A 72089-nucleotide genomic window follows, 5' to 3' on the forward strand; every position below is an offset into this window, starting at 1 on the left:
TGTGCGGGACTCTGTTTTTGCTGTTTTTGCTTGCTCTGGACACTTTACCACTGCTGACCAGTGCTAAAGTGTAAGTGTTCCCTGCATAAATTGTATGTGTAGATTGGCTTATCCATGATTGGCATATTTGATGTACTAGTAAGTCCCTAGTAAAGTGCACTAGAGGTGCCCACGGCCTGTAAATCAAATGCTACTAGTGGGCCTGCAGCACTGGTTGTGCCACCCACATTAGTAGCCCTGTAAACATGGGTCAGACCTGCAGTCTGTGAATGCAGTTTTAAACTGCCAATTCGACTTGGCAAGTGTACCCACCTGTCAGGCCTAATCCTTCCCTTTTTATACATGTAAGGCACCCCTAAGGTAGGCCCTAGGTAGCCCCATGGGCAGGGTGCAGTGTATGTTAAAGGTGGGACATTTACTTATGTGTTTTACATGTCCTGACAGTGAAACACTGCCAAGTTCGGTTTTCACTGTTGCAAGGCCCATCTCTCTCATAGGTTAACATAGGGGCTGCCTTTAAATATTATTAAAGCGCAGATTCCCTTTGGGAGCAGATAGACATCTGGAGTTTGGGGTCTCTGAACTCACTATTTAAAAATACATCTTTTAGTGAAGTTGATTTTTAGATTGTGTGTTTAAAAATGCCATTTTTAGAAAGTAGGCTTTTTCTTGTTTAAACTATTCTGTGACAGTGCTTGTTTTTTGGATTCCTTGTCTGGGTGAGTTTGACAGTTGGGCTGTTTGCACCTCTCCTCTAGACAGTGACACAAAGGGAGCTGGGGTGTAGCCTGCATATCCTGATGGGCGATCAGGGCTGAGGGTGAGGGGAGGAGTGGTCACTTACACCTGAAAGGGCTGTGCCTGCCCTCACACAATGCAGTCACCAACCCCCTGGTATGTGTCCGGGGCATGGATCTTGAAAACAACAGAGACTTCTCTTTGAATTAAGTATACTTCAAAGGCAGAAAGGTGTATAAGAAGAGCACCCAAAACCCTGAAAATCAGATTACTTCTGGAACCAAGAGGAACCTCGGACAAGGAGAAGAGCTGGAGAAGCTGGAGGAGGAGTACTGCCCCTTTGCCTGTGACTGTGCTTTTCTGGGTTGGCCTGTAGTAGCTGCTTTTGCCTGAGCGAGGACTTCCTACTTGTGAAGAATCTCCAAGGGCATAAACTGAGCTTGCCTCCTGTTGTTGAAGTCTCAGGGACAACAAAGATTTCTTTCTGCCAGCACTTGGCCTTTCTGCTAAGAGTCCTGCCTGCCAAGTGGTGCCTTAACCTGTATTTGGGCCCTTGAAAGGTGCAGTTGGTGGAAAGACAGAAATCCACGCAAAGACCGCTTTGTGGGGAAACTTTTGATGCACCACCGTGGCTGAGAAACAACGTGCCACTGCCCTGGCGGCTAAAATCGATGCGGCTAGGAGATCAACGCAACATGGCTGGAGAAATGACGGTCAACACACGCAGCGACTGCTGTTAACGACGCAAGCCCCAACTCAGCCTGGTTTCTTGACACCGTGCAACCGGATTTCAACGCAACATCGCTAGGCGTGGAAAAATCAACGCAAAGCCTGCCCGGACCAGAGGTGCCCGTCTGGATCGACGCATCACTCTCTTTCAGGAGAGAAGAAACAACGTACGCCGACCCGACCTGAAGAGGAATGATGCACAATCTCACTGGCGAGTGATGAATCGACACATCGCTGGCCTTTTCCGACTCACACTTGCCTGTGAGGCTTTATTTTAATGCTACCCAGGTACTTTAGTGTGCTAACAGTGTTCTCACTGTTTTTTAAAGGTTTTAAGAATCTTTTTCTTTTTAAATTCATAACTTGACTTGTGTATGTCAGATTTTTAGCGTTTTGGTCTTGTTTTGTTTAGATGAATATTATTTATTTTTCTAAACCTATGTTGTGTCATTTTGTAGTGTTTTCACTGAGTTACTGTGTGTGTGTGGTACAAATACTTTACACATTGCTTCTGAAGTTAAGCCTGCCTGCTCATGCCAAACTACCAAGGTGGTGAGCAGGGGTAACTGAGGGTGATTCTCCTTTACCCTGACTAGAGTGAGGGTCCATGCTTGGACAGGGGGTAACCTGACTGCCAACCAAATACCCTATTTCAAACAGTAACATTGTCTCTTACCCAATTTGCATATTTAATTTACCTATAGGTCCCTAGTAAAGTGCACTATGGGGGTAATTTCGACCTCAGCGGTCTTTTCACAAGACCGCTGAGGGACCGCCGTGCTGAAGACTGCCAGTGGTGGCGGTTTTCCGCTCGGCGTATTATGACTGCTGGCAGCCCTCCATCCTTTTCCGGATGGAGAGCCGCCAGCAGCAATACTGGCGGGCGGCGGGGAAGTGGAGGTTGCTCCACCGCCACGTCAACAGAACACCGCCCACCGATTCACGTTCTGTGATTCTGCGTGGCGGTGTTCTGTTGACGGTGTGCTGGCGGCGGAGCAGCCCCCATGGATCCCGTCCCCTCCCGGAAGATCAACGGACAAGGTAAGTTGATCAACCGTTAGGGGAGGCGGGTGTTGTGTGATGTGTGGGTGCTTGGGGGTGTGCGTGTGAGTATGTAGAGGGGGTGTGTGAGTGCGTGTATGCATGCGGGGGTGTAGTGTGAATGGAAATGTGTGCGTGTCTGTCTGTATGTATGTCTGTATGGATGTGTGCGTGTATGTCTGAATGAGGGTGTGCGTGTATGACTGTGTGTGTGTCTGTTGGCATGTTTGTTCGTGTGTGTGCGGGAATGTGTGTTGGTGGTGTCTGCATGCGTGTCGGGTGTGTGTCTGTGTTGTGATGTCGGGGTAGGGGTGGGGAGGCGGGCCCTGCCACCTTTGGGGGGTGGCAGGTGTTGGGGATGGACTCGGGGGAGGGGGTGGGGGTGGCGGAGACCCCTATCAGTGCCAGGGAAGGAATTTCCTGGCACTGATAGTGCTTACCGCCATGGATTTCATGGCGGTTCCAAACCCCATGAAATCCATGGCGGTAAGCCGGGTCATGATACGGCCGGCGGTCTTGTGGCGGCCGCCGGGCTGGAGACCCAAGTCTCCAGCCCAGCGGTCGTCTCCGCCATGGTGGTCTGATCGGAGAAGTGGCGGATGACACGGTCATAATTCCAAATTGTTTACCGCCAGCCTGTTGGCGGCAAAACCGTCACTTCTCCGTCAACCGCCAGGGTCGTAATGACCCCCTATATGTGCTCAGGGCCTAAAAATTAAATGCTACTAGTGGGCCTGCAGCACTGATTGTGCCACCGACATAAGCAGCACCTTAACCTTGTCTTAGGCCTGCCATTACAAGGGCTGTGTGTGCCAATTCTTAAACTACCCTTTTATTACATATAGTTCACCCCTAAGGTGGGCCCTAGGTAGCCCAGAGGGCAGGGTGGTATGTAAGTAAAAGACAGAGAATGTACTGTACGTTTTACATGCCCTGTAGTGAAAAACTCCCAAAGTTGTTTTTCACTACTGGAAGCCTGCTCCTCTCATAGGCCAGCATTAGAAATACCCTTATATACTGTTAAGTGGTAATTTCTAATCTGAAAGGAGTGGCATTGTCATGTTTGGTTGGTTTGGAATGGTAGTGAGAAATCCTGCTTACTGGTGAAATTAGATTTTACATTACTATATTAGAAATTCAACTTTGAGCAAGTAGGCATTTCTCTGCACGTACTGTTCTCTGTGCCTTACAGCCTGTCTTCAATCCACGTCTGGTCCATGCTGGTTGACAGCTCTCCTTGTGCATTCCACACAGATAGCCATAAACACAGGATGCTCAGCTACATCTGCATTCATCTGCATACTGATGGGTCTTCCTGGGCAGGAAGGGTGGATGGGTTCTCACACTTCAAAGGCTAGTGGGCTGACCCCACACAAAGGACTGATAGCCCCTTCAGTCCTCTTGGCAAACAGGACTGGGCTGAAAGGGAACTGGTGCACTTTAAAATCACTCTTTTGAAGTATTCCCCACTTCAAAAGCACATTTGGTTATATATACTGAGATTTTGACCCCCTAAAATCAGACAGTTCTGGACCTACAACTGGACTCTGTCAGAAGGGCTGCTTTTCTGGAAGGACTGCTCTGCTGCTTGTTGCCCTGCTGCCTGCTGCTCCCTTACTCTGCTGGAAGGACTCTGCCTTCCACCACAAGTGCTCTCTGAGAGCTTGTCAGCTTGCCTCCTGTCATCAATGCGGTGAGCCAGAAAAATCAACACAGTGCCTGCCTCGCGGTTGAAGAATCAATGCAGAGCCTGTCTCACAACTGCAGAATGGATGCAGCACCTATTTTACAGTGTATCTGGATTTTCCACACATCATCCTTGGGTGGCAGTTCTTCATTGACCCCGCACTACAGTGAGAAACCGAGGCTGCATGTCTGGAAATTGATCCATCGCCTTTCCTGCAAGGAAAGAATTGATGCATCAGTTCCCCCGCAAGGATAGAATCAATGCATCACTTCTCCCAAAAGGAAATATACAGTGCATCACTCTGCTTTCCAATGCCTCACCTCCCCTGTGGCCCGCATCGTCTTTGGTTTTGACACAACCCAGGTACTTTGTGCTAAAGAGATACGTGCACTGATTCCTATGAATTAAGACTTGCTTAAACATCTAAAGAGTGATATCTTGACCTGTGTATACTGGGCCTTTGTTGTTTTGGTCTTTTTGTATTCAGTTAAATATTATCTATGTTTCTAAAGTGGTGTGGAGTACTTTTTATGGTGTTTTCACTGTGTTGCTGCATGAGTTATTGGACAAATACTTTCCACATTGCCTTCTAAGTTAAGCCTGTCTGTTCTGTGCCAAGGTACCCGAGAGTGAGCACAGGATAATTTAGGTTGTGTTGTGACTTACCCTGACTAGGATTGTGGTCCCTACTTGGACAGTGTGCATACATCTGCCAATTTCTAACAGGGTGCTTTCTGGACCTAGAGCTAGCTGCCAAATTTGGTGTTAATTCCATCTAGTGCTTGAGGCTGTAGTCATGTCTAAACCCCCCTGCCCCCCCCCCATGAAAATTGCATGGGGTAAAAGTGTTTAGGGACCCCCCCCCTTTTTCTCAGCCCTCACTTGAAAAATCTCTTCAATACTTCAAGACAGCAGTTGAAGTGAAGGTCAAGCTAGTTTTGAAAATTTCATGAGGATTCATCAAACGGCCCCAAAGTTATTGGCACAACAAAAAATTATTTTCCTATGGAAACTAGGTCCTAACTATAACTGCCTACAGGCGACCGCCAGCAGGTGATATATATATACACAACACACTGGGAGACGCCAGTACTCTTATACAGCCACTTCCTCAGGGGCTATGTCTAGAATGGATTACGTCCTGAGGCCCAAACACCAAATGAGTAGATTCTCCATCACTGCCTTCATTCCCCAGGGCATTTCGAACCACTCAACTCAGTTCACTGTGGTCCACCTGGGTGTACCGAGTTGGATAGTACCATGGAGACTGGACAGATAGGAAGTAAAGGACAGGGAAACCAAACAGATGGTAACTACGGCCACTGCCAGATACTTCACAGAGAGCGAGGGTTTTGTCCAGTCGGCAGCTGACCTGTGGGAGGCCTACAAGGCATTCCTTCGAGGGTGGGGTTGAGAAGAGATTTATGAGCCAGATGTATGAAGCTATATTGCGGTTTCAAACTATGAAATTTGTCTTTTAAGACAGCAAAATGGACTTGTTGCATATACTATCCCTATTTTGTGAGTCGGTATCCTGTTACTGACTCACAAAATGGGGATTGCAACTCGAAATTAGGAAGGGGTGTGCCACGGATGTCCCTTCCTAATTGTGACTCGCAGGCCCATGTATGATTGTTTTGTGACTGTGAATGTGGTTGCAAAATAATCATGGTTACCACCAATTTGAAATTTGTGAATGGGGGGCGCCAACATTTTTTCAGAGAAACACTGCCTACTCTGAAAAAATTAAAAGAAATGAAAAGGTAACTTTTCTTTTTAAATGCATCCCATTCTCCTTCAAGGAAAATGGACTGCATTTAAGAATAAAATGTGCTTTATTGGCAAAGCAATCACAGACAGGATGGAAGGGCTGGAGCTGAGGGAGACTACTCATGATAATGCTCAGGCGTTTCCGATATATCTAGAGGAGCTCTACCGGACTCGGATTACATGTGATCAGGGAGACTTTGAGGTCTTTGTTGGGGACTTTCCGGTTCTGCTTGGACCCGACCAGGTTGATTCGCTGGACGAGAAGATCACAGAGGGCGAGGTGGCTGCAGCTATCTCCCAACTGACCAACGACAAACACCCCAGCCCCAATGGCTTCCCTGTAGAAGTTTTTCAAAGTGTCACGTTGATGTGGTGAAGCCAATGATCTCTATGTGCAACACAGCCTGGGGGATGGGCACCCTGCCGCACGTCCTTCGTAAAGCCACAATTTTCCTGATCCATAAGGACAGAAAACCTGTAGGTGATTGTGCGTCGTATGTGCCAATCTCATTGATTAACACTGAGGCAAAAATTCTGGCCAAGATTCTGGCAAACCGCCTCATGCAGGGGGTTGACTCACTTGTTAACCCGGAACAATCAGAATTGTTTTTTTAAATTGTTTTTTTATGCATTAAAAAAAGACACATACAACTATGTACTACATTTTAGAACATTACTTTAGGGGGGAATATCAGTCCAATCGACGTGACAGTTTGAACTAACAGTTTAGCCTCCTCTCGCTCCTGTCTTCGACGTTCAAGACTCAGGGTGCCGTCCGAACAAACAATCACTCAGCTTTCTCGGCCGGCGCGGTGGCGTCGGGTGCTTCTGCGGGCTGCAATATGCACCTCCTCTTTCCCGCGGGGTCTCCTGCCACTCTCCCCCTGCAGGGAGGCCGGCATTCCCGTCACATCATTCCGCTCCAACCAGCCCCAAGCCGCTTCAGGAGACTGAAAGAAATGCGAGCGGCCCACATGGAGAACTTTCAACTTGGCTGGATACAGAAGCATATAAGCATAGCCCAGTTCTTTTAGTTTACATTTAACACCAGTAAATGATTGTCTCTGGAGCTGCACTGCCCTGGTGTAATCAGGAAGAAGCGGATCGTGTGATTTTCAAATGTAGGATCTCCATGTTTGCGCACCTCCGCCTCGCCCTACCCTCCACATCCTCGACCCTCGCTTCCAGTTTGTGTGTTTTAGCTTCAAGGATGGCCACCAAGGCATTCAGCGTGTCCATATCAGTCTGCAGGCATGTCACTTGTTTCTCAGTGGCCACCGATCGTTCCGCCACCACTCTTAGATCAGCTCTTAGCAGGTGGACATCAACCGCTATGGCCGCAATCTGAGTTTGCATTGCATGCCGCGAGGACTCAATGGCAGCCAGAATTTGTGCCCCGGTGGGCTCCGCTCCCTTCTCCAAAGGGCCTGGGGGATCTTTTTGCAGACTCGCACCCGAACTTTGCGCTGTGTATTAGTCCATCCGAGTTTGCTGCGTTCCCTTATGCGTTCTATCTTTGCCCATGGTATGCACCAGCAGTTACGAATGAGCACACCTAATGCCAGACTCAACCCTTCCAGGCGCAGCGCATTCAGTCGAGCTCCGTGTCTTCGCCACCCAACACCTCTCAGTCTCTAACCTCCTTCCCCCCCAGAGTGGGATGCCGGCACAGGCAGGAGCAGCGCAAGCGTCGCACTCGGTCCGGCGTATCCGACTCACATCTTGCTAGTCTCACAGCCCAAAACTGGACAACCCAGGATCACTATTCAGATCACCATCGCAGGGGAGTGCACCCAAAAAAACAGTCCAGCGACTGCTTCAACTCTTGCTGTAGGCCCAGTTGCAGCGCTGTCAGCACCAAACGTTTGAGGCCTGGGCGCCCTCCGCAGGAGGCAAGCAAACCGCACCCCGCCGCTGCCCATCCACCTCGATGGGCCTCGCATCCAGCAGGGAGGCCAAACTCCAGTTCTGAGCTCACTTTTAAGGGGAAGTGGGGGAAGAGGGGGTGGGGGTGCAGTACCAATGTGCAACCGACACCTCACCATGAGGGGCCCCCATCAGGATCGTCCTCCTCTAGATTGCGCCACTCCACTGCCTCACACGGTCGATTTTTGCCAAATTTCAGCTCGCGCTCACGCTCGCGCTCGCGATCGCGGCCGCCATCTTGGGGTCAGGCGCTCTTCCCACACGCTCCCCTGCGGCCCAATTTCGCCACCTGGTTCCGTTTTTTTTCCTGCTGCTCCCCTCGTCCTCCCCTCCACCCTAGGGGACTCCAGGACCCAACCACCAGTTCCGGGGTGGCAGGATCATGCAGGATTAGTGAGCCAGGGGTGGGATCACTCTTCTAGTGCTCCGATCGGCCATCTTGCCGGCCACACCCCCTGGAACAATCTGAATTTATGCCATACAGGCCCACTAGGCATTATCTTCGGAGACTGATGGGCTGCCTGCGTGCAGCAGGGAACTATGGGGAGCCTGAGGTTCTTCTGGCTCTGGATGCTGAAAAGACCTTTGACTCCCTAGAGTGGCCATATATGATGGCCATACTCCTCAAGACGGGATTTGGACCATATTTCTTATCCTGAGTTAACCTGCTATACAAAGACCCGGTGGCAAGAGTCAGAGTCAAAGGGGTCCTGTCATAAAGCTTTGGACTGTCCAGGGGCACCCGATAGGGCTGCCTGCGCTCACCCCTAATTTTTGCAGTCGCTCTTGAATCCCTGTCATTGTGGATCCAAATAGACTCACAAATACTGGGCCTTCGACTGCACCCGGGATGGAAAGGTGTTGTCTCAATATGTGCTGATGATATCCTCCTCTATCTTGTGGATCCCTGCACAACCTGGAGATTTTTGAGTCCTATGCGGGGTTCTGCATTAATTGACATAAGTTACGGGCCTTCTCCATGGTTGTGGGCTTTCTCAGGGGTTCTGATGTTTGGGTATTTTTGTGACATTGAAACGTGACTTGTATCTGCAGGAATACTTGGTACAAATCCTGGATGCCTATTATAGGGATGTGGAGAGATGGAGGAAACTTCCGCTATCACTCAAGGGTCCAAGCGGCCCTTTTCATGATGATCTATTTGCCAAAAGTGTTGTACATTATGCAGAATACTGCCTCCCCAATCCTGAATACTTTCTTCCACAGGGTGAACAGTGTCACAAGAGTCCTTATGTGGGATGGTGGGATACTAAGAACTGCCATCTCGCTACTAACAAGATCCAGGCGGAGGGGGTATTGCCCTGCAGAACCTCCCTCTCTATTATTGGGCCTCTCAGCTACTGACTTTTAACAACTAGGCTTTCTCTTCCCACCATGAACGCTCCTTGAGAGCGAACCAAACTGCCATGGCCCCAGAGAGATACCTCTGATGACTCTACTGAGACAGTGGTCAACATATGGAAGAGGGCAAAGATTATTCTGGGGTGGTGAGGCACATTGACAATGGAGACTCCAGTTTGGGACTCCAACCCCCTCCATGGTCTGGGTGACATACAGGGATATCACAAATGGGGGCTGTTAGGGATCTTCAAACTGGGTGACATATGGTGCAATTATCCTGTTTACTGACTTGAAAACTGAATATGCGTTTACAGGGAGTGAATTTCTGAGATACCAACAGATGCCTTTCATGCTAGGCAAATGTGAGTCCCAGGGCAAGAGGTGAAAGATGAATCTCCACTGGAATACAGGGTGCTGGGTGCCCCTCGACAGAACACGTGGTGTCCCTGATCTACTGAACACTCTTGAGCAAAAGTCTGTGTTATTAAATTAAGTATCAATGGTCCTAGACCGCAGCCTGTCTCCTGCGTCTTCAATCATTTCCAGATTAATACTGATAAGTTTCCAGATGATGGCTAACAAGTCTCAGCATAAACTAGATTTGGACATTTCCACCTGTCTCATCCACATCTACCTGTCTTTTTTCAAATAAGCGTTCAAGGCTTAACCACACTAAAACTAAAATAATAACCACACCAAGGGCCAAATGTAGCAAAGGTTTTTACCCATTCTGTGTCTATGGGAAAAAGTGCTTGTACATATGGCCCCAATCTTCCTTCTGTTCTCTGTTTAGATGCTACTACTAGTTTGGTCCAAATTATTTTCAGATGTGGTGCCCAGTATCCACCTTTGACTGCTTAGTTGTTGCAACACAATAACTGCACTGGCATTTTAGCGACTTTGGTTTTCCGATGAAAAAAATGTTTACACTTCAACCACAAGATGGCCACCCTGCTGTCCTTGGCGAGCTTAAGGCAATTGCTGATATCAGGGCTAACAAAAAATTATATCCAAGGAGAAGTTGTAAAATGTGCCCTTGAGTATTCCCCTTGCCTTAGGCAATAACATATTTGCCAAGCACCAAAGCCTGTATGCTTGGTACCTATTTGGTACCCAGGTGCAGCTGAGCACTCTGTGCCCTAACCATTGAAATTACTATGGAAAATCATAGTAAATTCAAATGCATTCTTTGGCTCAGTAAGTGGCAACTCGATTTTGACTTTGTAGCTACCCCAAAATACATGACCTGAAGTCCAGAGGCAGGACCCGAGCCATTATACGAACAGAAAATTTAATAACTGTCTGGCACCTCCAAGATGCCTAGAAAAATTGAGGATCTTCAAAAGCAAATCAGAAATGTAACTCTTTAGAAATGTGTTCTTTGGTAGAGGTGAATAGGTGAATCTTTCTAAATCTCCAGGACGAATCATGGCCCTTGTTAGAAATGGGGTCTTTGGTTGGCAGTCAGGTTACCCCCTGTCCAAGCAAAGACGCTCACTCTAGTCAGGGTAAGTCACACACAATCCAAATTATCCTGTGCCCACCCTCTGGTATCTTGGCACTGAGCAGTCAGGCTTAACTTAGACGTCAATGTGTAAAGTATTTGTGCAATAAATCATGCAATAACACAGTAGAACACCACAAAAATACACCACACAGTGTTTAGAAAAATATATAATATTTATCTGATAAGATGTAGGTCAAAACGATCAAGATGCAATAAGTATACGTTGAGATATCACTGCAAAAATGATATAGAGGCCCTCATTTGGACCTCAGTGGTCTTTTTCCAAGACCGCTGAGGTACCGCTGGACCAAAGATCGCCAGTGCAGGCAGTCTCCCGCCCAGCGTATCATGACTGCTGGCAGCCCTCCACCCTTTTCCGGACGGAAAGCCGCCAGCAGCCATACTGGCAGTCGGCGGTGAAGTGGAGGCTGCTCCACCGCCACATCATCAGGACACCGCCCACCAAATCACATCCCAGTATTAGGCGTGGCGGTATTCTGGTGACGGGTTGCTGGCGGCGGAGCAGCCCCCATGGATCCCGTTCCCTCCCGGAGGATCACCGGACAAGGTAAGGTGATTGTCCGTTAGGGGAGGGGAGTGGGGTGGTATTGTGTGTTGTGTGCGTGCATGGGGGTGTGAGTGTGTAGAGGGGGTGTGTGAGTGCGTATATGCATGCAGGGGGTGTGTTGTATGTGTGGGAAATGTGGGCGTATATGTCTGTGTGTGAGTATGTCTGCATGTATGTGTATTAGTTGGGTGAGCGTGCGTATAGGGGGTGGGGGTGTGTGGATGTTTTTGGGGGGAGGGGGTCCTGCCACCTTTAGGGGGTGGTAGAGGTTTCGTGGGATTGGGGGGAGGATTCTGGGGAGGGGGAGGAGGAGACCCCTATCAGTGCCAGTGAACGAATTTCCTGGCACTGATAGTGCCTACCGCCATGGATTTTGTGACGGTACAAAACCCCACGAAATCCATGGCGGTATGCCAGGTCCTGATACTGCCGGCGGTCTAGTGATGGCTGCCGGGCTGGAGACCGAAGTCTCGAGCCCAGCGGTTACCACCCTGGCAGTCACAGTGTAGAAGTGGCAGTTTTGCATGGCGGTAACCGCCATGCTTGTAATTCCTTTTTTCCACCGGCCTGTTGGCGGTATTACCGCCACTTCTACACTGACCGACAGGGTTGTAATAAGGGCCAAAGTGTCTTTAGTCTGTTAAAAAGCAACAAGTGTCTCTTGCAAACAAAAAGTACCTGGTTTGCATTCAAATTCTCCCCAAAGGACTGCAGAGGAGGAGATGCGTGGAAAACGGGGAGGTGTGCGTAAATTTTTCCAGCGCACACAGACGATGTGCCGTTGAGTTTTCACATAGGGCAGGCTTTGCGTCGATTTCCGGCACAGAGACTGGGATCCTCTTCGGGTTGCGTGGTTTTCTGACGCCCCGGGGACGTTGAGTCGAAATCCTGGGTGTGCAAGACCAAGTCCGGTGGGCGATGTGTAGAAATTTCTACCGCACTGCAGGTGCTGCGTCGATTCCTCTCTGGAAGTCGTGCTGTGTCGTTCCGGCTCGGCTTTGTGTCGATCCAGTGGGCCGTGCATCTAATTTCCTGTTGCAACGCTGGCGCTGCATCGATCTTATCCTTGCGAAGTTGGGCTGCTTCATTCCGGTTCAGCGCGCAGCGATTTTCTCACCATGATGCAGGCTGTGCTTTGTTTCTTGCAGGCTGTGCATCGATTTTTACCGCACAAGGAGTTCTTATGCAGGAATGAAGTCTTTTTGGTCCTGAGACTTCAGAGAACAGGAGGCAAGCTCTATCCAAGTCCTTGGAGAGCACTTCTCAGCACAGCCAGTGAGCAGGAAGGCAGCAGAGCAACAGCAAGGCAGGAGTCCTCAGAAAAGCAGTCCAGGTGAGTCCGTTGGGCAGCCAGGCAGTTCTTCTTGGCAGGTTGCAGGTTCTAGTTCAGGGTTTCTTCTCCAGAAAGTATCTCAGTTGGTAGGGGCAGAGGCCCTGTTTAAATACCCAAATGTGCCTTTGAAGTGGGGGGGGACTTCAAAGAGTGGCTTAGAATTGCACAAGGTCCCCTTTCAGTTCCATCCTTTCTGCCAGGGTCCGTGTAAGGGGTGTGGCAGTCCTTTATGTAAGGGCAAACTACTGTCCTTTGACATGTAAGTGTCAGCCCCCCACCCTCCCAGCCCAGGTAGACCCGTTCAATATGCAGATGTATGCAAGTGTGACTGAGCATCCTGTGTTTGGGGTTTGTCTGAGTAAATGCACAAGTGAGCTGTCAACTAAACCTAGCCAGACGTGGGTTGTAAGGCACAGAACGATTTAAGTGCAGAGAAATGCTCACTTTCTAAAAGTGGCATTTCAAAAATAGTAATATTAAATCCAACTTCACTAGTCAGCAGGATTTTGTATTACCATTCTGGCCATACTAAATATGACCTTGTTACTCCTTTCAGATCAGAAGCTACCACTCAAACAGTATATGAGGGTAGACCTAATGTTAGCCTGTGGAAGGAGCAGGCCTCACAGCAGTGCAGAATTAATTTAGGAGGTTTACACTACAAGGACATAAACTACCGAGGTACATGTCCTGCCTTTAGTCTACACAGCACCCTGCCCTATGGGTTACCTAGGCCTACCTTAGGGATGACTTACATGTAGAAAAAGGGGAGTTTGGGGTTTGGCAAGTACTTTTAAATGCCAAGTCGAATTGGCAGTGAAACTGCACACAAAGGCCTTGCAATGGCAGGCCCAAGACATGGTTAAGGGGCTACTTAAGTGGGAGGCACAATCAGTGCTGCAGGCCCACTAGTAGCATTTAATCTACAGGCCCTGGGCACATATAGTGCATTTTAGTAGGGACTTATAAGTAAACTAAATAAACCAACTGGGTATGATCCAATGTCACCATGTTTTAAGGGAGAGAGAATATGCACTTTAGCACTGGTTAGCAGTGGTAAAGTGGGCAGAGTCCTAAAACCAGCACAAACGGTGTGCAAAAAGTGGAGGGAGGCAGGCAAAAATTTAGGGGTGACCACCCTAAGGCTGTCAGGTCTAACATGTGTCCACCCCAGCTGAAAGTGGGGAGGGATACCCAACCTCCTGGGAGCTCTCATTGCAAAGGCGGAAGTATCTGGAGAGACCATCAGCGTTGGCGTGGTCAATCCCTGGTCGATGCTCCACCGTAAAGTCCATCTCCTGTAGGGAAATAGACCACCTCAAGAATTAGGATTCTGGCCCCTCATCTGCATGAGCCATCTGAGGGGTCTGTGGTCTGTCTGAACCCGGAAGTGAGTCCCAAACAGGTACGGTCTCAGTTTCTTCAGTGTCCAGACCACAGCAAATGCTTCTCTCTCAATAGCACTCCACCTCTGTTCCTGGGCTAATAGCCTTCTGCTAATAAAGACTACTGATTGGTCTAGGACCTCCTCATCTAGCTGTGCTAGAACTGCCCCTATGCCATGCTCTGAAGCGTCTGTCTGCACAATAAATTCTTTGGAGTAGTCAGGTGCCTTGAGCATGGGGGCCATGCACATGGCTTCCTTCTGGCAGTCAAAGGCTTTCTGGCAAGCCTCTGTCCAATTCACCAACCTAGGTTGTTTCCTGGATGTCAGTTCTGTCAAGGGTGACACAATGGTTCCATAGCCCTTGACAAACCTACGGTAATAACCAGTGAGGCCCTAGAAGGTCTTCACCTCAGTTTGGTTTCTAGGTGGTTGCCAGGCCTTAATAGTTTCAATCTTGGCCTGGAGGGGCTGCACCTTGCCACCACCTACTAGGTGTCCCAAGTACACCACAGAACCCTTCCCAATCTGGCACTTAATGGCCTTGAGGTGGAGCAGATGTTCCTCCCAGCTGCAACTGCAGACAGCAATGTTGTCTAGGTAGGTTGCACAGAAGGCATCCTTGCCAGCTAGGACCCCGTTAACCAACTGTTGGAAGGTAGAGGGGGAAATTTCATCCCAAAGGGCATCACCCTGACTTGGTAATGGCCCTCTGGCATGGAAAGTACAGATCTCTCTTCAACTTCCTCAGTCAAGGCGATCTGCCAGTACCCTGATGTGAGATCAAAAGTACTGAGGAATTTTGCAGCGCCTAGCCTGTCTACGAGCTCATCAGCTCGGGGGATGGAGTGAGCGTCATTCCGTGTGACTGAGTCGAGACCCCAGTACTCCATGCAGAACCAGGATTCTGGCTTGGCACCGGGTGCAGCAGCCTTGGGTACCAGCACCACAGGGCTGGCCCAGGGACTACTGGACTTCTCAATAACCCCTAGGGCCAGCATCTTGGCTACCTCCTCCTTGATGCTGGCCTTCACCCGGCCTGACAACCTGTTAGTTTTGTTTTTTAAAGAGGGACTGTCTCCCGTGTCAATATCATGGACACACAGGCGTGTGAGTTCAGGGGTGAGGGAAAACAGAGAGGAGTACTGTTCCAGTAAATGGTAGCAGTCCCCTCGCTGGTCCAGGGTCAGGGAGTCAGAGAGATTAACACCCTCCACTGACCCATCACCTTCATTGGCAGAGAGGAGGTTGGGGAGAGGTTCACTCTCCTCCTCCATACCCTCATCTGTCACCAGAAGCATGTTGACCTCCTTCCTCTCAAAATGAGGCTTCAGTCGATTGACATTAGGTCCACTAAGTAAATGGCCTCCCCTTTTCACTCCTTGACTTCACATAGGCCAGACCAGCAATCCTGGAGAACTCTAGGCTCCACCAGCTCCATTACCCACACTTTGTCTCCAGGTTGAAACTCCACCAGGATGGTCTTCTGGTCATACCAGCATTTCATTACCTCTTGACTGGCCTCAAGGTTACTTTTGGCCGTCTTTCAGAAGCAGTGCATCTGGTTGCTGAGGGCCAACATGTAGCTGACCACATCCTGAGGGGGTGCCTTGGGAGCTTTCTCCCACCCCTCAGTGACAATGCTTAAGGGCCCTCTGACAGGGTACCCATAGAGAAGCTGAAAGTGACTGAACCCCACCTCCTTCTGGCGTACCACCCTGTAAGCAAAGAGAAGGCATGGTAAGAGGATGTCCCACTTACGCCTCAGGGCCTCAGGGAGGCCTGTGATCATGCCTTTCAAGGTGTTGCCTAATCTCACCACAAGACCATTGGATTGGGGGTGATAGGGTGTGGTGAACTTGTAGGTTACCCCACACGCATCCCACATGGACTTCATGTATGCAGACATGAAGTTAGTGCCTCTGTTAAACACAATCTCCTTTGAGAATCCCACATGGGTAAATTTCCCCATCAGAGTGCTGGTCACCACTGGTGCAGTCACTGTCCTCAGAGGGATTGCCTCTGGGTAGCAGTGGCATGGTCCACCAAATCCAAGATAAACCTGTTGTCTAGGGCAGTTTTAGGTCCAATGGACCAAGAGTGTTGATGTCCACCCTTTCAAAGGGGATGCCAACTACAGGAAGTGGGATCAGGGGGCTCTTAGCCTTTTCCCCGTTTTCCCACTAGCCTGGCAGGTGGAACAGGACCTACAAAACAAATCTGTCAAGGAGACCAGATCCTCGGGGCTTGCGCATGTTCCCAACATGTCCACCTCTTGGCAGCTCCAAACTCCACTAGTAATATAGCACAGAGTTAAAGAATGGCCAAGTGGGGGAATGGGTTTTGGGTTGGGAACAGCGGGGAAGGAGACCTGTGGAAGCAAGAGTTAAACAACACAATTGCAAGATTAATCACAATGACTTTCAAATAAGTTTTCTTTCAAATAAACACTTATAATGAAAACATGAATGGCCTAAGGCTTCACTATAACTAGGCCTCAAGAATCTAGGTACCTGGAAATCAAGAAAAGGTTATACAAGGTTTTCATATGAACAATCCAGAATTAACATAATATATTTTTGAACAATAAATAACACTCTGTTGGATCTGGGTTTCAAGAATACTATAAACATTGAATAATACTCTATTGAATCCGTGTTTCAAGAATACTATGAACCTTGAATAACACTCTATTGAATCTGTGTTTCAAGGATACTATGAACATTGAATAACACTCTATTGAATCTGTGTTTCAAGAATACTATGAACATTGAATAACACTCTATTGAATCTGTGCTTCAAGAATACTATGAACATTGACTAACACTCCATTGAATCTGTGTTTCAAGAATACTATGAACATTGAATAATACTCTCCAGTTAGTTCTTGGAATAGTCACTGTATTATAACAAAGGTTAAAGAACACCTGGTTTTCTCTGCATGAATGAACTGTACTAGAATCATGAATAACATTGCTAAGTCACACTCTGATTAAGAGTTTCAAGACTTAAATGCTCAGGGAATATTATGCACATTAATCAAACTGCACATCTAGGTTTCAATGTCTAGGAATGATTGCGCACTCCGCTGATCTGTATTTCAAAAGTTAAACACCAGGAATGAATCGCGCACTCTGTTGCCGATTCGAACATCTAGATTCACATGCAATGAAACGATCGTGCACACTGCTGATTTATGATTCAAGAGTTAAATGCCGGGAAAGAATCGCGCACGATGTTGCCGATTCGTATTTCATGATACAAATGCCATGAAATGATCGCACACACTGCCGATCTGAATGCCAAGAAGTAAATGCCTGGAATAAATCGCGCACACTGTTGCCGATTCAGAATTCACAATACAAATGCCATGAAATGATCGCGCACACTGCCGATCTGAATGCCAAGAAGTAAATGCCTGGAATGAATCGTGCACGCTGTTGCCGATTCGGAATTCACAATACAAATGTCACTATTGCCGATTCGGAATTCACGATACAAATGCCATGAAATGATCGCGCACACTGCCAATCTGAATGCCAAAAAGTAAATGCCTGGAATGAATCGCGCACACTGTTGCCGAATCGGAATTCACGATACAAATGTCACTATTGCCGATTCGGAATTCACGATACAAATGCCATGAAATTATCGCGCACACTGCCAATCTGAATGCCAAAAAGTAAATGCCTGGAATGAATCGCGCACACTGTTGCCGAATCGGAATTCACGATACAAATGCCATGAAATGATCACGCACACTGCCGATATGAATGCCGAGAAGTAAATGCCCGGAATGAATTGCGCACACTGTTGCCGATTCGGAATTCACAATACAAATGCCATGAAAACTATCGCACACGCAATTTCAAGTTTAGGCCCAAAACTCGAGTGTCACTGGAAAACGGAGTCAGGGGCCTAACCCGACCTCGGCCTTACCGCCCTGCTTGAAGATCACCAAATAAACGAGGGCAGGACTGGAAATGACTGGATAGGCCTCCTGGACAGGAGCTTCTGGAAAATGCTGCTGCTCTGCACCGGGACCTCTGAATAGTGAGCACGTGGAGCTGGGCTGGCTCCCTTATATGGAGCCAAGCCCCGCCCATGAGCCACACCCAACCATGCTGCAAGAAAGGCTTCAAGAAAGTCTTAGAATAAAGGACCACACCCTGTAGTCCTGCAAACAAGCCTTGCAAATGAACAATGAATTATAAACAGCATTAATTACTTCTTCAAGGTAAAAGCTCTGCAATGCAAAAGGTTGACATAGAAACATAATGCATGAAATATGCCTTTGCATAAGGACTGGGTTTTTGCATTTACGTCGCCCGTAGAGCGCGCACCGTCCTGATGTTGACAGAATTTGAGTTTGTCCTCATCCGGGACCAATAAAAGTGGGTGACAAGCCCAGCAAAGATCTTGTCTTGCCACAAAGTCCTGCCAGGGGAATGTTGTGAGCCAGGCTGAGTAGGGAGGCCCGTTAACACTGGGGGACCACCAGCACACATGCTGCCCCAGCCTTAGGCTCACTGTAAAGCAGATCATTCTCCCAATAGATCTGGTGATCACCAGAGGCTTCACCTGCTGCTTGGGCTGAGGCCTGTTGCCTCAAGCCCACAAGAGTCTGACACTCTTTCTGTGCCTTGCAGAATTCCTCCCTGGTGGGCCCACCCTCAACTTGCCAGCCAGCAAGTTCAGGTAGGTCACCTAGGGCGGCAATGTCTTTCCCAGTTGGCTCAGGGGCCTCCTCCTCGAGAACCCCATCAAACACTGTGGGAATTTCTGAGACCAGTTTCCCACGCCCCTTACCCCTCTCCTTGGCAGCTGCCTGGGCCATTCTTCCAGGCTCCAGACACCCTTGACTTCCCTCCCGGGCAGCCATGAACTGTGTGGTCATGCAGACCCACACAGGCAATCCTATCATCTCCAATTGAGACCTTAGCTCTACCTCCTTCCACGCAGTGTGCTCCAGGTCATTGCCTAACAGACAATCTACAGGAATGGCAGGACTCACAGCTACTTTTAGAGTACCAGAGACCCCCCACTCAAAGGGAACCAGAGCTACTGGTAGGTGGCTCTCACGATGGTCGGCGACTATGAATTGGTGGAATGTATTAGGGAGGACCTGCTCTGCTGACACCAGCTGACCCTTGACAGTGGTCATGCTGGCCCCTGTGTCACGCAGAGCCTCCACCTGTTGTCCATTGATGGTGACCCACTGCCTATACCTGGAAGTATTGGCAGGCATGTGGGTTTTTGGCACCATCTCTGCATCTCGCAGGGATACTCGGGTTACTGTTATCTGTTCCCCAAAACAAATGGGGACTACCTCCTTCCCGAGCACTACACTAGCCAACCCAGGTGTCTGCCCTCCAGTGGGGGGCTGTGCCCTCTTGGGACACTTGGAGTCGCCCTTAGAGTGACCATATTTAGTGACCTCTATACATTGTGGTACAAACCTCCCTGTCTTATGGTCAGTGAATCCTTTCCTTTTGTAATCAGATGGGACTGGTTACCACTATTCCCTTGGGAACTATTTTGGGGGCCGTTTGTTTTTAAGTTTTTCTCCCCCCTCTTTCTTCTGATGGGAACCCTGACCACCTTTGTGGGCGCCCCCCCCAGATACCTTTCTGGGCACCTTTGTGGGCTCCCCCACCAGATACCTTTGTGGACACTCTCGTCCAAAGGTCCGCCTCCTCAGCAAGCTTCCTAGGATCAGTAGGCTTACTGTCTACTAGGTGCTGGCGCAACTCTGTGAAACAAATACTGAGCTTATGCTCTCTCAGAATCAAATTATACAATCCTGTGGAATCATTTACTTTGCAGCCCCGCACCCATCCATTCAGTGCCTTACTGGAAAAGTCAAAAAAATCTACCTATGTTTGTGATTACTGTTTGGTGCTTTCCCTGAACATCTGATGGTATTTTTCAGGGGCCATCCCAAACTTGTCAAGTAAACTGGCGTTCATGTGAGAGTAGGTGTTCTGATCCCTTGGGTCTAATGTAAGGAGTGTGTCCCTCCCAACTGCTGGCACATATCCCCACATGGCTGTCCCCCATTTCTTTTCAGGAATCCCAGGAGCCCTTAGTGAAACTTCATAAGCAGCTAGCCATTTATCAATGTCATCTCCCACCACAAAACTGGGCACCACGTTTTTAGGTATACAAACCTTCCTTTCCCCAGCAGGTCTTGTATGTATGCTGCCACCATCACTGCTGGACTCAGACTGTCTTACCTTGATATCCAGCTCCTTGAGATTCAGTTCATGAGCCAACAAAAGTTTCTTTTTAAAAGGCTCTCTCAGCCTCTCTTTCTGCTTTCCTCTCCTCTGCTTCCAGGTTTAACTTTGCCATTTGTAGTTAGAATTCTCTCTCCTCACTCCTTTCTTGTACGGTCAAGCCATGGTTAGAGACACTGCTCCCCCGTTTAGCAGGGGGCACCGTTCCAGGGGAAACCTCCCCCACTGTTGGCAGGAAATCCTCTGAGGGGCCCTCCTCTTGCTCCTCATCTTCAACATCCTCCTCTGAATGGGCTTCTGCCCAGGCCCTCAGCGCCATTTGGTACTCCTCCTTACCGGAGGCACCCTGGGAGGGTACTCCCAACCCTTTGCAGAACCCTTTCAGCTGTTTGACAGTGTATGTCTCCAGCTCAGCTATATAAAAATCTTCAGCTCCTGCTTGAGACCTAGCCAGAGACATGTTGAATGAGGATTTTAGTTAAAAGTGTCAGGCAGAAAACGAAATTGCAGAAAAAGGTAAAACATCAAGTTAACCTTCAACTGTGGGTAGGTTAGCTATTGTATGTCACTTCACAAATACAAGTCCTATCCTCACCGCTGATCACCAATGATAGAAATGGGGTCTTTGATTGGCAGTCAGGTTACTCCCTGTCCAAGCAAGGACCCTCACTTTAGTCAGGGTAAGTCACACACAATCCAAATTATTCTGTGCCCACCCTCTGGTAGCTTGGCATTGAGCAGTCAGGCTTAACTTAGAAGGTAATGTGTAAAGTATTTGTGCATTAAATCATGTAATAACACAGTAGAACACCACAGAAAAACACCACACAGTGTTTAGAAAAATATATAATATTTATCTGATAAGATGCAGGTCAAAACAATGAAGATGCAATAAGTATATGTTGAGATATCACTGTAAAAATGATATAAAGTGTCTTTAGTCTTTTAAACAGCAACAAGTGTCTCTTGCAAGCACAAAGTACCTGGTTCGTGTTCAAAATCTCCACAATGGACCGCAGAGGAGGAGATGCGTGGAAATGCATCTATTTTTAGGGTGCACACAGACGATGCGTTGTTGAGTTTTCACGCAGGGCAGGCTTTGTGTCGATTTCTGGCACAGAGACTGGGATCCTCTTCGGGTTGAGTGGTTTTTGGACGCCCCAGGGACATTGCGTCGAAATCCTGGGTGTGCAGGACGGAGTCACAGGGGCTGCATCGATCCAGTGGGTGATGCGTGGAAGTTTCTACCGCACTGCAGGCGCTGCGTCGATTCCTCTCTGGAAGTCGGGCTGCATCGTTCCAGCTCGGCTTTCCGTCGATCCAGTGGGCCATGTGTGGAATTTCGGGTCGCAACGCTAGTGCTGCGTCGATCTTTTCCTTGCGAAGTCGGGCTGCGTCGTTCCGGTTCGGCGTGCAGTGATTTTCTCACCACGATGCAGGCTGTGCGTTGTTTTTCTTGCAGGCTGTGCAGCGATTTTCGCTGCACAAGGAGTTCGTTTGCAGGAATGAAGCCTTTTTGATCCTGAGACTTCAGGGAACAGGAGGCAAGCTCTATCCCAGCCCTTGAAGAGCACTTCTCAGCACAGCCAGAGAGCAGCAAGGCAGAAGAGCAACAGCAAGGCCCATTCCTTCTCAGAAAACCAGTTCAGGTGAGTCTTTTGGGCAGCCAGGCAGTTCTTCTTGGCAGATTGCAGGTTCTGGTTCAGAGGCCCTGTTTAAATACCCAAATGTGCCTTTGAAGTGGGGGAGACTTCAAAGAGTGGCTCAGAAGTGCGCAAGGTCCCCTTTCAGTTCCATCCTGTCTGCCAGGGTCCCAGTAAGGGGCATGGCAGTCCTTTGTGTGAGGGCAGGCTACTGTCCTTTGACATGTAAGTGTCAGGCCCTCCACCCTCCCAGCCCAGGAAGACCCATTCAATATGCAGATGTATGCAAGTGTGACTGAGCATTCTGTGTTTGGGGTTTGTCTGACTGCATGCACAAGGGAGCTGTCAACTAAACCTAGCCAGACATGGATTGTAAGGCACAGAAGGATTTAAGTGCAGAGAAATGCTCACTTTCTTAAAGTGGCATTTCTAAAATAGTAATATTAAATCCAACTTCCCTATTCAGCAGGATTTTGTATTACCTTTCTGGCCATACTAAATATAACCTTGTTACTCCTTTCAGATCAGAAGCTACCACTCAAACAGTATATGAGGGTAGCCCTAATGTTAGCCTATGAAAGGAGCAGGCCTTACAGCAGTACAAAACAAATTTAGGAGGTTTACACTACCAGGACATGTAAACTACAGAGGTACATGTCCTACCTTTTGTCTACCCAGTACCCTGCCCTATGGGTTACCTAGGGCCTACCTTAGCGTTGACTTATATGTAGAAAAGGGGGAGTTTTAGGTTTGGCAAGTACTTTTAAATGCCAAGTCGAATTGGCAGTGAAACTGCACACAGAGGCCTTGCAATTGCAGGCCTGAGACATGGTTAAGGGACTACTTAAGTGGGTGGCACAATCAGTGCTGCAGGCCCACTAGTAGCATTTAATATACAGGCCCTGGGCACATATAGTGCACTTTACTAGGGGCCTATAAGTAAATTAAATAAGCCCATTGGGTATGATCCAATGTCACCATGTTTTAAGGGAGACAGCATATGTACTTTAGCACTGGTTAGCAGTGGTAAACTGTGCCGAGTCCTAAAACCAGCAAAAACTGTGTAAAAAAAGTGGAGGGAGGCAGGCAAAAAGTTAGGGGTGGCCACCCTAAGGCTGTCAGGTCTAACAGCCCTCCTACTATTAAAATTAACAAAATTTCACACCTACGTGTTCCTTGCAGAAGCATTGGGCTTTTGCTCCAGTTTCTGGACTTTTCATAAATTTAGAATGGCCAAAACATAGAATGATTCAACTGATCTAGTTGCATAGAAAGATGACCAATAATAATGGCATGTTTAATCTCAAGATTGGATTGGGATTGGTGCTCCTATGTTTTTCTCATATGAGAAAAATGCCATCCAGGGAATGTACTCTACATTCCACTGTATTGAAAAGGATGTAGCAGGGAATTCGGACCATGCATTTTCAAAGGCAGGTTTGCCATTCTGCCATTTTTCCAGGCAGCTGCCAACAAGGTGCTGCTTTCAGAGCAGCATGGGCTACCATGACCCAACAACGAAAGCCTCTTGTGTGTCAGGACTGAACGTTTTGCCAGGGCTGGTTTCCAGTCTAGACCTGTCCATGTTCCCTTAATAGGCAACAATAATTTCCAGTATCCTATTTATTTTATTTTATTTTTATATAGTGATCAGTATCTTCTATGAAAGTTGCATGAACGAACACCCAACATGATATAGCATAACAGAAAATGGCTGTCCCTCATCCTTTCCCAGATCTTGAGTTGATGACTTGCCATAGCTTCTTTTCAGTTCAGTGATATATAGACAGGGGTAGTGCAGCAAAGAAATCACTTCAATGAGCTGAGCAGGAGGCTGCTATTACAGTGACTATGAGATAGTAAAATAATCAGCTGAATTTACAATAACAGTAGGGGAGACAGGGTTTTCAGCTGTAATGTGGGCCAAATCTGCCAAAATGGGGATTCCTTCAGGTACTTCTTGGAGATGAGTAAACTGCCTTTAACGTAAAGATAGAGAGGAATGTTGATCAGCACCCCATAAGACCCTGAAACCACCCTGCTAAATTGACCCCACAGCCTGAGATATTGATGATTAGGGGCACAGGCAGTGCCAGAGGTGGGGGTTTGAGTATACCCTGATGCAGTGAACTAATTGACAATACTTCCAATGACCCGACGCCAGAATTCCAAATTCGCCTCAAGGCATCTGGAAGGTTTTGAAGATGCTATCCAGAAACAGCTTGTCCAGGTGGCATAGCTCATTTTTATACCAAGACAGATAATAAAAGGGTGTATTGTCTATGCAAGAAGCAGAGTTATAGCACAGGTCCAAAAACTTATAGGCTGAGCGCATGCCAAGATAGATTCATGAAGAATCGAGTTCTCTGTAATGGAGCTGTAATGGAGCAATGCGTAATAGAGGTAAACCAGTGAGGAAATGTTTCGACATCCTAGAATGCGAGCCCCCATATGTGCGTCCTTCGGGTTATGAAGACACAGGGATTATTGGGAAAGGCGAAAGGTCAAGCTGTATGAGGTCATATGTGGTAGTCTGAGGCCCCCTGCTGTATTCCACCCATAGTGTAGATGCTCGTAACCTGGGCTAGTGCCCGCTGCAGATATATATTCATATGTCAGACTCTATTCCCAAAGGCAAAGTACTGGGCATCTGAAGAGCAGCATTCCCAACACATAATTGTAGTGGGGAGCCACCATCATTTTGACTGCCTGCACCTTCTCCCAGAGTGAGAGATTCAGATGCTCCCACTGGAGAGAATCCTGCTTCATCCTCTCTGCCCATGGCAAAAGATTATCCTCAACCATTCTGGATAAACCCCTTTGATATAAATGCCAATGCATTCATGGCTCTTCGAGACCCACCTCATGTTGTGCATCTGAATACATTAAATAGTAGTCACCATTCACATTGAGAGTGCCCCTAATTTGGTAAAATTTATTTTATAACTGTAAAGTGGAAAGAACTGAACAATAATGGCATAAAATAAGTAATTGACTTCACTATCTTACAATCTGATGCCCTTTACGCTAGCGCCAGGCAAGCAGCAAATAGACAAGGGCTCAAGGGCCAACAAAAAGAGGAGCAGAGAGACATGGTATCAGTTTCTCCTACCTCGATGAATTGCAAAGGTACGCGACAAAAAGCCGCTGCAATTAACATGTGAAAAGAGCGAATGATAAAGAAGTCTAACTTTGCCTATGAAATTGTCAGTTAAACCTACCCTAAGGACCACGTGAAAGAGATATGACCATTGTATGTGATCAAACGCTTTGTCAGTGTCTAGTGAAAGAGCCAATTTAGTCTTTTCATCATCCTTTGTATGCCATAAAAAGTGTGCCATTGTCTAATGGTGATTGTGAGAGCATTAACCAGGAACAAAACCCTCCTGGGACTTCTGGATAAACTGCAGAATCACCTGACTGGCAATTGATATGGGTACCGGAACCAAGCTGCACAGGGCTGATGAGCCCATAACTAGTACAAAATAACTCCTGGTTTGCTTGTGTTCTGGTTCAGGAAGGAAATTCTTGCTGGACTACTCCAATGAGGAGTAGGGTCAAGGCTGATTTACATATGGGTCTGAACTGAAGTGGCATGGAAAAAAGATTTTAAAAAACAGAAAAGGGGCCAGAGTAGGGACACTCTCACCCCTTAGCTCTGATGTTGGGGCTGAAGCTGAGTCCCTAGATGGCTGCCAACACTTCCTTGTTAAAGTGTTGGCAACCAACAGATCTCAGCACAAGATCAGGAGGTTTTCCGGAGCCTTTGTGTCCCTATACATACAAATGTGTTTCTTCCTTAGTTACTCAAAAACTATTGAACAGACTTATACCAAATAACAAAAAAGTCACTTTTTGGACCAAGAGCAAATTTTTTGCCAAACTTGGTGTAATTTCATCCAGTTGTTTGGGCACTATTCCTGTTCAAAATCCCTATTGAAAAATGCATGGGGAAAAAGTGTTTTGTGTCCCCCTTTTTGCTCGGCCCCCGCTTGACGGATCACCCGGAAACTTTTCAGACAAACACTGAAGTGAGCGTTGTATTTTTTGGGAAAATTTCTTGATGATTCACCAAACGCACCAAAACTATTAGCAAAACAAAAAACAACTCTTCTATAGAAACTAGGTCCTAAATATAACTACCTAGTGGCGACTGCCATGCACCAGTTATAGTGAACTGGGACCCACCTGCCGCAGAGCAAAAAAGCACTTTTAAAAATGTTTCCAATCTCCTAATTCTCTAGAAAATACGCCATTTCTTACTGTCTGTTCTTCTTGGATTCCCACTCAAACAAAAAATCACACTAGTTCTTATTGTCTTCATTTCTTTAAACAACAGAGCTCTGTTTTGTTTCATTTCAGCAAATAATGTTTGGTTACCTTGAAATGAAGTTACTTGCTTGAAAATTTCAGACGAACCCAAATGGGATCGTCAGCAGAAGATGGAATAGGAGAGCTGGTACTCTGCAGGAAGCCGACCAGAGGGCAAGGCTCACCTGAACTCGACTGGAAGTTGTCCAGAGGGCGAGAAATGCTGGAACTTGACTGGAAGCTGGTGGGAAAACGAGGAACATTGGAACTCGACTTGAGGTAGGCTGGAGAACAAGGAACTTGACTTGCACTGGACCTCGACTGGACGACGAAGAACTTGACTTGACTGGAAATAAGTGAGCAGAGCAATAGGTATGAAGCCAAGCAAGGCCTCAAACTCACAAGCATCCTTGAATAATAAGATGTGCACATGTGCCTTTTTCAGTTGATTGCTTGTTAAGGAAATGAGCAACTATACTCCTGATTGTGGCACATGTTCAATACAGATCACTTTATGAAGAGCACATATTTTAGCAGTTAAAGTTGGAGCAGGTAGAATACAATGTACATAATCAACAAGCATTGGTTATAAAAAATGAGACATTTAACAAGCATTGGTTATTGCGAACTTGAAATCTTGATATTCAAGGATATATTGAATATACCCAAATAAGTCTAAATGTTGCAAGGAATTACATCTTACTGTAATCATTCTCTTGGATGTGCTAGTGTGCCCACAACACCTGCCGGGCAGACCGAGGCCAAGCAGTTAGATGTCTGCTCCCTGCCACTGCTGTCCTGGGCAGGGAAGAACACAGTGTCCTGGAGAATGGGTCCCCAGGACACTGACTGGATTTGGGCCCTGTGGAGGGGATGGGGTCCTCATGGACATTAGCAAAAAATAAAATCATGGGACTTTGGGGGAAGGGGACCCTGTGGCCATTAAATAGCTTGGATGCCCCCTCCCCCTTACAAACAGTAGAATTTATGGAGCCTCTGGAGTGTGGGGTCCCCAGAGCCATTAAATTGCTTGAGAAGGGGGGTGCATATCTCCAACCTCTTATAATCATGATTCTCCAACCATCCCACCCACCCCATCCCTGAGTAGTTTCTCAAATACTACTGAATGGATTTACACCAAATCACAAAAAGCACACTTTTTGAGTATTGCATCTTCCAGGTATCCGGACCTGCTGGTGGCACCACAGATACAGTAATAGCCTAATACCATCTAGAGAAAACTAGCATGGCCTTTTTGTCTTTCCCTACATCAGTGTCTTTTAGCATTCAGCAACATTTAGCAGCATTGATTACATGATGGTTTGCATACAGCTAAAGGTTCACACATGATCAACACTGCATTGTGTACAAACAGCAGAAATATTACACAACCATCCAACTCTTGGGCTGCTCCCCTGAACAATGTTTGGAAGATAAAGAAGAAACAAAACAAGAAGAAAGAGTGCCAAAAGCACACCTATCTGGACTCCTGAGCACACTAAGAAATCATGTGCTTACCGTTTGGTTCATAGTTATTCTGTGATGATTTCCAGTCTGTAGCCCTCTGTTTACCATAAACAAGGGCAACACCAGACAAATACTGCCTAGGAAAGTCCAAAGCTGCCCTCCGTCTTGCGAGTCTCCCAATGATGCATATTAAGGGGACATTTCAGATGTGAGATCCTTTTCCTGATCAATACAAATCATTAGATTTAACTTTAATAATAAACAGTAAATTCTATTTTTTTAAAGTGCGTATCTCATATAAATGTACTTGCAGCATTTCATTTTTACTATATACATTTTCAAAACTAATGGAATTGCGATGGACCCTGATACTTTTGAAGAACATTCTGTGTGTAACTCAATTGCACAAAGTGAGAGTGATACTCATGCTTTCAAAAGTAGATTAGTCTCCGACCAGAGTGAACTTCTTAATTTTAGAAGTTAGTGCTGGAGGGCTTAGTCTACAATTAGTAAAAAAAAAATTTGGGCTGTGCACAAGACCAAATCAAATTATCTTACCAAACTGAGGGGCATATTTATACTCTGTTTGCACTGAATTAGTGTCATATTTTTTTACTCTAATTCGGTGCAACACTAACTCCATATTTATACTTTGGTGCTAGACCCGTCTTTCTTTGGAAGTGGAAACCTACCTTGCCTTAATGAGATGCAAGGTAGGCGTTCCCGTGCAAAAAATGACTGTATGGCCTTAACGCCATATTTATACTCCCATGCAAAAATGGCACACGGAAGGGAGGAGGTGTCAAAAAAAGGTGCAAAGCTTGCTTTGCCTCGTTTTTTAACTCTTGGGTCAGGCCAGGCGTTAGGGGACCTGTGGGCCTATTTCCATGGTGGAACATCATGGAATATGCCCGCAGGTGTCCTCCCCATGCCCCAAGGGCACCCCCACACACACCAGAGGAACTGTACAGGATGGGGGACCTCATCCCAGGAAAGTACAGATAAGTACAGGTAAGTATTGTATTTTAATTTTTAAAGTGCCATAGGGGGCCCTGTAATGGGCCCCCATACATGGCATAGGGTGCAATGGCCATGCCCAGGGGACCCCTGTCCCCTGTGCTGGCCATTGGGGTGGTGGGCATGACTCCTGCCTTTTCTAAGTGAGGAGTCATGTGGCATGGTAGGATTAGCACCATAGAATGAAGCTAATCTGGTTAGAGTCAATTATTTTTACTCTAACCTGCCTAAAGTCATTTTTTGGTGCTAAGCCCCCTTCTTCTATACCGCCAGCCCCACCGACTAAAGTATTTTTTTTTTTACTCTAGCCTACCCTTTGCACCGGCATGAGGTCTGCTGCACTCAAAGAAATTTACACATGATGAACATTTACAAAAAAAGAAAAAAATGCCATATAACATCCATCATCATTTGAGAAGAGGACATCTAACAGTTTGCATGTTCCTTGTTGGTGAGCTATTTGCGCTAAATTCGGAAAGCAAGTACAACTCCGACATACAGTGATTAACTATAAATATTATGTTTGTTAATAAGGTAAACACCTTACATATGATTCATATTGTGGATTTGAATTCCGCTTAACTAAAGATGCTATTGTGTGGTTTGGAAGCATCACATTTCAATGTCTTTGAAAACATCCGTTTTATTCAAAAACATCAGTATACTAGAAATATATGGAGCTTTCTTACTTCTTTTATTAGGTGTGTGAAAAGTAAAAAACGACATGAAACCTAAGACCTGTTATTTGTTCATTAACAACAAGCATTGCATGCAGATGGGGTCAGAAATATATGCGATGGAGGTATAAGATATCTGGCTACTACAGATAGGCAGAGATCTGTCACAAAATACTTTAAATCGCCTATATACCTCCTCCAAAGAATCATGTCTTTCCTGCTTCTTCCGGAAAGGATCACCCTTGTAGTAGTCGTTGTGATGCTCTCTAGAATGGATAGCTTCAATGGAATATATTGGGACATCGTGTAAAGACTGCTGTCATACTGGGAAGATGGTAAAACTTAGCAGCCTACTTCATCTTTAGGGAGAAATACACTAATCAGTTTCAAGCAATAATATCTGTTCACTGGCTCTAATCAAAGAAAGAGTCAGCTTCAAGCGCTTATGCCTTGTCACAGAAGGCCCTTCAAAGACAGGCACAATCCTTTATCCACTATGTGTTGGTGACATACTGGTAGACCTGAGGCCTAAGGTCATCCTTCTAAAACAGACGAAACATATTTCCAGGTATGAGGGATACTGTTTCTATCCAAAAGCAGAAGAAGCAAGGGAGAAGGAGGAGGACGGGTAGTGGGAATCCTAAGAGTGCTACTTGGTGCCCTCACACATCCCTAGGGACGCCATGCTTCATCATCGGGCTTGCTCCTCGTATGGCCAGCACTGCAAAGACCCCCGAAGGGGCACTTCAGTGGCGATATTTTTATTTGTTTGCTGTATGATGGACTGTCTAAGGAGTACGGCACTACATTTTAATATGATGGTTCCTTTAGCAGGGAAAAAAAAACATAGAAAGGTTTGAGCTACTACAAGCAAATAATGTACCCAGGTAATGATATCCCGTCCCCCAAAATGTAAATCACTTAGGATATAATGGGATTTATATTTTGACGGGTGGGATATCTGTCATCATGGTAACAGAGTAACTCCTCTGCCAAGATCTCAATCAGGCCCTATACTCCTAGATCTGCTGACACCTGCTTTCTTTATACTGTGGAGGAGGAGAAGATTTTGCACTCCACAACCACGGTGCATAACCTAACTGTTTTTCACGGAGGTGGTTGCTGGTTCCAAGAAAACCCATGCTCAGGAAACTGTGAAGTAACTCAAGATAATGCTGAAGACAATCCTACATGAAATAGCTACAGCAGGCTCCACAGTGAGCCACATGTTGACAGACACTCTATGTGATCAGACTCAAACAAATGGAAAAGATTCTAGATGACATGGAATTTGCAATTGACTGAGCCCCTGATTTGGAACAAAAGGTATGGCAGGCATGCCAGAAATTGATTAATTTAAACACACATTCAGTGATTTCCTAGTCTGCTTTTTACCTCATCTTTTAAAGATATATTTTTTCCCAAGCCTTGAATTCTAGATAGCCCTCACGTAAGGGCACAATACAATGACAGTGCCCGTCACCCTAGGCAGATCACAGTCTGCGTCTTCAGCTGTAAACAAACAAGACAAGTACTAATGGAAGCCATACACGACTACCCTGAAATGCAACAAATTTCTGGCACTAACACCACAGCTGTGGCAAAGAGACAGTGAGTATGGTTTTCTTGACCCTACTCCCAGGATCATCACTGCAATAAAAACACTTGAATACACAGAGCCAGATGAATCTGAATGTCTCTGTCTGACGTACCAGGATGGAAGTGAGACCAAACTAATTTGAAAGTGAATCCAAACCTAGATGTCCAATATTGCACTTGGCCCTTTGTGCAGAGTCATCCCCACATTTTTTGTCTTCACCCTCCTGTTTTCTGAGTCTGTTTTGTTGGCTTTTAGGACTCTGCACACACTAACACTAATAACTAGTTCTAACCTGCGTGTGCTGTCTCCTGTAAACATACTGAAATTGGCTAACACCAAATTGGCACATTTCATTTACTTGTCAGACTCCATAAAAGTGGTACTACCTGTACCCGGGGCCTGTAAATTAAATACTACTATAGGGCCTGCCGCTCCTATTGTGCCGCTCACTTAAGTAGCCTTCTAAACATGTATCAGGCTGCCATTGCAGCTTCCTTGCGCAGTTTAAAACTGCCATTTCGACCTTACAAAATAAACCTTTTACAAGTCCTAAACTTTCTTTTTTTAATACTTATATGTCACCCCGAGACCTTCAACAGCCCTAAGGACAGGGTGCAATGTATTTAAAATGCCGGGCATTACTTTTAAGCTTTACATGTCCTGGTAGTATACAACTCTTAAACTCATTTTTCACCACTGCAAGACCTACCTCTCTCATAAGATAACGTTGTGTTGCCTAATTACATTTAATAATCGATAACTTTTAAGTTCAGAGCACATAAAAATATCAAGTTTAGTGTTTAAAGTATTTTAATTTCAAACCCTCTTTAGTGCTAAAGTTGGATGAAGTGACAATTTTGAAATTGCAATTTTAGAAAGCTGTCATTGTCTTGTCCTAACCATTTGGTGCCTGCAGCATATGACCTAGGCCACATGACAAGGTGTAGCTGGCAGTCGGTCTTTGTGTTAAGCGCACATTATTAAGCACTAATCTAATTTTTGTAACTTGAAGTTTGAGGAGGGTCAACGGCTTTCTCTTGTTTTATAATGGGAATGCTGGATGGCCTATGACCCAATTAAAGGTCTTAGATGAAGTGTGAGACTCTCTACAGATGCATAATATTGAAGCAAATAAACTGGAGGATTCAGGAAAAGACATAGGCCCACGAAGAACCCACAAATATGGGACTCTGTTTTACAGCTCTTTGACTAATATGCAGATCAAATCATATAACAACTCATGCAATAATAATATCCTTAAAATGTGGATTTAGTTAAATAATACTCACATATATTGGATAGGACGTCTTCTCACACATTAATAACTAGTATTATAATGTTACTTGCCTGCTTCAGTCACAACTCACATATTCTTTCTAACAGTGAGCTTAGATGACTGACCTCTCTCCTAACACTTTAGGATCATGTTCTGAGGCTGGCTGGGTTGCAGACCCCTGTGAGAAGATCACAAGTTAGTAGCACATGGTTCCCCAACTCCTAACTACTTCCATAATCCGTGTATAGAGTCCTCAACCCAATTTCTCACCATCTTCCACACATACTCAACAGACAGATATCTACCCTACCTGAGGTGCGGTTGTTGCAGTTGATCGTCACTATAAAGGGAAACAGTAGTACAAGCACAGGATTGGAGTAATATCATACACATGAAACAACAAACTGCATAAATACATTTCTTACTTACTGTTTAATTACAGTCGTTCATCATTAACATTTGGAAGTCACACCACATAATTGCCATGGCTAGAACGTACAAACGTGCCCTTTAAAGATTGTATCACTTATGGTCAGGGGATTATCTATAAAGCGAAAGAAAATACTGTGTTACCTAAATACAAAGTGTACAGATATGCTGCTATTGCAGGAGACACACCTGTCACCACTGGAAACAGATACATTAAGGCATGACCGGGTAAGATCTGTAGTTGGCAGCATCTACTTGGAGAATGACACAGACAATCTATTACACTCCCCAAAAATGAATAAATCGAGAGGATTAGCAATACTCTTCAAAAACATTTACTGAAAACTGGCAGGATCCATTTGGCAAATATGTGTCTCTAAGGTTAAAATAGGAAATTATATATTGATCATCGGTTCAAGAGACACATTCTGTATTAGGTGTTGGCAAAATTTTAATTACACTGGCTTAATTTGTGTAATTTCGTGAAATTTCATTATGCTTGTTATCAGTTGCACACCATTCAGTATAAAAATTGACTGTGAATGTACGAGAACAACAGAACCTGAACTGCTGTGGTTTACAGTGGTTTTGTTATATTAATCCACGTATCTATCACATTTTATGGTTGTGGAAGGAGTTGATTTTATATATATCAAATCAACTCTTTCCACAACCATGAAGTGGGAAAGGTCGACTGTAAGCGTGAATAAGAAAGAGACTGCCTATGTGATTGAGTGTGTGAGAGCGGATGACTGAATGACTACAAGAGGACTGATCACATATTACAGTAACATGGTGCTGCTCAAAATGCCCACCTGCAAGGAGCATGTTGCTGCACAAACAGACAAAGGTGCCTGTTCATGTTACTTAGTTGTTCATCAATATAAAAGTGCTGCTCTGTGCACCGATAATGCTTTTAAAACATGCCTGTGGTGTCTTCCTGTGTGTCAGAGAAACTCACTGTTATAGTGCTGCTCAGAATGTCAGTAGTTAAATTAACTTTGCTTGCGCAGCTCATTGCGGCAGGGATGCTGCTCAGGGTACCGGCATTGCTATCTAGAATGCTGCCCAGTGTGCCATTGCTATTGGTAGGCTTTAAAGTGCCAAGATTATTGAATATGCTAATGGCTACTTAATGTTCATGTGCAATATGTCAAGGGGGTGACCCATTGTACCAGGAGTGTCATCCAATGCTCTTCTGGTAAAGCTTAGTGTTGCGGGGTAACGGTTGGACAAAAATTGCCAGTGTAGATCCAACATGCCAAATATCTTCAATGTGACACGTTTGCTCAGTGTTTCAGAGCTGCTGCCCAAAACTTCAATGGTGCCCCGGGTGGAAGGGTGCTTGACTAAAATGCTAGAGCTGGTAAATATGCCAGTGGTGGTTCTGCATATCTCTCCTTGGGACGCCACTCCCAGTGACCTTGAACTCGAGCAAGCCTCAATTGTGGGCAATCTTCTCCCCTATGCTGCTGTTCCAGGGCAACCATGACTTGCACACAAGATCACACGTTGCTCGATGCACGCCCAGGAGCCTAAAGTACATAAAAAGGAAGGGCCAAGCCAAAGAAGTCACAATTCTACTTTTTATTTGGATTAGCAGATTTTACTGCGATTTCAACTTTTATTGTATATTGCATGCATGTTGTTAAAGGTTTTGATTAAAAAGACATTACGTGCGTTTCGTGGCTTGTTGCACTTCTATCCTATTGTACTAAATAATGGATTTTTATTAATAATGAAGTCTTCAACAAGTTTAAACTTAAATCCTTACGGTTTGTAACTAAGTGCATTAATGCACTGAACGTCAGCCATCTGTTTTATTTGCAGCTCACACATAGTGCTGTATGTTAAAAGCTGATGTCTCTCCAGAAAAGATAACAAAATGTGTGCGATGCTCTTTTAACAGTCTGACAATTAAACAGACTCAAGTGAATAAGAACAGCGGAAATAAATGAAACAATTTGGTAAAGGTAATGTCAAAACCATTAAAAAGAGAAGAGTCTGTCTACCTATATTAAATTATAATCTGTGTCTTAGGTTCAAATGAAATTAATGTAATGCGGAGTATGCTTGTTAGGCAAAATTCCTGAAATTACACGTCTACAGCTTGTAGCTATATGCAGTTTTTGGTAACAATTCAGCACACATGTACAGGAACAACACAAACAACCAGAAGTTGAGCTCCTGCTTTTTGTGGCGCTTGTGTTGTTTGTGAGGTGTTTTTGTGGCAAATGTTTCCTCTTACACAAAATAGATGCGTGACTGAAAGTGTAACTACAAGGGCAACCTGCTTGTAGCACCACGTGGGGCATGCTTAGCCTGTAACCCAAATAGTAACCTCACAATTTCAAATGGGTTTGCATGAATGCCACGTACAAATGTGGGAGTGCTGCAGTGCATGTTATATACAAATGCTGTACATCAGTGGTTCTTAACCTTTTGAATTCTGCCGACCTCTGGTTAATTATTACCGAAACCCGGGGACCTTCACTGAATCAATCGAATCCAGGGACCCCACTAATACATTACAGGGACCAGTGCCCGTGGCAAAAGCATTCTGATGAACCACGACACAATACACAAAGAATATAGAAAAAAAATATTTATCAACCAAACACACAGATGATGAAATATTTTATTTATTTCACAAATATAACCAACCAAACTTTTAATTTAATAAAAAGTTTGAAGCTTTTCTATATTATAAATTTAATGGAGGGCACTCAACGTCCGTACTATAGTCTGTTTAATGTGCTTGCACTGCTCAAATCTATGAATACTAAATCACTTTTTGCTCTGCAATTTAAAACTACATCGAATGTACACATTTTCAATGGTACATGTTGCTTCTTTATTTATATCCACTTTGTTAATCTGTTAATATCTGTTAAGCAGTTGTGGCCCCCCCAGAGCAGGCTTTGTTGACCCCCAAGGGTACCCGGACCACAGGTTAAGAACCACTGGTGTATGCAACTTTGCAACTATAAGAACTAAGGACCTTTCACTGGTCCTGATGAAAGCCATACGACTCATCTTGCCATAAACGAACTGTAGCTGAAACATGTAGACCCACAGATACAGGAGTAAGTGATGATCTTCAATATCATTTGATCCGTTTTTACTTTTGACAGGTGACCTATAAAATAAATTAGCATTCCTCTAGGCAGTTTTACTTTTAAGTAATAATTTATCTCGATCTGAGATCTGAAAGTGCTGCCTTTGCTTGCAAGGTTGAGTCCGGCTGAAATGTGCATACATTCTGGACGAGAATACAATGATGAAGCATGTCACTAAGTCTTAGTGGGTGACAGTCCCTTTAAAGGACTAACGTCTTTTCTGACAAGGATCTGGAGATGGCAACAGTGATGAGTGGTTTCCTCTCAGTTTGATTGTTTCGTGTGGCACTGGAAGTGGAGTTAGTCTGCTTATGAAACAAACGTCCACCTACCACCAATGATCTTGATGTCTTCGACCATATGTAGCACTCTGCAGAGTTTTGGTTACCTTCACGCTACTGAAAAATCACATATTTAGATATGTACGTACTTAATACATGTCCAGAGTAAATTGATAGCTTTGAAGAAGGGGTGTTAGAAATTCTCATAATATGCTTTTGTGTAATGAGCAAAATTCTGCCAGTTGTGTGAAATTGCATGAAATGTACAACTGATATTTGGCACTATATTTTATATCACTAGTGGTGCTCAACAAAACTAACTTACAGGCAAATTCATCAGGGCATGAGGACCAGTGGCACCCACCTGTACACCGCACCTAGAAGCAAACAAACACGAAGTGTACAAAACACATAAAAAAGCATTAAAATGGGTAAACTTATACATCCCAATTTATATTTGACTAAGTTTTGTTTGGCAATGAAACATGTAGGCCGTTCACAACCTAATGGTCTAAACATGTAACCTTGTTTTTAATCATGAGCCTAGGTGAAGAGTAAAAATGTAACTGATATGCCATGCATGACTAATTTTTAATGGATTTTTGAGGAATGTTTTACCTATGGTCTTCCTTTAATGGAGACCTACAGGAGCTTGATGTTTTTGTGTGTGATGTGAATCAGTACCTACACACATTGAGTATGACTGATAAGAAGGCGCGTGGTCCTCCTGTTACTATAGGAAAGTCGTAGATGATGATACAGCGAGCCACTTGGTAAGCAATAGATTGCCAGCTCATGGTGGTCACTTACATGAGGAACGTCCTATAATTTTTCTAAGCATCTTTTTCGAAGAATGTTTGTGTATAACTTTGAATGAGTTAAAAAGACCCAGGCAAGAAAAGAATCACATATTGGCATATGGTCTGGCTCTGAGTTTTCCCTGGAGCATTACCTAGTCCTATATATAACGTAGGCTTGAGGGGAGAATCTTTTGTATTTTGGTGTGATTAGCACCAAGGGCTTTTGTGTGGTATTGACTATATTTTAGAGCAATGCTATGTAAGATCTAATGCAATTTACCTTTTTATTTAGTAAATTGTACAACCCTATTCACCAATTTTGAAACATGATACAATATCAAGTAGTACTTTTAGCAAGCAACAATTGCTGATTTTTTATCCGGATTTTAAAGTTTATGGAAAAAACACCAATATGCATTGTCATTAGCAAATGCTACGTACTGTAAACACCATGGCCACAAAGGTGATCTTTTGATTTAAATGCACATATCAGTAAATACATTTACTTTTTGCAGGTTCACCCACACTTTGGTACTGCTGTAATGACTCTGCACACTGGGGCCTGACGTCCAGTGTATGCTCTGACCTCTACAAATGCATACCAGTGGGAACCAATTGGCTAATCACTGATTTGGAATATTTAATTTACCTGTAAGTCCCTTATATTTGGTGCTCTGTACACCTAGGGACCGTAAATTAAATGTGATTTGACTGCAGCATGGGTTGTGCCACCACTGAAATGACAAGTGAAGATTTGGTGGTATGCCTGCCTTGCATGTACAAAGTGTGCTTTACATGTCCTGGTAGTAGAAACTCTCTAAAGTCACTTTTTCCTACTGAAATGCTGGTGAATATTAGCTACCATTGGGTTACTTTTATTAAATCTAATAAAGTGTGACTTCAATGTGGGACTAGCTAGAAAGATGATTCAAGGTGTGAAATGATTCCCAAAGTCTGATTTAACATTCCTTTAGAAATTCAATTTTCTTGTTGCCTTAAAGGCCACTGGCAGCCTTTTCTGATTGGGCTAGCAATTGTCAGCTTTCAGCTGCCAGGCCTGGCCTTTAATTAGGTGTGAATGGGTTCTAAGGAACTGCGAACAAAATAACTATTGGCGGAGCGATTTCCCCTCCTCTGGCAGAATAACTGGGGGGAAGGGCCAATTACACTTCAAAAGGCATGTTTTCCTGCAGGAACAAATGTCACTGAGCCCAGGCCTGCCCCTTCCCTTGTCTGCACTTAAATCACATTAAGAGTTGTCCTGACTGGTTTTTAGCCCCTAGGTAGCCCCATTTGGCTAAGGAACTCTGCTCAGGGATAGAAGAGTCTGGCCATATTGGGTTTAGGAAGAATGGAGCACTTTGCAATAGTTTTTTCCACATTTCCAAGGAAGTATACACTGTGTGGGTTGGGATGTCCAGGGGAGCAATGGCCCCACTGGCTAGGTAGCCCTCCTCACCTAAAAGCTTGTGGTAGGCAACCCTGCACAGATCACTACTGCAATGGCGGACGACAGAAGAAGAACTGCTCCTGCTGAACCACTGGACTGCACAAGGAGAGGCTGCACCTGCTGCAAACAGGATTTCACAAGGAGGACTGAGCCCGATGTTGAGTGCTTGGCGAGAGACCCCAAGGGCAGAATCAACACCCATTTTTGCCAAAGGACTTCAGAGTGACTCCAAGGGCTAGTTGGCTGGCTCCCTGTTAAGCCCCAAGAGTACAAAAAGCTAACAAAGGATGCTTTTCAGGTGTCCAGCTCTTCCTTTACCATAGATTTGCTGTGACGCCTCTGGTGCATACTTGGAAATTCACTTTTGACCCTTCACAAGGTACTCACAAAATCTTGGACTCACGCTGGCATCAGAGAGTGCATTCCTTCCCTTATTCAGTATAGAACAGCAGAAGAAATCACAAGAACACCTGCATTAGGTATGCAACCAGTTGACCAGTTGCAACTGGACTCCCTATGTGCATTCTAGGAGACTGAAGCTCTAATTACGACTTTGGCGGTTTCCGGACAAGACCACCGAGCAGAATATCGCCACGATGCCATCAGTGCCGGTGGTACCGTGACCGCCGTATTACGAGTCACAAAGTGAAAACCGCCAAAAACAGCCAGAAATGCAACACCGCCAGGCCGATCGACAGCAAAAGAATGACTGACGACTACCAGCCCCACCACGCCGACACCATTCGGTCTGCCCTAACATGTGTCAGATCCCTGCCCAGTGGTCCATGCACGGTGGAACATGATTGGCCGTGAGCAGCGCCATGGTACAAAAAGGTACCGCCAATAGTAGTCAACACAACATTGGACAGTTTGAATACCTCACACCTGAGACACATACACAGACCACACAAACCTGCTCACAGCACTATAAATCAGCCCCTCACACATACCCACAATCCCTTGTGAACCCTGCGAACAGCACACATAACGACCACCCATTTACACAGAACCTATACACCACAGGTATATTCACACTGTACACTCAACACACACCACACAACTGCACGTTTTGTACTAGGCACACATCACACTCACATACGAACACCACAAACCACCTGTGTCCACAAAAAAAAAACCACCCCACCGAAATGGCATGTCAAAAGCACCCAAGCTTCACTGGCAATGAGTTGATAGTCATGGTAGATGACATTGTCAGGGTAGAGCCACAACCTTTCGGGGGCCCAGGTCCAGCAAACATCGATGGCAAGGAAAACTGAGTTATGGCAGAGGATCATTGACAGGGTCAACTCAATGGGCACACATCCATGCACAAGGGAGGACATCAGGAAGAGGTGGAATGACCCAAGGGGGAGGGTGCATTCCTTGGCATCCAGGCACCAGATCACCCTGAACAGGACTGGCGGTGGGCTCCAACCTCCACCCCTTGAGCTAACATCCTGGAAGGAGAAGGTCATGGACATCATGCATCCTGAGGGCCTGACTGGAATCATCGGAAGGATCGACTCTGGTAAGTCAACAACACCCCTCAGGCAACAGTCACTCCTGCCCAGCATGCGCCCCACCACCCATCACTCCTCAATCAACCCCATCCCACACCTCTGCACCCCCAGGCATCCCTCTACCCTCTCCTGCATGCCACACCACCCCACTGCCATCATCCCCACACAGTCACCCCCCCAATGCACAGTAACCAAGCACAATGCCAAGCACCACAACTCCCACAATGCAACACTCCCTACACATCAGAGGAACACAGTCACACGTCACAGTGGAACACCTGCATGGAAAACCAATCCACATGCCGCACCAACTGGCAGCCTTGACTGCGTTCCAACACACGGCAATGACAGCAATGTCATCCACTATCCTCAACCCTCAATGGCACATGGAAACAATGACACAATCCGCATCCCCCAAACAGTGTCTACATCACTGCAGCTGTCATTGCCATCACTGGGAAGGAAGTCAGGCTACACCATGCATCACACGATGTGGAAAACAAAGACATCTACAAAATTAAACTCACTCCCTTCCCATCCACAGGTCCCGCTGCCACTGCCACCCGCCAGCGGGTGCCAGGGTCAGACAGCCCTCCCGAGGATGAAGGTCCCAGTGGATGTCCAGACAGTGACGACCTGCCCGGCCCATCAGGGACGATTGGTCAGTCCATACCCAGCAGCCCCACCCTGGACACACCAGACTCCTCTTCCATTGTGGCAGCCACACCTCAAGCAAGCTTTCCTCCTTAAACCAGTGCCTCAGGGACGGGTCAATCAGAAGTGTGCCTCACAGTACAGGGGCCAGAGTCAAGGGCACACATTCAAGATAATGAAGGTCCAGGGGCTAATGAGATTAGGCACACTGTGCCAGGGGCACATGCATGGGGGGCAGGGTTAGTGGGAGGGGACACAACAACAGACTGCCCAGGTGGCCCTCTCCCAAGTCCTGGGTGCATACCACCAAACCCAGGACACGATGGGCCAGATACTCACCACCGTGCAGGAGAACCAGAGGCTGCAGGGGGAATACCATCAGGAGGCCATGCAGCAGTGGCAGGCCCTTAATGCCACCACTGCAGGGGTGCTCAAGGAACTGACTAGCATCCTGTGTAAGTCTTCCACCCACCAGCAAACCCGTTCTGCTAGCCACATCACAACAAAGACCTCCAATACAGCGGCAGCAAGTGGAATGGAGGCCCTGCCTGAGGACCCACAGACCATTAGCACCCCTCCCATGTACGTGAGGGACCCCCACGTAAGTGAGGACATCCAACCAGACACGCTGCAGGTACTGATGCCAAGACCAACACCACCACCAGGAAGTGACCCTCTCCTGAAAATTCTCCCTTGTGTGCCACAGAGATATCCTGTTGACTGTCCTCTGTGATCTCTTTGTTCTCCCATGGCCCCCTATACTGGACCCAGACTCCCCAACTACACACAGCTGGCCAGACTACTCTGATGAGTCGACCCACCATGACCCCACCAATCCCCCTTGCACGTGTCAGTCATAAATAAACACTATTGAGCACAGCTACGGTCTCCGTGCTTTATTGCAAGACGTACAATTCACTGTGGCACTGCATGTTTAACTGTCAACCCATTGTCCTGCCAAAGTTTGTGTAAGTGATGGAAGGGGGAGTAATATGAAGCATGGATGATAGTGGAGCAGGCAGGGTTGGACACATGTGTCAAAGGAGGCAACAGGTGATGCAAGAACTAAAGTGCACCAGACAAATGCCCTGCAAGTAGAGCAAAACAGGAACATTTACTATAGGAGTTAAAAATGCCACACAACACACATGCACCACAATAACATAGTCCCAAGGGTGTTTTGGCAAGTGTCAGCTCTGGCCATATGTCCATGTCAGACCCACATTTACAAGTCAAACATCCCCAATGTTCCCTCCATCACAGCAGACAAAGCTAAACTTAAGACATGTTCCACAGTCAATACAGTAATGTTGCACTGCCTCCCAATGTGTACTCTTGGGAGAGGTAGCAATACTGTTGACACCACAGTGTGTAGCACACATATTGCAGTTGAAGTGGTAGTGCAGGTAACAATGGAAAAGCATACACATGTCACATGTGAGGCAACACAACTCAGGGAAATTACTCAACTGAAATGTATACAGTAACACCCCCACTGATGGTGAAATGTGACCACCCCCAACCCACCCAGAGGCAGAGCTGCACCTAATTCCACCAGTGCTAACAGACTCCAGGAGCATAAATGTCAGAAGGCATCCAAGAGTACAGGTCACATAACATACATAGGACACATACATGTAGCTCAGTGGAAGTATTGTCATGTCAACTCTGCTCTGATGTCAGCTGGATCCTCATCATCTTCATCCTCTTCACTCCCCATGTCCCCTTCATCAGCCACTGGCCCAGCTGCCACCTCTTCTGTATCCAGCAATGGGATTTGGCCTATCAGGGCCAAGTTGTGCATCATGCAGCAGGCAACCACAATCTGGCACACTTTCTGTGGTTTGTAGAGTAGGGCACCTCCAGGGATATGTAGACACCATAATCTGGCCTTCAGTAGCCTGAAGGTTCTTTCTATCACACGCCTTGTCGTACCGTGGGCCTCATTGAAACGTTTTTCAGCATCTATAGTTGGATGTCTCACAGGTGTCAGTAGCCAGGGAAGGTTTTGAAAAGATACACCGATGTCATTTTCTGGGTAACATCGCCTTAGTTTATTTCAGTTCCAAAGATACAACCAACCCTGGCAAGATCTTAGTCCCAACTGCCAACAAGCAGCTTTAACATTCCAGCTTCTCCCCACATTGCTAAGCAACAACATGTCATCACATTCTAGTATCTAACACATCTCCCCCTTTTACCCCACAAAAGAAAATGATTAAAATTAACGTACCTATATAAATACATAAATAACCAACTCTATACTAAATAACTAATATGCAAAATATATTCTTTCAAACTAATTTCTCTACTATTCAACGGACCATCTTATGTTACATAATCCTTCAAATACAAGGGTCTATTCACCAGTCTCCTTCCCTTGCACACCTCACTGCTCATACCCATCTCTCTCCCCTTGCTATCATTCCTCAACTCCTTCCACTTCCGCAACTCTGCTTCATTACACTTCGTTGTTTTGCTCACATTCCACCTCTTACCATCCTCCAACTCCACAATATATTTGTTTACTTTTACCACTAGTTTGGGGATAGACCATTTAGACATACCCTTTTTTTATTCCATACTCTAGTCTTCATCCAATCACCAATTTCCACTTTTCCCATCCTCCAAGCCTCCTTGTTCCTTCCATCATACACCACTTGCCTCTCCCTCACTCGCTTCAACACATCCTCCTCGTTCACCTTTTCCCTTCCCGCTTTGCCCATCCAACCAGGTACAGCCTTGGTGCATGGCTTTCTACCTTTTAACAATACAAATGGGGTCTTCAACGTGAGAGAATGTGGCGTAGTTCGATAATTCCACAACAGATTCTTTATTTCCTTTTTCCAGTTCAGACCATTTTGCACTGACAATTGTATATTTTCACTTATCACTCTGTTGAATCTCTCCACTAGACCATTTTCCCTAGGATGGGCTACAGCAGTTCTAATGTGTCTTATTCCACATCTTTTCATATACTCACCAAACTCATCAGATGTAAATTGTGGACCATTATCTCCTCCACACCTCTTCGCAAAATTCTATCACTGCACTTGACCTAACATCCCTTACAACACTCACCTCAGGCCACTTGGAATGATAATCAATCATTACCACAATAAAAACCTTGTCGTTAGAATTCAGTAAAAAAGGACCACATATGTCCATTCCTACCTTCTGCCAAGGTTTGTCTGGAAATGGAAATGGAATAACCGGTGTCTTCACACCCACATGGGATTTATCGCTACAGGCACACTCTACACAGTTCCTTACAAACCTCTCTACATCACGGTCCATTCCCGGCCACCAAAAGTCATCCCTTGCTTTCCTTTTCATTCCCGACATACCACCGTGATCTTCATGTAAAACTTCCAACAACCTCCCCCTCAGTTTACATGGAACAATTAGCCTGTCACCCCGTCTCAACAACCCATCCTGATTTGACAATTCTGACCATACACTCTTAAAATTTATCACCTGATTAGCACGATCTCCTAATTCGGACCAATGCATTCTCACATATTCCTTCAGCAATTGTAACTCCTTATCTCCATTCACTGTCTCGCGCCAAAGTTCCTCACTGATTGCATCGGTCCCTACATCTTGGACACTTGCGACCATCCACTCTTCTTCTTCCTTCTCGTCATGACTCTCAATAGGCAACCTGGATAAGCAATCCGCATTCACATTCTTTACCCCTGGTACATATTTAATAACAAAATCGTATTCCTGAAGACTGTACATCCATCTTGCTATTCTGGAAGATGCACGATTAGCACCCTTTGTCAATTAGTGGTTTATGATCCGTTCGTAGTTCAAACTTCCTTCCCCATACGTAGTTTTTAAAATACTTGACACCCCACCAACAAGCAAGGGCCTCTTTCTCAATGGCGGAGTATGTTATTTCAGCTCCCTTCAACGTTCTAGAAGCGAATGCTATCACACGCTCTTTTCCCTTGTGTGACTGCATTAATACTGCACCCAGTCCATGCATACTAGCATCCGTAGACACAATGGTATGATCTTCTGCAACTAAAGGTTTTAGTTCAACCGCATTAATAATACAACGTTTTAAAATAGAAAACGCTTGATGGCATTCCTCGGACCATTCAAATTCTGATTTTTTTTCATTATAGAAAGCAATGGTTGGGCCACATCAGCAAAATTTCTCACAAATTTAGCGTAATATTCTGCTAGACCCAAAAATGATTTTAATTGATCCTTATTTGACGGAATTGGTGCTTTTTCAATTGCTTCCATTAAGTTCATTTTCGGCTTTATACCTCCTCCCGATATTGTGTGACCCAAATATTCGACAGACTTACATTCAAATTTGCACTTCTTCATTTCCACAGTTAGTCCAGCCTCTTCCAATATGGAACATACCTTTCTTACTAACATATCATGTTCCTCTACATTACCTGCCCATACCAACACATCATCTTGGAAGAATTTTACATTTTTAATTCCACCCAACAAACCTTGCATTACCCTTTGGAATACCGCTGAAGCGGATGCCAAACCAAAAGGCATGCGTAAATACCTAAATGCCCCTTCTGGAGTTATAAAGGACGTTAGATGTTTCGAATCAGGATGTAGCATGATTTGATGGTACGCATTGGACAAATCAATAGTGGAAAAAACCTCACCACCCAGAATACTTGACAACAGCTCGTTTATGTTAGGTATTGGGTGTCTATCTATCCAGATATTTTCATTTAGGTCTCTCAAATCCACACACATACGGATCTTACCATTAGGTTTGCGCGCCAAAACCACCGGACTCAGCCATTCAGAGGACTCTACCTCCTCTATCACCCCCATTTCCAACAGTCTCTTCAGCTCACTTTTCAGAGCTTCCTTCAGCACTACCGGAACACTTCTCACTTTGTGCACCTTAGGTATAGCCCCTTCCTTCAATATGATTTTATGTTGGAATCTTTTCAAACACCCCAATTTCTCACTAAATAACCTGGGAAATTCTGACTTCCATCTAACTTGGTCCTTAACTTCACCCTCCACCAGTAACACTTGTTCTTCTGTGTTAGGATTCAGTATAATCCCTAAAGCTCTCTGTTCACTCCAGCCTAACAAACATCTTCCACTTTCAACCACATAAATGTCACTAGAGATCTTTTTTTCCTTGAACTGAATTTCTCCTTTGAAATAACCTAATATTGGTATTCTGTTTCCTCCATAACCTATCAGACTTACATTGGATTTGGATAACTCCATCTCACCCATTCTTATCCACGTTTCTTTATTCACCAAGGTATGTGGGGAACATGAATCCGCCCACATTTTCACTGGTATTCCATTCAGTCCCCCTACACATTTTGGAGGTTTATACTCATCGTTACCAATCATCCACACATCACTAAATCTAGATGTGTCTTCCGATACTACATCTTGAATCATTAGTACCTCAACTTGTTCACCACACTCACCAACATCTGAAGAACCTTCATCACATAAATAGTTAACATTTTTCTTGTTACCTACTTTCTTCTGGGTACATACTTTAGAAAAATGCCCTATCCTATTACATTTGAAACATTTGCTGTTCTTGGCTGGACAATTCATTGAGAAAGCTAAATGCTTTCCACTGCAACACCTGTAACATTTTTTTCCATCCTTCAATTTATCGCTTCCACTCTTAATTTTATCCACCTCTTGAACATTAATACTGTTTTCATCTACGCCATTTTTTCCTAATTCTTTGATATATTTAGATGTCGCTTCTATGCGCCTTGCTGCTGACAATGCTTCATCTAACGATGGATCTTTAAGAGATAACAATTTTTCTTGAATTTTTCTGTCCTTGGTATGACATATTAATTGATCACGTATTATTTCTTCATGTAAATCTTAAAATTTACATGTATTGGCTAATGCCCGTAATGCACACACATACTGATCTAGCGACTCGTTTGGAAATTGGATTCTTGAAAAGAATTTATGCCGTTCTACAACAATACTAAATTTCCTACAATAGTGATCTTCAAGAGCTGTCATAGTTCTTGTGTACACATCGTTATTCTCATCTTCCTCGTCCGAAACATCCCTATTAGTTACTGTCTCTTCATTTCTAGGTAATGCTTTCAATACTTTCCTTCCTTCAACACCTAAATTATGTTTGAGCAAAGCTAACTTCCTTTTATCCGTAAATATAGCCCCACCCAAAGCTTCCAGATATGTCTCGAATGCTTCACGCCAATCCTCCCAAGGCATGCATAGTTCACCTGGCATACTTAAAAATACCGGAGGTGGTACTATTGAATGCATGTTTCCTTGTTCTCTCACAGTTGACTGACAGTCTTCTCGTTTTACCTTTCCTTGTTATTATCCCCTTCTTGCTACAGCTGTACAATTTTCAAATGTTTTATGCAAACAACAACAAAAAATGTTCTTTCTTCTTTTTGTATTGTTTTTCCAAGAGAAGATTTTCCAAGGTGAAATATCGAAATTAATTGTCCAAAATAAGATTATATACTGTCCCAAAGTCACTCACAAGTTCACAATGGTCTTAACCAGGCGTGGATTTCTCTTTTTTTAATTTTTTAAATTTTTTTATTAACACCTTTACTTAATACGTGCGCGTTGACACATGGATACGATCCGCTGCGCTACACGCTCCCGATCAAGTTTACACGTTACCAAGGAGACGCTGCCAAGGAAACGCTCGATATCCACATGCTTACGTCAGCGCACGTTATAAACAAAACTTGATCCACGCACTCACACACAGCCGCGCCACTCAACGGCTGCTGAACTGAAGGTAAATAACAATATATTTACCTAATGTGCTTCACCCTCGTAAACACAGGGTATGACTCGGTTATGTAAACAAATATACTCGCACTCCTTTTCAGCACATCGGTGCTCCAACGCCTCCAACAAAATGTGCCAAAGACCTCTTCAGCGCTGCTGCGCCCAATTTTCCAAATGTACACACGATAACATGCGTCAGTCCAGTCAGCGCTCGATCCTACACACTTCCAAAAACGTGTCACAGACCTCTTCGACACCTCTGCGCTGCCGTGTTAGATGACAACAATGTTCCACGCTGATCTTTATATTGCAAGGGTTGGTACGCTGTATTCAACTAGTGATCCCATCCTCGTCGCCACTGAAAAGATACACCGATGTTGTTTTCTGGGTAACATCGCCTTAGTTTATTTCAGTTCCAAAGATACAACCAACCCTGGCAAGATCTTAGTCCCAACTGCCAACAAGCAGCTTTAACATTCCAGCTTCTCCCCACATTGCTAAGCAACAACATGTCATCACATTCTAGTATCTAACAGGTTTAGCTAGCCAGAGTCACCTGTGTGCACGTAAGAACCATGTCAAGACCCAGAGGGAGATAGGCCAGAGCGTGAAGAGAGTTGAGTGTCCAGGGGCACGCATACTATTGGATACATACCGATGAGCCAGGCCCGGTCCCTCTGTAGTGGTGCCATCATGTGTGGGACGTTGCTGTTCCGTAGAATGTAGGAGTCATGCACTCAACCAGGGAACTTGGTAGCCACTTGTGAGATACTTTGGTCAGCGAGACACACCACCTGCACATTTATGGAATAGAATTGTTTATGGTTCTTGAACACTTGTTCATTTCTCCTGGGTGGCTCCAAGGCAATGTGTGTGCCACCTGTGAAAAGGAAAAGAAAGAGGCCCATGAAAAATGTGGACTAAACTATATGGTCCTTGCTGGAAATAAACGTGCGAGAGTAGGGAAGAAAAAAAGGCTGATTCAGTCATACCAAAAGAATGATTGACGACAGCAGTGTTCAGAGCCGTCCCTTAATGCATAGGGAAGTAACAGTCCTAAAGATGTGAGGACTGTTTGGGTTGTAGGCGTCCAAAAAAATAGTACGGGATGGCACGTGAAAGGGCCCTGATAAGCCCACACCTGTATAGTAGAAAATAAAAGAGAAGGCAACATGCAGGTAAGAAGAGCCTGCCATATAAAGAGGCATAGATAGTGATAAACATACTAAAAACTAGGGAAAAGGCTAACCCTATGAGCAGGTATTCACCATAGCAACATGTAGGGATGAGCTACCCCGAAAGCGCATGAGACCCAGGCATAATACTAAAAACGTGTGTATGGAAAAGCATGTCTATTGAAATGAAGCAGCAGTATACAAAACCGAAGGTTAGAACCAAAAATAAGGATGACCAACAACGTGATAAGATAAACTCTGCACAAAGAGTAAAAACGGATAATATAGCCTAATAGGAAGTGTCCTTATTGTTAAACACACGCCTCTATGTTAAAGCGAACACCTGTAAGGTATGGGAAATAAGTGAAACCCAGCTATGAAAAAATTACAAAATATCCCGGGAAAGCGCGCCCGTCATAAAACAGAAACAAGAGAAAGAAAATGCCTTCCCATAACATATGCAAAATCATAGAAAGCACCTTTGACAGTGGTTAAATCAGCACGTTGGGGGAACCTGATGTAGCAGGCCAGATGTCTTAACAGGACAAACAGTACATCCCTCTAAACGTTACTAAACATCAACTGTGACATCCCTGCTGCCAAACCCGCTGTCATCTGGAACGACCCTGTGGCTAGAAAGTGGAGGACTGACAACACCTGTACTGTGAGAGGGATGGCATTGGGATGACGACTGGCAGGTAACTGATCAGGCTCCAACTGGGTCACCAACTCCATGATGGTCTGCTGTTTCACGGCGGTAGGCGGTCGCAACTGCTGTTCAACTCATCATAGGATAACATAGTTGTCTCTGGAAGACTAGAGCCAATGGTGATCGCCGCCGGCGGTGACGGTGATGTCTGCAACGGACGTGACCGCCATTTCTTGTGGCAATGCTTACTTGACTACTGACACTCCGGCACACAAGACTTCCACTGCGTGTGCTGCTGTGTTCTGACTCTGGTTGCCACGTCCTGCAGGTGATAGGGCCCCAGCCTTGTCCTAGGAGGAACCTGAAAAGCTTGTGGACAAGGTCCTATCCCTGTATGGACAGTTCTATGGGGCACCAGAGCAGCAGATGAGTCTAATGTCACCGTCCTGTCTAATAGCGATATGTATGTGGATGTAAGGAATTGGTACATGGCAGATAGAGTGGATGCTTGCAGATGGGTGAGGAGTCTGACTGTTAGTGGTGTGTAGACATGTGAGTGTGGGCATGAGATGTGAGTGTGGGCAAGAGATGTGTGCTGTCCACTGCTGTCCCTGTGATGCCACTCTACATGACTTTGTCTTTCTGTCAGCACACATCAGAAGAAGGGGATTTGGTGGGCCATCGCCAAGCAAGAGCGGACCCTGGGTGTCCATGCCCGAAGAAGCACCCACTGCAGAAAGAGGTGGGAGGACATAAGACGCTGGGCCCGAAAGACCGCGGAGGCCCAGCTGGGGACGTCCTCCCAACAAGTGAGGGGTGTCCATTGGACCCTGATCCCCTTTATGGCCCGCATTTTGGTGATGGCCTACCCTGAGGTGTAAGGGCGCTTGAGAGTAGCACTGCAGCCACAAGGGGGTAAGTACACACTCTCACCTCGTTAATGTGTTGCTTAGGTGCTTTTGGGTTGTGGACTAGTGAGAAGTTGTAGCATAGATACTAGGTAGATGCCTGTCCACTATAGGTCTCAGTCACCCTACCAGGATTGGTGTCACAGATGTGTGCCCATTCCATGCAGTTAGTGACTTATGAGGGCAAGTACTTCCAGTGTGTAATGTATGTGATCACCCTCTAACAAGTTTTGGTTCCCAGCTCTGCCAATGTCATCACTGCACCTTAGGTGTCAGGGCATTGTCATCTGTGTTTTCCGACCACTGTGCCAGGCGAGATGAGTGAGTCCTCATTTTGCTGCCTTGTACTGTATGTGTAGTGAGGCAGAGTGGGGCAAGATGTCAGTGTTGTGGATGTCACTGGCTTAGTAGGCATACTACCTACCCATGCAGGATTCAGTTGCAGACCCATCTGGGACAACTCCAGTTACATCCCTGGCCACCACCCCCCTTTCCAGCACCACCCTCTCCGTAGCTCCCCACCCAGTTGCTCGTGCTCGCTCACATAGGAGAGTGGGCATCTCCTTTGCTGCAGGCACCTCTGCCCCTGCCCCAGTCAGCCCTGCTGCCCTCAATGAGGAGGCTATTGACCTCCTCATCTCCGTGGGACAGTCAATCATCGTGAATGCCATCCAGGGACTGGCATCACAGTGCCCTGGCTGGCCTGCAGAGATCGTTTCAGGCTCTGGACTCCTCACTGATTGCAACCAGTGTCCCTGCTTCTTCCGTCCCCCCTCCAGCTACATGTTCCTAATCCAACATCCCTCTTTCCTCATCCATCCAAGACACACTATCTGACCCACATGCATCCACATCAACAGACTGTACGCAAGTACAGACATAAGCACCACAAATGCACACACACAACATTCAGATGCAGACATGACATCATCCACACCCTACACCGATTCCCCAAGCACCACTCCCTCACCAGCACTACACCACTCACACCTGCAGTCACCACCTCATCGTCCCAGATCCTGCCACATTTGCACTCATTGCCACCGTCACAACGTCAGACCTGCATACTTGCACCCCAAACACCACATGTGCACTCAGCACAACTGTCAACACCCCCAGATGCAGCACACCCACCCCGCCTGCAGACACCACCACATTATTCACTCACACATCCCACCTGCCATCTCCATGAATCTCCTCCCCCCTCCTCCACTACATCTCAATGCCCACAGTCAACCATCCAATAGTCATGAAGCACACACATGGCATCCAAGCACGCACCTGCACACAAATCACCTCCACGTATTCACCTCTCAACCACTCCCTCTACCTCCATTCACATACCTTACTCCCATGACCGTCCCCGTGCCCCTAAGAAACGTTTCCTACGTGGATGTTCTCTGTTCCACACTAGTGAACTTGTCCCTGCCCCCCAAGCACCCTGTTACCCTCCCCACGCCCATGCCATCCACCTCCCAGTCCTCCCCTGGTTGTAGCGCTGCTCATCCCTTGCCTAAGACTTCCACCCTCACCAAGTCAACAGTCACCCCTCCCAAGCCCAGACCCAAATCCACTCCACCTAAATCAAAGACTAAGCCCAAACCCCACCCCTTCCAAGCCTAAGGACCACCACCCCCAAGCCAAAACCTAAGGCCCCCCTCCAAACCCAAACCACCACCCCAGGCTGCCCTCACCCCTGAGGTGCCTGCATGCCCCATTGTTGCCCCTGCCCAGTGGAGCCCAGCAGTTTGCAGTTGGGAGTCAAGTTGGGCCCTCATTCTGTGCCCAGTGTGCAAGGGGCACTATGGACAAAATGGACTGGGCCTTGGGCCCCTTTGTACATAGTTATTTCTGATAGTTTCAACATGTTAATATATTTATGCAGCACTACACAGTTGGTGTAGATGGTAACAACCTTGTCCTGGCTTTCTTTCCACATGAATGTGTGGTAAATGCAATCTGGTGTGTGTGTGTGTGTATGGCGGTGAGACTACCCAAGAAATCCCGGCAATGTGCAGCCTCGTAATTGGGTCGTGGGAAACAGCCTCACTGCCAGCTTGGATATACCCGCCGCAGCAGTCCACCCGCAGTGGCAGTTTGGGCGGCATCTTGGCTGTATTCTGTTGGTTCTATCCCTGTGCTCCTAATATGGCAGTCCGCTCTGCCGGGGCCATGGCGGTGCGACCGCCACCTCAACCGTGGTGGTCCTCAGACAGCCAGACTCGTAATAGGTCCTGAATCCTCGAGCCAAGCCATGTCTCCAAAGTGAGGTTGATTCCAAGAAGGACTGTCCCCAAGGAACCTGCAACCACAGAGCAAAGAACACCAGCAGAACCAGAGGCAACAACTGAAGATTTCATTACAAGACCAGAGGCTACCATTATGCATTTATCCTTTAATGGCACTCCATGCAACACTTGAAAGAACATTACACCATAAAACATAAGTCAATCTAGAATAGAATGTTGGTAACATATAAATAATCCATTCACAGAGTGATCTGCCTCTTTTAAATGCTGCTGCTCAGGTAAGTACCACTTGCCCTCTTTTCTCTTTACAATGTTTACATGTTTAATAGGTTAATGTTTGCTGATCTATGTTTGCTGTTTATAATGTCTCTAATGTTGTACATTGGTTTCCAACTTACGGAAACGTTTTCACCTTTTATTAGCAGTTTTGTAGTTGGTGTAGGACGGTGGCCTGGCTTATACTGGGTACCTGATGGTACTTACACCTTGTGCCAGGTCCAGTTATCCCTTATTAGTAGATTAGTAGTGCACTAGCAGCTTAGGCTGATAGAGGTAGCTATAGCAGAGCAGCTTAGGCTGAAGTAGGAGCCATGCAATGCTCCTACTATATCACTTATATCATATAGGTACTATATCAAAAGAAAGACAATACTCAGAGTTACTAAAAATAAAGGTACTTTATTTTAGTGACAATGTGCCAAAAATATCTCAGAGGATATACTACCTTAGGAGGTAAGTAAAATACACAAAATATACACACAAACCAAAATCAGGTAAGTAAAGCAGTCAGAAAGTAGTGCAAACATTGTAAAATACATTAGGATGCAATAGGCCTAGGGGCAACACAAACCATAATCTATGAAAGTGGAATGCGAACCACGAATAGACCCTAGGCTAGTGTAGTGTGTAGAGGGTCACTGGGAGTGTAAGAAAACAGTAAGGGTGTCCAAGATACCCCACCCCAAGACCCTGGAAGGTAGGAGTAAAGTACTACTATTTCCCCAGAAACACATTAAACTCGTGATAGAGGATTTTGCAAAGACCACAACAGACTACAATGCACTGAAGATGGTTTCCTGGACCTGAGGACCTGCAAAGGAAAGGGACCAAGTCCAAGAGTCGTGAAAGTGTCCAGGGGGGCAGGAGCCCACTAAACCCCGGATGAAGGTGCAAAATCGCTGCCTCTGGATGGAAGAAGCTGAACACAAAGAAAGGTGCTAGGAACTTCTCCTTCATGCAGAAGATGTCCCACGGAGTGTTGGAGGATGCAGAGTTGTTTCTTTGGCAAAAGACTGCAAACAAGCCTTGCTAGCTGCAAGAGTTTTGATTAAAGATAAAGGGTGCTGCCCGGGCGAAGGAAAGAGCAGGATGTCGCCACTTGGGAGAGGAGACAGAGGAGGCCCTCAGCAAAGTAGAAAGCCCACGCGCAAGAAGGTAGCACATGCAGAAGTCCTTGAACACGGGTTCAAGAAGACTGAACACGGCGGTTGTCTCAACACTGCAAAAGGTCCCACGAAGCCAGAGGTCAACTCAGGGAGTTGAGCAATGCAGGACAGAGTGCTGGGGACCTGGGCTTGGTTGTGCACAAAGGATTCCTTGGAAAAGTGCACAGAAGCCCTAGCAGCTGCAGTTCACGCGGTGCACAAGATTACTGTCTGGAGAGGAGGGGCAAGGACTTACGTCCTCCAAATTTGGACAGTTGGACCACTGGACAGTCTGGGTCACTTGGGTCCACCACCTGTGTTCCAGTGACCACTCTCGTCAGGATGAGAGGGGTCCCAGAGTACCGGTGACGCTGAAGTTTGGTGCCTGCTGGAGCAGGGGGAAGATTCCGTCATCCACAGGAGATTCCTTCATGGCTTCCAGTGCAGGATGAAGGCAGGTGTCCCCCAAAGCATGCACCACCAGGAAACAGCCGAGAAAGCCGGCAGGATTAGGCGCTACAATGTCACTGGTAGTCTTCTTGCTACGTCTTCTTGCTACTTTGTTGCAGTTTTGCAGGCGTCCTGGAGCAGTCAGTGGTCGATCCTTGGCAGAAGTCAAAGAGAGAGGTGCAGAGGAACTCTGATGAATTCTTGCAAGTCGTTATCTGAGGAAAAGCCCACAGGAGAGACCCTAAATAGCCCTCAGAGGAAGATTTGCCACCTAGTGAGGTAAGCACCTATCAGGAGGGATCTATGACGTCACCTGCTGGCACTGGCCACTCACAGGCCTCCAGAGTGCCCTCACACCTCTGAATCCAAGATGACAGAAGTCTGGGACACACTGGAGGAGCTCTGGCACTACCCCTGGGGTGGTGCTGGACAGGGGAGTGGTCACTCGCTTTTCCTTTGTCCAGTTTCACTCCAGAGCAGGGACAGGGGGTTCCCAGAACAGGTGTAGAATGGCTTATGCAAGGAGGGCACCATCTGTGCCTTTCAAAGTATTTCCAGAGGCTGGGGGAGGCTACTCCTCCCCAGCCCTTAACACCTATTTCCAAAGGGTAGAACCCTGTCTGTGGGGTGGCAGTAGCTGTAGCTGCAGAGAAAACCCCAGAGTGCTGGTTTGGCAGTTACTGGGGTCCATGGTGTAGCCCTGGGGATGCATGGGATTGGCACCCCAATACCAGATTTGGCATGGGGAGACAATTCCATGACCTTAGACATGTTACATGGCCATATTCGGAGTTACCATTGTGAAACTACATACAGGTATTGACCTATATGTAGTGCACGCGTTTAATGGTTTCCCCGCACTCACAAAGTCCAGGCAAATCTCCCTGAACTATGTGGGGGCACCTTTGCCAGTGCAAGGGTGCCCTCACACTTAGTAACTTTGCACCTAACCTTCAGCAAGTGAAGGTTAGACATATAGGTGACTTATAAGTTACTTAATTGCAGTGACAAATGGCTGTGAAATAATGTGTGCATTATTTCACTCAGGCTGCTGTGGCAGTCCTGTGTAAGATTTGTCTGAGCTCCCTATGGGTGGCAAAAGAAATGCTGCAGCCCATAGGGATCTCCTGGAACCCCAATACCCTGGGTACCTAGGTACCATATACTAGGGAATTATAAGGGTGTTCCAGTGTGCCAATTAGAATTGGTAAAAATGGTCACTAGCCTACAGTGACAATTTTAAAGGCAGAGACAGCATAAGCACTGAGGTTCTGGGTAGCAGAGCCTCAGTGACACAGTTAGTCACTACATAGGTACACACATTCAGGCCACAAACTATGAGCCCTGGGGTCCTCGCTAGCAGGATCCCAGTGAGACAGGCAAAAACAAACTTACATACATGTGAAAATGGGGAGTAACATGCCAGGCAAGATGGGACTTTCCTACAGTTGGTTAGTAAAACATTTCATGAGTAGCTTCAAAAAATTCATACCGTTGTGCCTTTCTATCAGAGCGGGCCCCCTGGCCTGATTTTGCAATCCAAAGCGAATTAAGGCGAGGGGTCCTTGTACCACTCACAGGCTGGGTGCATCCACATTGGTTTTACCCAAGTTGCAGTGGGTTACTTGCCCGAGTGTCCATTTACGATCGGCTTGCCCAGATGGCCCGATCAGTGGATACAGCAGGGATCTTGGGCTGCTTCATTGGATTGCCTTTAACGGCCCGATCTTGTACTTGTTGCCTGTTATAGTATCTCTGGGGTCAGCTGATCACCTGCAGCCTTGACCTCAGACCACTTCAATTGAAGAAGGTTTTGCTCTGAACTAAGCTCTCTTTTGTATCAACAGCACATAATTTATAACATCTAATTAATATATACAGCCAATGTTCCATTTTCATTAATAAGACCTTTAAATGAAGACTAATTTCTATACAAATTACACAATGCCAAACAAAAAGGACAAAGCGTCAATGATGATCTCAGAAGGGAAAAGTAATGAGGAGCTGATTCAAAAATTAATACAATTTGAAATGTGTAACTGTGCACACGAAACAATCGAACTGGTCATGACTAGAAAAAGAGACAGAAGGGGCTCTGATATAGAAAGTTTGCCTGTTTTGGAAACTGACCCTAAAATCGGGGATAAAGGTGGCAAAAAAAGAAAGGCAAAACATATTGATGAAGGGTCTGAATCCTCTAAATTATTGGGAGGTCTAAGCACCTCAAAAGATTTGGGAAGTATAAGCAGATCAAAAAGGATTGGTGCCCAATGCGGTACGAAAGAGTGAGGTGTCTTATGTGACACAACAGATGCGAGTGGCTTTAGCGCCTCACAAGTTTTGAAAGCTCAAGAAACTGAGTATAAAGACTATAATGGTGATGATGTGGGCATGTCTGATGAGTATGTGCTGGACCTCGACCAAGGTTTTACCATTGATGATGACCTAATTTCTGAAGATATAATAAAGAATCCTCTTGGATGGGAAATGTTCTTGCCCCATAACATTAAACATCCTATGAGTGCTGAATGGTGGCCCCTTGAACATGTGGGCAATTGTATTAAAACATTAGAAAGACGTGAAAAATATACTTAAAGCTGAATGTTCAAGGCCTGTGATACATGACAAAGTGTGCCTTACTCAAAATTTGGATCCGCAAATCATTACCTTTCTTTTGAAAATGGGCAGGGATCTCAGGGAGGGACTTAAGAAGTCCCTCAAACTTTGTCAGAATCATCTACTAGACATTGTTGGCCCACGTGCTAAAATTATTGACATCTCCCAAGAGGCATATCTCAAGGGACTTCCACTAAATTGACATCTTCTGAGAGGCTGGAGCTAACAAGCTATGTATTTTCTTAGAAATGTTAATGCCACATTGAGTACTGAAAGACGCAAAGCAGTCCTTATGAAAATAAATCCTAAACTGGGGGATTTTGCAGAAAAGGAAGCCTCAGAGGGCAAATATGTTGCAACTGTTACTGCCCTAGACAAAGCCCAAATAAACATGCAAAAGGTTTTCAGCCTAGGTGTTTTTGGGCAGACCGGCAGAAGTAGACTTTCGACCAGCTGCAGCTTTCAAAGGTTTCAATAAAATACCTATAAACAAAGGGGCAGAGGATATTAGTCGGGTGCAGCTGCAACCTTCTACCCCCAAAGAGGATGTTGTTAACGTGCCAAAGGGAACAAACATTGAGGACAAAGTTCCTCAGCTTACCAAGGTGAGTAAAAGCACTTCACTTACTTCTTTTTCCCAGGAAAACGTGGGAGGCCATCTCAAATATTTTACCCATATTTGGGAAAGCATAACTGAGGATCATTGGGTCTTAGAAACCGTCAGAGGTTTCAAAATAGAGTTTATGGAAACACCAATTCAATGTGTCCCTCCAAAAGAACTAGCATTGACTATATAATCAACAGAAAGTCGTAAATGAGGAAGTAAAATTTATGTTGAAAAAGGGGCTATTGTAGAAGTGAATATGGAATGTGGAGTCTATGTAAGTACTCTTTCCCTGGTGGAGAAAAAGGACAATGGGTGGAGAACCATCATAAATCTAAGAAAGTTATACAGGTTCTTACTTTAGAAACACTTCAATGGAAGGGATCCATATTTTAAGAGACATGTTTTTAAAAGGCGACTAGTTGGTGAAACTGGATCTAAAGGATGCATATTCGTCAATCCCTAAGGCCAAGTAATGATAACCTTACCTTCAGTTCACTTGCAGGAATTCTCTATGCTAGTTTTGTTTGCTCTCCTCTGGCCTCTCATCAGCATAATGGTGTTTCACCGAAGTAATAGGGGTGGTGGCATCCTACTAATAGTAAGACGTGTCTGGTTGATTATTTAATTAGATGATACCCTTATCAAGTCCCAGTGTCAAAGTCAACTTTTGAAAAATGTATACATGACTACTTTTCTTCTGGTAAGTTTTGGTTTGATAGTGAATAAAGAAAAGTCATTTCTTATTCCTTGTCAGTCCCTGGAGTTTTTTGAGGTTCACAATAGATACAATAAATGTGTTTTTACTTCTTCCTTCGAAAAAAGATTTCCAAAAAAATAAAGGAAATAAGGTATGGCCTCAAACAGTATTCTTTTATCCTGAGAGAACTAGCAATACTTTTTGGTGTTCTCTCATCTTTTATTCAAGCGATTGTCCCAAGACCCTTACACTATTGTGCTCTACAAAGGATAAAGCCAAGAGCTCTTCAGAGAGTCTTATGGTATGGGGACAAGATATCATTAGCTCAAGAAGTCAGGCTGGAACTGACTTGGTGGCTATAGAATTTAGAAGCCTGGAATGGACAGGCAATCTTTGGTTCTTCACCAGATTTTATTCTAGATGCAAGTCAAAGTGGTACGGGTGCACACTTGGGTGTACAGGATTATGGTAAAAAACAAAGAGGTTACATCACATAAACTATTTATAATTAACTGCAGGTCTTTATGCTCTCATGAGTTTCAGACTGTCTACAGGGCAGAGCAATTTTATTGAAGATGGATAATGTTTCTGCTGCATCATATACATCACTTGGGGGAACAAAATCTTTGGATCTGGGAGTGTTGGCCAAGAAGCTTTAGAAATTCTGTTTAGAACACAAAATCAGCTTACAGGCAGAGTAGTGGCATGGGAAGGCAAATGTCTCTGCAGATTGGAGTTCAAGTTTTTAAAGGATTACAGCGATTATAAGCTCATCAAGAAGTGCTTCAGGAAATGAGTCCAATTTTGGGACCCATTAGAGGTAGATCTCTTTGTGAGCAGACTGATATTTCAAATGAAGAAGTATTACAGTTGGATGCCAGACCCAGGAACTCTAGCTGTGAATGCTTTCCTTCAGAACTGGAATGGGACAGACGCTTATGCGTTTCCCCCTTCACAATAATTCAGAGGGTCCTCCACAAAATGAGGCAGGAAAGATGTTCCTTTGTTCTAATAACTCGGTTTTGGGTTTGACAGGCATGGTTCCCAATGATTTTGGAACTCGCTTGAGGCATTCCATTTTTTCTTCCTGCTACGGAAGGTCTGCTGAAAGACATAGATGGAAAGGAATATTCTCTGGTCCTGTCAGGGACCTTGAACCTTCTTGCATGGAAAATATCAGATCTTAAGAGATGTTGGACATTTCGGGAAGAGCTGAGGAGCTCATTGAGGAATCTTGGACTCCTGCAACCTAGTGTAGGTACAAAGGAATTTGGAAAACCTGGGTATGTTGGTGCATGGAAAAGAACTTGGATCCCTTGAGGGCTCCTATAGTGGAGGTGGTTAACTTCCTGGTAGAGCAGTTTGATAGGGGTCTCAGTTATAGAACCAATAACTGTTAGAGATCATCAATATCTGTGGGTCACAGCATGATTAATGGCAAGAGTGTAGGGAACAATGTTTTGATATGTGGAGTTCTTAAAAGCATCAGATTGAGGAAACTGCCAAGACCCATATATCAAACTTTATGGGATGTTAATTTGGTTCTGAACATGTTTTCTTCATGGCCAGGGAATAGATTTTTAGATTTAAAGAGACTCACTACGAAACTAGCTATTTTACTTTGTCTAATCTCTTGCTGTAGAGTTTCAGATATTAAGGTATTAGAGGTAAGAAACCACTTTTTTAACCTATTTGGGGTGATTGTTTAAATTACTAAAAGATCTAAAACTATGTCTGATATATTCTTTTATCCAAGATATGACTCCTATAAAACACTGTGTGTGGTGGATTGCATGAAGAAATATGATTCCTGTAGGAGTGAATTTCGTCCACATGGTATTAATCAATTGCTGATTTCTTTTGTCAAACCCTTTAAAGCAGTTGCTACTCCGACTATCGCAAGGTGAGTGAAATGGACTGTGCAGGAAGTTGGTATTGATTTTTTAAAGTTTTGTGCTCATTCAATAAGAGGTGCAATGTCTAGGCAAGCTTTTTGTAAAGGTGGAAGATTAGAAGACATAATGAAAGCTGACGATTGATCTAATACTTCCATATTTGCTAAACATTATTGTAGATCCATTGAGCAGGTCTGATGTCATTTTGGAGGGCTACCAACATGCATAATGGTAGCCTCCAGCCTAGTAATGAAACAGTGATTCTCCAAATTAAGTACATATAGAATATGAATTTCATTAAAGACAAGGAGGCTAAAATTATCCCAACCTCCCATCCCAATTGGTTCAATTTGTTTACCATAGAACTTTTTTTAAAGTTGTCTGTGATTTTGTGAGATTATTGATGGCATTTTAAAATTAGGGAAATTTGATAATAATGGTATTGCTTTGATTAAAATGTATTTCCATATTCTATAGATTCTCTAATTATATTAGATAATAATAATTAATAGTTCAACTTCCCTGAGATGTTTGGTGAGGTGTTTCGGCTGAAGTGTTGCCTTTGGACGCTTCTTTCCTCCTCTACCGGGAAAACAGGAGCAAGTTTGGAAGAACATCTCACACATTTTGAAAAGGCAGAACACTGCATGGACTATTTATATGTTATCAATGATGTATTCTAGATTGGCTTATGTTTTAGGATGCAATTGTTTTCAAGTGCTACATGGAGTGGCATTAAAGGACAAATGGGTTATGTTAGCCTCCGCATCTTTAATTAAATTTAGATTCTCTATACACTTAATTCAGAGACTCGCTATTTCTTTAGGAGCAAACCGAGCCAGTGAAGACTGCGGTTGGAGAGATACACCTGTTACTTTTGGTGAGGAAAGTTGCTGGTTTGTACATAGCCTCAAACTTCACCCATAAAGAGCCGATTGTTTGAGGCTTTTTGCAGATCACTGCAGTGATTTATTTTCTGTTTTTAAATCTTCTAAAGTCCTTGCCTTCAGTTCATTATTATGTATTTTTGACATTTTGATGTCTACCTAAAGATAAAAATATGAACTATTTTTATATCTTGGAGTGGGATCTTTATTGTGTTGTTTCTTACTTCGAACCTGTTTTGGTGGTGTTAAATGCTTTACATGTGTTTCTCCTAAGCTAAGCCTGGATGCTCTATGCAAATCTATCAAGGGTTGAGTTAAGGATTCATTTATTGAGATCTACTGGATTTATAGCGAATTGTGGCATTAGTTTATAAGGTCTCACATCCCAATCATCTAACAACCCAGTTTCCTACAATGCCTACATCATCTAACAACCCAGTTTCCCACAATGCCAACAGATATGTGTCCACACGCTTTAACCCAGGCGTCCAATATAACAGCATGCTTTTCACTGCATATAGTATTTGGTTTTGCTAGGTTTGGAGAAAACGTATAAAGTGTGTTTGATGAAAATTAGTCAGTCAGGGCTCAGAAATGGCAAGGGGGAGATCCAAATGGGTGTTCCTGACCAAAGCCATCATAGAATCTGAATTAGATTGCATAAGTAAAAACATGCTGAAGGAAACTTCTAATTTTTGGCATGTAGCACTAGATTATTATGGGAGGTTGCTGAATTTGTGTAATTCTATGTTGTATTTCCATGTGCAATATACAACAGGTGTCTCAAACGGAAATTCACAGGATTAAGATATATTAACACTTCCCTTGAGGGTTCAAAATCCACAGACTCAAAGCATTTGAGAGCATCTGGACATTTTTTAAATGTCTGCAGGTAGTAATTGTGAAAGTGGGCACGTATAAGCAAAGTGCCAAAAATAGGTTAAAGGGCAAAGCTGGCATGTTTTGGCAGCTAGCGTTCCCTGAACTTTTGAAAACAAGTGTTAAAGACTGCGTGTCACATTTTTCCTTTATATGGGAAACTTTTGCCACATCGTTCATCAATCACAGCCACTTGTAACAACATCACAAGCCTTGGGAGATCAAGAGCTTGAAGGAAAACATGGATTCACAAATTCATACACAGCAGAATAAACACACACTTGAAAACCATTGTACAGCAAAAGGATATTGAAGTTGCAAAACTTTCTAAAAATTCACCATTTAAGGTACTGCAACAACCTTCATCACCAAAAGCAAGCCACACAACACACAGGACCACTAATTAGGTAGGGAGGTGGGTAACCTTGGACATGTAAACAGAGCTGGCATAGGGCCAGATATAGGTAGGTTTCCTTTTGCGAGTTGCAAATTGCGAGTCCCAGCGACTCGCAATTTGCAACTCGCAAAAGGAAATGCAGAAAGGTGTCTCAGACACCTTCTGCGACTCGCTATGGGGTTGCAAAGACCCACCTCATGAATATTTCTGAGGTGGGTCGCAGTTTGCGACCCCATAGAGGGTCTAAGCGCTCACGGGGATGGTGGCCTGCTGGGGACAGCAGACCACCATGTCCGTGACTGCTTTCTTAATAAAGCATTTGTTTTTTCTTTTTGCAGCCCGTTTTCCTTAAAGGAAAACGAGCTGCAAACAGAAAAAATACTGAAACCATTTGTTTCGGTTTTTTCGGAGTAGGCAGTGGTCCATAGGACCATAGGACCACTGCCTGCTCTGAAAACATATTTTTGTTTGCATTCACAAAGGGGAAGGGGTCCCATGGGGACCCCTCCCCATTTGCGAATGAGTTACCATCCACTTCAAGTGGATGGTAACTGCGAGTTGATTTGCGACCGCTTTCGTGGTCAAAAATCAACTCTACATCGCGATGCGGTCGCAAATAGGAAGGGAACACCCCTTCCTATTTGCGAGTCGGAATCACAATTTGCGAGTCGGTACCGAATCGCAAAATGTGATTCTGCATCGCGTAACGGCTTTTGCGCCTCGAAAATGGCGTTTTTCGGCGTTTGCGAGGTGCAAAAGCCTTCCTACATCTGGCCCTAAGTTCCTTATCTGGTGAAACTGAGATCAACTGAGCATTTGGAGCTTTAATATCCCCCCGTCTAAATGTTTTCAGTGATTCTAAATGGGAAGTCCTGATCTCACGTGAAAGCATACATAACAACCACAATAAGGTCCAGCCCTCTTACAGAATTCATTAGTGCTAATAGAATGAACATAATAAAAAAAAACACAAGGAAAATAATTTAGTACATATCGATGGGCAAAAGCATAATCTTGGTAACAAAGTTCATAATTGTGAACTGAAGAACTGCAGTTTGTCGGTTCATTACACCTCCTACAGTCTATGCTGAATTAGGAAGGTTTGGCCTCAAAAATCAATTTGCAAGGATTTTTGTAGGTAAGACCATTAAAAAAACAACGAAGAGTGTTTTAATAACTTTACTTAAAAAATACATTTAAAAAATAAATAAAAAACGTGTATTTGTTCGTTTTGTTTCATGTGTAACATACGTACTTTTCCCGGGATTGTTTAAAAAATAAATTTACAAACTCATCTGTGCATAATACCACAGGCATATTAAAAGCCTTTAATAAAAGCCACACACGGCCACTATCAGCAAAAAGTAAATTTAAAAAAAAGGTAAAACAATAACACTCTTCGCTTCCCTTACAGTTCCCTTCTATACAAGCCCTTCCTCGTAAACAATACTTGGAATATACCACATGACTTCACAGAGAAAGATGTACAGTGATTATGCTTTTCCGCTTAACCACTTCTCTTCACATCATAAGTATTTATAGTATTTATCTATTTGTAAACAATACTAAAAAAAAGTTTATTAAAGCATACATACATCCGCTACAAACACAGCAAAAACAGAACTGCATCTTTCTTACAAAAGTCTCAAATGGATTCTTCCATGCTTTATAAACCGGCCTTGTAAACGTGTTGCGCCCTCGGGGCAAATGCCTGCATAACGTTTGCATATATAATAGTCCTGCTTTAGTCTCCTGTGGCAGCTAAGAGCGCTGCTTATTGTATTAAAGCTCTTTTAGCGGCTTGTTTTTTTAATTATTCAAAAAAATGAGACACACACACTACCATTTTGTTCCCAAAACCATTTTCCTGTTAACTAAATAATGAATTCGTAAACAGGTGTCCCTTCTTGGATTTTTCGTAATACAATTTAATCCGCACCAAAATAAGAACGGCATCCACGTAGGCTCAGTCAGGCCAGTACACTCATTCGGAAATAAAATGTAACAAAGCAGCAGAAACAAAGTGACCCATGTTTATCGAAGTCTGCGTGGCCGGCCGCTTGCTCAGTGCAATGCTGCGTTCTCCGGTCTTCAAAACTTTCAGAAAATGTATACTGTATTACATCAAAGTCTGTGCAAAACTTTAATGAAGAAGGCTCTGTTTCCAATCCTTTTCCAGATTCTCTTATCTGGTGAAATAGTTACATTGAATCTATCAAAAACTGTAAATCCCAGAGTGCACCGATTGCCAAATACAATCCGAAAAACGGAAAAGTAGTGTCTTTGACAACATGTCGCCATATGAAATCCTTAAATGTTGGCACTTTATTCGTCCCGTGTATAAGGGTATTACATTTACCCTGTATCACCAAAACACAACACCCTAGTCATTTGTTTTCTTTTGAACAAACCAATGTTATGCGGTAATTTAGGCCAATTGTTTGAATTCATAAGACTCGTGTACAACTACCAGATTGCTTATGGGCGCGAGGTTGCTAAAAAAAAAAATGCCCCGGATTTGACCTTTGCGTCCTCACTGGCAAAAGGCAGTCATCTGCTACACTTTCCTATGTCACGTGTGAGTCGAACAGGGGTGTCTCGCTATAGGAAGGAGCGTCGGCCAAGGATATTTCATTATCGTTGTATCTTTCAGCTGCTGGCTCAGCCATCAGCAGGTATAGGGAGGGGTGGGATTGGGCCAGGGGAGGGGTAGAGGAGAGTGAAATCTGTGCAGTAAGTGTGCATGTGTGTTTGGCCGGCCGTCTTAAGCGGGCCAAACACACATACGCACTTAGGTTTCTCCAACCTGGCTATGCTACACAGCTGGGCTGGAGAGACTGCAAAGACCCCAGGGCAGTGTCTAAGCAGCAGTCCAAGATGCTCAGACCAATCCTGACGCTGCTCTCATGCTAAGTTTAGCATGAGACTAGCGCCAGGATTGCTGGGGAGCCTGTGGTGGTATCCCAGTCAATGCTGGGAGACCAGAAGAAGAGCAGAGGAGCAGCACAGCAGAATAGGTATTTTTTTTTAAAGTATTTTTTTATTCCCCAAACTCCCAAATCCCTCCCCCTGCCCGCCCTCCCTTGAGATTTGCAGCCGCTGCCGCTGGAGTCGAGCATCCATTGTATGCTTCTTTGCAATGCAAAGACTTGATGACTTTGAAGGCAGACACGTTTTCCCAGGTCATATGTTATGTGCTGTTCCAGTCCAGGTCTTTTCCTTTGAATTATGGCATAAACAATATTACAACTCTCAAAATTAAAAGAAAAAAAACTGTGCTGAAGCATCACATCACACATGCATCTGGGAAACTTGGCAGGACTGAGTGAATTCACTTTCATTGATACAAAACTATATAAATATGTTCCACATATCAAAATTTTTTGTTATTTCAAAACTATAAGGGAACTGAAGAAAATGAGAGCGATATCCAAGTCTTGCTGAATGGATCATGAAACACAGAAAAAAGGAAGGAGAAGCAGAGTTTCTGAGTGTGAAAGTCAGGCAGGTGTATGTGTGTGTGTGTGTGTGTGTGTGTATATATATTCACTGAAAAAACAAAGGTTAAAGTGACATTATAGCTAATTGCTGTGCTTATATAAAAACAAATGTTAAAATCCCACCAAAAATCACTGAAATTCACTAGTTACAGTTGACTGAGCTTTCCATAACTTGCAACCCCGGCATACACAGCTTATGACCTCCCATATGACATCACTCATGACATTAAATAACATAATTGGTGGCATCACTGATAACATGCCAAATGACATAATGGATGCTGTTACTGATAACATCACTGATGACACCATCCAAGCTATTGCTCCTCAAACAGAAACAGTGTAGTAAAGCAGACTACTCTCATTCAGTATGGTAAAAGTTATGTATCACACACATTAACTACAGGTGAAATTTTAAATGTACGTAGTTCTTTATTTAAACAAGCTAGAGACTCAGCGTGTAGTGGGATTTCCAGACATACATTATAAACATATGAGAAAAAGCTAAAGCTTCTCCTTACAATATTTAATTCACATATGGATTTCTGTTTATATGCTGCCATTAAAGAGTTGTCATGCAGAAATATAAACTATTTCTATCTAAACTGGAAATGTATAAAGTGCAGATATTTGTTTCTAAAAGTTCAAGGAAAATGTTAAGATTTTATATATTGTTGTAAAATGTATGATTATGTTTGACTCACAGACTGTTAAGTCGGAGTATGATTGTGAGCTTTAAAATGGTGCACACCATGCTTATTTCAGGAATACATTCTTATGTAGGTACTTTGACATACCATGGAGAGTTATCCATAAGGCCTGATAGTGCATGCCTTATAATTGGCTAATGTTATGTGTAGTCATTCCCTTAAAATTCTATGTTGTGTGAGCTATTTAACAGGCATATCTTGTTAGGGTAAATAAAGCCCAAATACTGTTTTTGAAAGGTATTCAAACTTTAATGAATTGCTGATCTCATTAAGGCATTACATTTCTTAGGCACCTCAGTACCAGAAAGAAATATCATAGTATCTACTTAACGTGGGTGATTCCAGAGTTATGCTCCATATTCTGCCTGTGCTGCTTGTTGCAAGAAGCTTCACCAATTAGTACTACAGATGTGTTGTGGGCTTGTTGGCACGTTCCCAGGTTCTAGTTTAGAATCCAGGGAATGTGGAGGTTCTGCGTTGTAGGGTGGAATGTTGGGAGAAGACGACGAGTGGGACATGAAGATAGATGTAAGAAGATGTCTAAAGGAAATTGTATAGAATAAACTACTTATTCCACTAACTTAGTGTAGATTTGGACTTGCGACAAGATGTTTTGGAAAGTTGGGTCTATGTGTACTTTGCTGAATACTTTCCAGAATGAAAAGCTTAAAGAAAACGGTCATATCCGTTGGCTGAGCCATCAGTGATGCCATCAGTTATGCCATTTGGGATGTCATCAGTGATGTCATCAATTTAATATGTCATAGATAGATGATGTAATGTGTAGTGTCCTGAGCAATGCATGGCAGGCTTCATGTTATAGTTAGTTCAGTAAACTACAACTGGTGGAATTCATTTTCTTTTGTTTTTTAGACATTAGTCTTACTAATATTATGACTCCTAACTATAATAATACTTTAACCTTTGTTTCTTTCAGTAAATGTTGAAGTTTTTTTAAACTAACATCTTATTACGTTGCCTAACTACGTCACTTTAACATTTGTTTTTAAAATGAATTTCTGAGTTTTTTAAATGTAAAGTAAGATATTATTACCACACATAAGTATAAAATCACTTTAACCTAGGAATATTTCAGTGAATTCCTGGGTCTTTTTGATCATTTTCACCCAACTCCCACACTGAGCATAACTTTTGACTGTGCGTGGCAGGGGGCTGGATGCGGGGGCTAGCCTGCGACCAGGACCTGCACTCAACCTCCTGCGGACAGCCAACCCCAGTGCGAGGTCAATCGCCCACTGACCTCCTACCCCAGATTTTTGTTTCTTTTCACAGTACCACTGTACTTCCAGGGTTCTTTAGCTGAAGCACTAATTGTGTCTGTGAAATTACTATCTTTTGCATATTCTTCCAGATTTTTACCTTCTTCAGCTAAACCTGTTTTTTGGTAATAGGGCCCTGCACACTTCACCCATGCTTACCAGGGGAAAGTGCTTGCTTTCTCCCTTTTAAATGTGGTAAAATAGGCATATACCTAATTGACACATTTCATTTACTTAGAAGTCCCTAGCATGTAGTACTACATGTACCTAGGTCCTGTAAATCAAATGCTACAAGTGAGCTGCAGCAGTCATTGTGCATTCCACTAGTGTAGCACTGTAAAACATGACTATGATCATGCCCCTGCAACCTGTGTGTGAATGTTTAAAATGATATTTCGAACTGGCAAAAAAACCTCCTTTTTAATACTTATGTCACCCCTAAGGTAGACCCTAAATGCCCATAGGACAGGGTGCACAGTAGGTAAAAGTAGGACATGTATAATTAAACTTTTTTATATCCTGTTAGCGAAAACCTCCAAAGTTGTTTTTCATGCCAAGTCGCTAAGTCAGGCTCTCCCGTAGAAAAACAATGGATTACATTACAACAATTTATAATGCTTTAACTTCAGGTTGGATAGTAATTTTAAATCAAACGTAATGGTAAAGTCAAATTTTATATTACTATATTGGAAAAGGCACTTTCATAAAGTTGTAATTTTCCGGCTTAAGCCCCACATGCTTTTCTGCCAGTGTTCAGTGTAACTTGCCCTCTGAAGGCTCCACTGGAGTGTTATGTGTCTTGCTCCCAGACAGTGAACAAAGTTCCTTAAATGTAGGGGGAGGTCTTTCTCTCCTGAGCTGAATGGCCAGGGGGTGTACCCAGCCCCTTCATGACTTCAAGGGGGCCTACCCTGTCACTGGCACATTGAGCCACACCAGGGCCTGCCTGTCGTTTGTCTCGCTAGTCAGATTTGCACCAGAACTAGTGCTGGGAAGAAGAACTGGCCAGAGTTGGTTTAGAGGAGGACAAAGGCTTGCCCTCCAACCACAGGCTGGTGCTGGCCATAGAAGTAGACTCCACAGACCTCCTCTCAAAACACTCTTGGACCTGTGAAGTTCAGAAGGACTGCCCTGCTGCTTGAAATGTGAAGGAAGACCAGACCTGCTTGCCTTGAACCCAGGACCTCAGAAGTCACTCCAAGTTTCAGGTGGCTTACTACAAGCACACGACAATCTTCCAGAGGCCACTCTTCCTGCAACTGCCCAGCTCACCAGTACCATCTGGACCTGCCCTGAATGGACCCCGCTGCTGGCCTATGTTGGAGTGAGTCCTACTCTCCAAGTGGTACTCCTCAGATTCTGTGGTTATAGTCAGAATAAACCTTTGACTAGCAGGACCAGATAACCACAATTGACACTGGAAACTTTAAAATTTCATATTTCTAGTTCTACTTGGTACATTTTTGTCATTTTTATGTCATTTTATTTATGAAAATGGTTCTATCTGCTCCCAAAGGGAAAATTCACTTAAAACCGAATTTGGCAGTATTTCACTGTTAGGACATGTGAAACATATCAGTATATGTCCCCCATTTACCACGCAATGCACCCTGCCCATGGGTCTACCTAGAGCCTACCTTAGGGGTGCCTTACATGGATAAAAAGGGAAGGTTTGGGCCTGGCAAGTAGGTACGCTTGCCATGTCGAATTGGCAGTGCAAGACTGCACACACAGACACTGCAGTAGCAAGTCTGAGCCATGTTTACAGGGCTACCCGTGGGTGGCACAAACAATGCTGCAGGCCCACTAGTAGCATTTGATTTACAGGCCCTGGGCATATCTAGTGCACTTTACTAGGGATATACTAGTAAATCAAATGTGCCAATCAAGGAAAAGCCAATTACACATACATTTTACACAGGGAGTGTAGAAAAGTGCCACTGTTGGCATGGTTATCCCCCCCACTTTTTGCCTAGTGTTAATGCCAACTTTGATTGAAAATGTGCTGGGATCCTCCTAACCAGGCCCCAGCACTAGTGCTCTTTCCCAAAAACTGTACCTTTGTTTCCACAATTGACACAACCCTCGCACACAGTTAAGCCTTTTGTAAAAGGTACCCGGGGTACCAAGGGCTCTGTGGCCAGGGAGGGTCTCTAAGGGCTGCAGCATGTATTATGGCACCCTAGGGGACCCCTCACCCTGTACATGTACACTGCCTTGCAGCCTGTTTGTGCTGGTGGGGAGAAAAAGACAAAGTCAACATGGCACCCCTCTCAGGGTGCCATGCCTACAAACCACTGTCTGTGGCATAGGTAAGTCACCCCTCTAGCAGGCCTTACAGCCCTAAGACAGGGTGCACTGTACCACAGGTGAAGGCATAGCTGCATGAGCAATATGCCCCTACAGTGTCTAAGTACATCCTCAGACATTACAAGTGCAGTGTAGCCAAATTGAGTATACGGTCTGGGAGTTTGTCATTATGACACTGAATACTGGGAAGCTTAGTATCAAACTTCTCAGCACAATAAACCCACACTGTTCCCAGTGTGGAATGTATTGAAAAATGTACACAGAGGGCATCTTAGAGAGTAGCCAAACTACTAGTGTAGGACAGACCGGCCTGTGCCAGCCTGCCACTTTCAGACAAGTTTATGACCATGTGGGGTGAGTGCCTTTGTGCACTGTATGGTCAGAAACAAAGCCTGTCCTGGGTGGTGGTGCTTAACACATTCCCCCCTACAGGAACTGTGACACCTGGTGGTGAGCCTCAAAGGCTCAAGCCTTGGATTACAGTGCCCCAGGGCACTCCAGTTAGTGGAGCTGCCCACTCCCTGGACAAAGCCCCACTTTTGGTGGCAAGTCCAACGGGAAAATTAGGGAAAACAGGAAGGAGTGACCACCCCAGCCAGGACCACCATTAAGGTGTCCAGAGCTGAGGTGACCCCCCTTCCTGCCAAATCCTCCATCTTAGTGTGGAGGACAGGGATGAATATGATTAGGTTTGTGCCCCCCTTTCTAAAGAGAGTGGACACAAGGAGGGTGTAGCCACCCTCAGGAGCTTTGGCCATTGACCACTGCTCTCTGATCCCTAAAACACCCCTAAATCTAGGATTTAAGGTCCTCCCTGAATCTAGTTCACCAGATTCCTGGCGACTTATGAGAAGAAGAAGGATTGCTTAGCTAAAACCTCCAGCAGAGAGGAAGAGGACAACTGCTTTGGCTCCAGCCCTACAGGCCTGTCTCCTGCTTCAAAGGACCTGCAAAAGAACAGCGACACATCCAGTGGGACCAGTGACCTCTGCCAAGCTCCAGAGGCCTGCCCTGCACCCAAAAGGACCAAGAACTCCAGGGGACAGCAGCCCAGTCCAAGAAAAACCAACAAGCAAGGACTCCCACCGTATTCCAAATGCGTGAGTCCTGACCACTCTGCACCGGACACCCACGGCCCGTGTCCAAGTGGTCCACCCAGGTAAAGAGGATCCCAAGGCGATTGTGAGCAAGTGCCCAACCTGGGTTGACCTCTCCATCCCCTCCACGACGATGCCTGCAGAGGGGTTCCGAGGACCCCCCTGACCGCAAAGCTCCAGACGAAGATATCCGATGTCAAAAGACACACTGCACCTGCAGCCCTCAGGCCTTGGAGAACCCGACCTCCGGTGCAGCAATGTTCTGTAGATAGCCCTCCTCCTTGGCCAGCCTGTGGTCTGCCCAAGACAACCCCCTGGACCTCGCCTGCAGTCTCTGAGTGACCCCGGGGTCCACTCATAGACCACCACTGAAAACCCAACATCCTGTTTGTACCCTACACCCGGCCGCCCTTGTGCCGCTGAGGGTGTGTGGTTGGTACCTTCTTGTGGCCCCTTCAGTTCTGCTCTAATTCCCCCTGGTCTGCCCTCCGAGCTGTGGGTACTTACCTGCAAGTAGACCAGATTCCGAGTACCCCCTGTCACCATGGGACTCCACATTAATTTTGATAAACTTTGACCTCTGCACCCGGCTGGCCCGTGTTGCTGGTGGTGGGTGTTTGAGGATAACTTGACCCCAAACCTGTGGACTTCCTAAAACCCAGAGATTTAAACTGTAATTGTTGTACTTACCTGTGAAACAAACTAACATTTCTTCCCCCAGGAACTGTTCTGAAAATTGTAGTGTCCATTTTTAAAACAGATTATTACCAATAATTCAAAAACTGTATAACTTATCGATTTCAAACAAAGTACTGTTGATACAAGTGTAAAATACTAATCTATTGAAGTACTTACCTGCAACTTGAATCTTGTGGTTCTAAAAATAAATTAAGAAAATATATTTTTGCTATATACAAAACATTGGTCTAGAGTTAAGTCATTGAGAGTGTGCTTCTTCTGTTGTCTGTGTGTATACAACAAATGCTTCGCACTACCCTCTGGTAAGCCTAACTGCTTGACCACACTACCATAAAAGAGAGCATTAGTATTATCTACTTTAACC

This window comes from Pleurodeles waltl, chromosome 3_1 (assembly GCF_031143425.1).
Source record: "Pleurodeles waltl isolate 20211129_DDA chromosome 3_1, aPleWal1.hap1.20221129, whole genome shotgun sequence".
NCBI lineage: Eukaryota > Metazoa > Chordata > Amphibia > Caudata > Salamandridae > Pleurodeles > Pleurodeles waltl.